At 41.2% G+C, this 72,089-nt stretch overlaps 2 long non-coding RNA genes across 2 annotated transcripts; both read left to right on the forward strand.

The window, feature by feature from the left end:
• Positions 1-14,316: 14,316 nt before the first annotated feature.
• On the forward strand, positions 14,317-54,748 carry LOC144224486 (uncharacterized). Its single transcript, XR_013333059.1, has 3 exons — positions 14,317-14,389; positions 53,318-53,367; positions 54,593-54,748. It is a non-coding gene; the product is annotated as an uncharacterized LOC144224486 (long non-coding RNA).
• A 4,605-nt stretch (positions 54,749-59,353) lies between these two features.
• Positions 59,354-59,996, forward strand: LOC144224487 (uncharacterized). Its single transcript, XR_013333060.1, has 2 exons — positions 59,354-59,426; positions 59,896-59,996. It is a non-coding gene; the product is annotated as an uncharacterized LOC144224487 (long non-coding RNA).
• Positions 59,997-72,089: the final 12,093 nt, after the last annotated feature.

The following is a 72,089-nucleotide window of genomic DNA, read 5'->3' on the forward strand; positions in this document are numbered from 1 at the left end:
GAGATGAGACTCTGGAATTTTCAGAAGGATGTAACATTGTTGTCTTTGAAGATGCAGGAAGGGAGCCATAAGCCAAAGAATGTGAGTAACTTCGAGAAGCTGGAAAAGTCAGGGAAACAGATTCTTTCGTACAGCCTCCAGAAGAACACTGCCTTGTTGATACCTTACTTTTAGACCAGCTAGAGCTATGTCAGACTTCTACCCTATAAAACTCTAGAATAATAAATTTGTGTTGTTTGAAGCTATCATGTTTGTGATAGCGTATTTCAGCAGTAATAGAAAACTGTCATGTCTTACAGGAAGGACTCTACATTTAAGTTGTGTGGTGGGCTTAGTAGGAATCATGTGACTCAGGGTAACATTGGAGTTGGGATCCAGATTTAGGTGGCTGTGTCAGTGGCCCTAGCCAACCACACTGCAACGGCCAATTACCCTCACAAGAGTCAGGGTTCACTCCTTGGAGCTACTGCAATCATTATGATACCACACCTGGAGCATAAACACTCAAAGCACATACCTTCATGAATAGACTACCAACAAAACAGAATGACCTGTCCATAGCAATCTGAGTCTGAAGACCTGAGATCTAGGAGACCTGAGTGTATAAATTATAACTCAAGGGTTAAAGATGACCAATGTCCCAGCTTGAAGACAGACTGAGATCAAGTTCTCCCTTACTCAGATTTTTTGTTCTATTTAGGTCTTCAAGGATTTGATGAGGCTCATCCACTTTAGGGAAATCAACCTGCTTTTGTCAGTCTACTTAATCAAATGTTAATCCCACCTAGAAACCCCCTCAGAGACATAGCCAGAACAATGTTTAACTAGACATCTGGAAATGCCCCCAGTCAAATTAGCACATAAAATTAACTATCACAGATAAACCAACAGATATATTGATAGGTTGATAGGCAGACAGACAGATATATAAAGGAAACCAGAAGAATCCTTACAACCGAGATCACCTATTAGGTAGACTCAGCTAAAGGCAAAATTTCTGGAGACAGAAAGAAAACAGCAATCAGTCACTGTTCTTCGCTTGATTTTGAACAAAAAGTAACCTCTGTGGGCTCTAAGGTTGGAAGGGTAGTCTCACTTTGCCCATTCCTGGAAGAAACACTGATTGCTGGTGGCTAGTTGTTCAATGACTGGGTCTTTAAAAGACTTGTTAATAGCTCTTAGTTTATGTGTGCATGCATTTTGTTAACTCTGTTTGCTTATTTGAATTCTTATTGGTTTTCACTGGTTCTGTAGAGGTGCAGTTCCTGAGGCCAATTCTTTGGTTCCTTGCGAGCACTGGCCTCAACTCTAATAGTTGAGGGACCCTCAACTGATAGTGGAGAATGAGGGAAGTTCTTGGTGCCTGAGTCTTTAACCACCAGCAGGTACCAGGTTCTTGACTTCGCCCAAGGAAGCATTCAAAGACGAGTCAGAGTAAAGCATAGCAGAGGGAGCTTTATTGCCAAGTGGAAAGTACACACTTCAGAAGACAAAGTGTGGGTGAACTCAGGGGATCTGAGTCACCGAGACAGATAGTGGGGCTCCAGTTATTAAGGGTGGTTCTAATTTGGGCACAAAATATCCATGTGGGGTTCTGGGAATAAGTGGGATTTCCTAGGAACTATGCATAATATTACACATGCTTCATGTTAGCTACTGTACACAGGCACAGTCTGATTTTTCTCTTGCAGATACTCCATATGCGGTCAAGATCTGCTAGGAGTCCTCTAGCACCTCCAGTGGAGGGGTTTTTCTGTCATTTGCAAGCTAACTGGGTTGTTGTGCACATGTGCACCAAAATGAAGCAACAGCATCGGGATGCTTAGAAACCACAGGTGTATCACAAGGTTACTTAATCTCCAGAAATTCTGTGTCAGGTGTCAAACTCAGTTCCCTGGTTTTGTTCCTCCTGCAAATATCCAGCACTTGTGTATTCCACCTGCTTCCATCATCAGTGATGGAGAAGGTGCTGCCCAGAGCAATGTGTTGTCATCCTGGGAAGGCATAGTGAATCAGTACCAACTGCACAGTTTACTGCATGTGCTGCCCTCCTGTTCTTGCTGGGATAGACTTCTAACTTTTAGAGTTTTTTAAAGAGTAGATTGATGCATTGGGGAAAAAAAAAAAAACAACCTTTCTCTTGCTTACATTGATCATTTTTATAGATACTGATGTGTCAGGACATTTAAATATATCCTTCACCAGGGGTGAGGCTAGGAAGGAAAAAGCCAGTAAAAGAGACAAGAACTCTGTGATGCCACATATATAAAGATTTCATATAAATAAATAAGGAAATAAAAATAAAAATAAAAATAAAGTCCCTAATAGAGAAGTAAAGGACATAAACAAAACAATTCACAAAAGAGGAATTAGAAATGATTAACAGACACATTGTGGTGTGAGGAGAGGATTTTCAAACTCTCTAATAAAAATTAAAAAAGGAGTCAATTGCAAAAACGAGAGGCAGTTTTTCACTCATTTAATTAACACACATTAAAAATTTAAAAGACAGGAGAGAAGAAAAAATGATGCTTGAAACTGTTTGGCTAAACTTCCTTTCTCCATTTCACTAGGGAGTGTTAATTAGCACAACCCTTTTATGAACATTTTAGCAGTATGTATCATGTGCCTTTAAAACATTCCTACCTTTTGACCCATTAATTCTACTTCCAGGATACACATAAAAATGAACACAAGAAGTTCATGAATAAAGACCTTTATGGAAATTATACTTATGATAGTGATCTACTGAAAATAGCATACACATCCAAAGAATTAAAAGTTGCTTCCTGCTTTCTCCTCTAGGGTTTTGATGGTTTCCTGTCTCACGTNGTGAAAAATAAAAAACTACTTCAAAAAAACAAAGATTTAAAGTTTCATCTATGAAAAATATCTTAAAAACAAAATTTGGGGCCGCCTGGGTGGCTCAGTCGGTTAAGCATCCGACTTCGACTCAGGTCATGATCTCATGGTTCGTGGGTTCAAGGCCCACGTTGGGCTATGTGCTGACAACTAGCTCAGAACCTGGAGCCTGTTTCAGATTCTGTATCTCCCTCTCTCTCTGACCCTCCTCTGCTCATGCTGTCTCTCTCTGTCTCCAGAAATAAATAAAACATAAATTAAAAAATACAAACAAATTTTGTTATTGTTAAATTCAAAACTAATTTTTTTAGAAGCAAAACTTCCTTGAAATATGTATATACAGAAGGCATCAGAATTCTAAAACTACTTTACAAAACCTTAAATGAGATCATAACTGATTGTGCTTCTTTTCAGTTTTTGTTTATTTTCTAGATTTTATATAGGCAGTCCATATCACTGAAACAATTAGGAAGAAACCACTTAAAGCAAAAATGTAGACTCCATTGTGAAGTCCTTATGTGGGAGATCATGATGCCCCAAATGAAGAGTCTTATGTGTAGCTTTAGCAGCTTGGGGTAGAAATGGAAGTTATTTGATGGTGCCACCCCAATCATACTCCTAGAGGTGACCCTAACCTAGTAATCATTTGTAATATGACAGTGCCAAAGAAGCCTCTGAAATCCTCCCTCTACCAGCAGGATAGAAGCAGTCATTTCAGAGGAAACTAAATTCATATTGGATGAGAGCAAGTCACAATCATTGTCAAAGCAAATTGTGTCAGAATTGTAGCTGATGAACGTTCTATACTCCAAAAACCAGATCCTGAATGATTGGAAAGAGAAGGCATTCTTTGCAATTAGCCTATCAACTCCCCCTCTCAAGGGACATTAACTCTGCAAGAGCATGACACTTCTGCTGTCAGATCCACCTTCCGAATATCCAGCATGTTGCATATACGAAGTGCTCAAGGAATATGTTAAGTGAACAAATAAATTTAGTTGCTCAAGCCACATCCTAGGAGCCTTCTTGAGTCTTCTCTAGCCTCGGCCCCATAGCTAGTCCATCCATTTAGTTCCATCTTAATATGTCTCCAGTTGTCCCCTCCTTCCCTCTTCCACTATTCATCCCTCACTCCAGGTCACCACCTCTCTTGTCTGGAGAATTTTAACAGCCTCTTGTCCTCTTTACCATCTCTGGCCCTCTTCCTGTGCATTCTCCACTGACAGATCAGGTCATTCTGTTGCTTAACTTCAAATTTCTCAGCTGCTCCACCTCATTTCATTCTCCCCAGTCACTTGTGTTGTCTGCCACTTTCTACTCCCTACCAAGTCTCAACTCATCCACATCCCCCTGTTCACCATGCCACCATCACGTTGTTCTTCTGGTTCACTCAAGCTTCTTCAATAACAAAGCTCCTTTCTACCTCGAGGCCTCTTTGATTCATGTTCTTCCTGCCCCACGCACACTTTCTTCCATGCAGGTTTCAACTTAAATCACCTGTCTTCAAGCACATCTTTCTTATCCACCTAATTAAAGAAGTCTTCCTTGTTGTTTTCCATATAACTCTTGCTTCTGGCCTTGTATAGCACTTATGACAATTTATAATTATATATATTTATCCTTTCAGTCTGTTTCTCTCACTCCCATGACACCCCATGAGTACAGGAATGGTGATCAGCCTTGTCTACTTCCGTATTCCAATGTCTAAGTGAACAGTTGTGCAGAGTAGTCAGTTCGTGTCTGTTTGCTAAATGAATGAATGAGCTTCGAAAGGGAGAAGTGATTGAAAACACAGATCCATTGAATGAGTGAGGGGGAGGATAGACCAATATATTGTTGGGAAGTGGGTAAGAGCAAAGTACTAGCAATAAAAGCGGCACTGATGTGTAACAGTCCATCCTGCCTCGAAATTCACCAGTGTCCACAGAAGAAGTGAATGGCAGGCTGCCATTATGAGTCTGTGAGTACTAATGGATAATGATGTACTTCTCACTACCTCTTTGTAAACTTGATGCAACTCATTAGTGTGAATTCTCTTTCTTTGTAAAAAATATATAAAATAAAGAGCTTACACGTCTTGTTTTCAGTAATTCTCACCAATGTTTATTTATTGATCTTTGTTTTATCATTATTAACATAGTATCCTGAGTTTTAAGAAAGCTATTGGACCAATAAAATCAAAGTGAAGCCTGGGTACTCAGGCTGAGTGATCAGAGCAGCCAGTACTCCTTATTACAGATTGGATCTGAACAGAGCCTACTTACATGAACGGGGCAGGACCATCCCTTAAAAGGACACAGATGTTGGAGGACAGACTTTGAAACTATGCCCTGAACATGTTGGGAAAGCAATTATGAAGGGATTTAAGTAGATGGCAGAAATTGAGAGGTTAAGTCTCGGTCTCTTCTGTGGTATATTAAATGGTAAAATGAAAAAGCTTTGGAACATCAAACTAAACTCATCTGGCAGATTGTTTTTGGAAAGAGATGAGCTTGTGCATTTGGACTCCCGTCAGCTGTGTAAACACCCCATTATCTAGCTGGTTATCTCCTTTGTCCTGAAGCCCCATGCAGGCTTGCTCTACCTGCCCATGGATGCAGAGCGCCCCCCACCCAAAACAAAGCAAAACAAAACAAAATAAAACAAAAACGCTCATTACGTTAAAGGTGCCTGTCTGGGTGGCCTTGGCAGTTGCTGTCTCTATGTTGGAGCACTTTGATGCCATTCGCTTTAGGGTCACAATGACCCTTTTTTTTTTTTTTTTTTTTTTTTTTTTTGGGGGGAAGCCAGCCCTTGGAAGCACAATTTTCTGAAAGAATAAGGGATTGGTTGACATCCCTGACTGAATGGCAGGATGCAAAAAAGATGGTCTGCTGGCTGAATAGTCATTTTGTTTTCTTTTTAGGTCCCCCAATTAAGTTAATTTGGAAACTGTATCTATTAATTGCCCAATTAGACATCTGGTAATCGCTCTCCACAGAAATATCCCAAATCATAGTGGCAAGGGCTGGGTACACTATTTTATTGTATCGCAAATAAAAATCTAATTTAGATTTAATAAAAACTAATTCCAGCTAATTTAATACCAATTGATCATTAACAGGGTGCATTTTGTGGTTTATCAAGAATATGAGAAGGGTATATAATTAACTGGAAATGGCGTCCGCAAGGTTATAATTAAATTCTTGGTAACTTTTAACTGTCAGCAAATGTTTTACCACTTAATTAACATTTCAGAAGATGATTTATAATATGACTTGTTAAACACCCATTGCACTGAGTGCTGGGCAAGCTAATCAGTGTAGCGATGGAGCTTCCTATTTACAAAGTGTTTCTCTTTTCAAATTATGTAAATATCTTGTTGAAGAATAAATCAGATATCTACGTACCCTTTTAATAAAAATTAATAATAACCTATGGGGTAAAGTGATCGGATTTTTAAAACGTTATGGTCGTAGTGTTTTATTCACACATTTAATTTCTATTCAGTGGAGACCCAGAGACTCAAATGGAATAACCAAAAGTGGTTTTTTTCTTGATTTTTGTTCGCCTCCTTCCCTGGACGCTGGACACCATGTCTGTTAGGTTGTGGGGAGCAAGAGGGACAGGACCAGTCAAGAAACAGGAAGTTGCATCCCCAGCTATTTGCACATAGCAGCAATCAGTGAATCATGACTTGCTGCTGAGATACAGAGCTATTGTGAGGAGCACAGGAATGAGAAGGCAACAGTGTCCGTGATGTCTGCAGTACCTCAGCCTTTTTTCTGCCATAAAGTTGACTGCAATGAATTCTACATTTTATAGTGACTTACAGTTTGGATGAACACATCACATGCAAGTGCCTTTGTGAGATTTCAATAAGAAAATTCCAATTAAGAGTGTGATGGAGTAAATACTCAACAAATTTTGGCCACAGTTTCTTTATTTCTTTATCACAGTTGAAATGTCACATTGAGTTGGATGATCACTGGTCAGTGTCTTTCTTCTCCACCAGGTCACAAGGCCTTTGAAGGCAGCCCCAGAGCTCAGTTTGCTCACCCTTGTATCTCTAGCACATAGTAGTAAAAGTGACTACAATATTGACTTTCAGTGAACATTTGTTTAAGGGATGAATGGATGAATGCAGTCATTATTGTTCTTGCTTATTCAAAATGACCAACATATTTGGCGCTTGAATTCTGTGCTCTTCAAAAGAAGGAAAGAAAAGCAGAAACTCAGATTATGGTGTATTGCTATAAAGTGAACGATGGTGTAAAAATCGTGGCAGTTTGTTCTCTGTGGCAAGACAGGTCTCCACGGGGCTCAAGCCATAGGATGTCTTTAACCTTCCAACAGACCTCCAGTGACTGTGATGTTGTGATCTGCCTGCATTCTGTGCCATCTCTGTACTCCCAGGATGGCCGTTGGAGCTTATGGGAGAATCATTTCCCCACAATATCTCAATATGCTCTTACACCAAGCCTGGTCCTGCAGGGGCTGTCTCATTTGCATCTGAAGGTATCAAAATCTTGCTGAGCTAGCCCCTTCCATCCCAAGCATCTTTTGAGATGTGAGCTCAGCACCATTTTAACATGATGCTTCTCGCTTTCCCTGAGGCCTGTTCCAGGAAGGTAAGCTATATTAAACTTGCTGCTGTAATGTTTGGGCTTATTGATTTTTTTTTTAACTTGGCACCAAACATCCAACAGGCAGTTTAAAAAAAATCAAAAGGGGAAAGAAACAAGAAGAGGGAAAAAATGCACCCAACTGCAGCATTTAGCACTGTTCATCGTGTTTAAGGGCTTATGCTCCAAAATGTATCAAAGTGAGGGCTCTTTCCTTGACGGCCTTCATAAATGGAGGTGGCAGTTTAAGGCTAGAAGCAACACCAAACAACAGGGATCTGAGTCCATCGTTTTATATTTTCAGTGTTTGGCTGGCTCCCAGATGGTAGAAAACACTTAGGTGAGTCTCCTTGCAAGTAAGGATTCTCTTCTCGCATTAGTTCTGGCAACCTCTAAAATTTGACAGCCAGATTCATTATGGGAATCTTGAGGTCTGTAGTATTACCACAAATTCAAAGGCACTCTTCACACAGTTGCCTCTTGAGGGCTGTAGGATCAAGTTTGCTCATCGATTATATTTGGCCTTTTTGAGCAAAGTGCAGGAAGCCCAGGAAGGGATGTTTAACCCAGCCTGAGGTATGAAAAAGTCATCTCAGATTTGCCCCCAGTAACCACCACTGAAAAGGAAGCTGAGGCCAGAGTAAAATTCATCCATCCATCCATCCATCCATCCATCCATCCATCCATCCATGTATCCACCCATTCATCTCTTTCTTCATCCCTCCATGTGTCCTTTCTTCCCTCCCTCTGTCCCTCCATCCATCCATGCATCCATCCAACAGTTATAGGCAGACACTATGCTAGGCACTGTGGATTAGTAAGATTATAAAATTATTTCATATCATCAAGTGTCTCTGTCTTCCAAATCTTTCTATCCTTTTATCCTTCATTTTTTGCTCTTGGTATTACCAACCCCGAAATACCCTTTCCTACCAGGAAAATTACTTCTCATTGGTAAAATCCCCAGTCCAAAGATACCATTACCCACGAAATATTTCTCAAATGTTTGAGCCTGAATTAATTGTTTCTGCCTATCTATTTGCTTGATTCTTTATGCATATGTATTCATAAGCTCTTGTCATATTTTATTTTAGTGATTTAAGATAATAATAGCAAGAATAACAGCACTAATAAGTAGATTTGATTTAACAACTATATCTGGGCACCTTTGTCAAGCACCTTATATGTATTACATATTTAGTCTTCATAATAATCTCAAGAAGAATCTACTATTATGACCTTTACTTTCAAAGAAACTGAGGCACAGACAAGTCATTTATGGGTCATTATAACTTGGCAGTGAGCTCTACTTGGGAAGTATAAGGGATATTTTATACCAAAAAGTTGAGTTAATACCTGTCTCACAGAGGAAAAAAAATACATATTCAAAAAATGATTGGATGAATCAGGGAATAGAAGAATAAGTATAATTCAGAAATTCTAGGTCTCTTCTCACCTTCCTAAAAAATTGGACCAAATTAGAATAACCACAAAAAAAAAAAGCAAAATATTATAGTGATTCCTACTTGGCCACTTGCATGTGTTTTGTGTGTGGATTTACTGTGAATTTTGGTGCAATTCAAGGGACTATTGCTGGATGCTGGATTTAGGTCAGGCAAACTAATATACATTTTAATTTATTTTTTTAATTTTTTAATGTTTTATTTATTTCTGAGAGAGAGAAAGAGAGAGAGCATGAGCAGGGGAGGGTCAGAGAGAGAGGGAGACACAGAATCTGAAGCAGGCTCCAGGCTCTGAGCTAGCTGTTAGCACAGAGCCTGATGCGGGGCTTGAACCCACCAAATGTGAGATCATGTCCTGAGCCGAAGTCGGACGCTTAACTGACTGAGCCACCCAGGCCCCCCCTAATATACATTTTTTTAAAAAAATAATGTTTATTTATTTTTGAGAGAGACAGAGAAAGAGAGAGACAGAAAGAGACAGAGAGGGACAGAGCACAAGCAGGGAAGGGGCAGAGAGAGAGAGGGAGACACAGAATCTGAAGCAGGCTTCAGAATTCCAGCTGTCAGCACAGAGCCTGACACGGAGCTTGAACTCATGAACCGTGAGATCATGACCTGCGCCAAAGTCAGACCCTCAACCAATGAGCCACTCAGGTGCCCAACCTAATATACATTGTACATAGATTTAGTTATTTGGGAATTTACAACACCCTGTGAGGTTCAGACACTTGTTATTTTATTTCACAGGTGCAGAAAAACCGAGGCTTAGAGATATTAGAAATTTACCCAATGTTACCTGGCTAGAAAGTAGTGAATTTGGTGTTCAGAGCCATGCAAGCTATCTCCAGGGCCCTCAAACTTCAACTGTGTGTCTTTGCTAACAGGCACACAGAGAGAAATAAAGTGATAAATGGGAAGAGAAAAAGGTAGGTACAGAGAAAACAAGACAGGGACATCATTTCCTGAACAGTGTACTTAGGCTGCTCTATCCATACTTTTCTTTCAAGCTCATTGTTTTCAATAATGTCTATTCAAAGTACCTTGAAATGCTAAGCACTTAAATAAAATTCCCCTAAGAAAAGGCTGAACTTCTCCTCAATGACAAATTATGTATAATTTGTAAGAATTTATATTAATGTGGAGGTTTTTTGGTGCTTTTAGATTCAAAATGATATTAATTGCATAGTGATGGTGGCATGGCTGACCATGATGCCTCTTATATCTCTATGGGATGTTTTCTGTTCAGGTTTATGAATAGATTCATATACACCATTTGCCTTGGCCTTCAAAGTAGCCCTACTAATACAATTATTTCTTATCCTACCAGGAGTTCAGCAAAGCTATGAGTACAGATGGTTTGCAGTCTTTCTGCAATCACTTGCAATTGTTAACTGTTCCCACCACAACCTTGAAATTCCTTTCTCAAAGATCACAAATGATCCTTTGCTCACCAAAATTAATGGCCTCTTCTCAGCATCATGTTCCTGGAACTTGTTGAACCATTTGATACCCATCATCACTCTCTCTGTGAAGTTCTTTACTGCCTGAGCTTCTTTGTCTTTGGATACTGGACACCATTTAATTTCACCATTTATTTATAATTTCACTTTATAGCTTGCAGAGATCACTACATTATCTAGCCTTCAAGGTCAACTTTTCTATTGATAACTCAAATAAAAATGGCTCAAAGCCTGTTCCTTTGATATAATGGGAAAACAACATTTTACCATCATCCCATAGATTTTGGCCATCCACTTGAGAACTCCTATTTTAAGATTATCAGCTGCCAGAGTCAGTGTCCAAAACTCATGTTGAAATAACTCTACATGGAAAAGGAGCATAAACCGAGTTTTTCAAAGCAGATGTAGGACAACTTCATTTCTAATCATCAGACTCATACTTGTGATTTGTCTGGCTTCTCCCTGTTGAGTATGATGAACCACATTTCATCACTCCCCAGACTTTGGAGCCTGAGAAATATGACAGACAGTAAGTGAGAAATGGAAAGAAAATGTTAGCCCTTTTTAACTTATAGGAAGTCAGCATTCTTTCAGACCCTGTCTAGTGAGCAATAGTTAGAGAGAAATGGATGTTTACAGCTGCAAAAAAAACCCACCTATAATTGATATACAATTGTAGAAAAGTGTAAAGGAACAAAAATTATGTTTTTAGAGAGATCCATTTACTCTTTGGTTTTCCAAGGAGTAAAAATTGTCTGAAGTAGAGCACTCACACGCACACACAATTAATGTTTGTAGTGCTTCAGCACAACAAACCACCTGCTGATTTGGGTTGGACTGATGTGAAAACACTATTAGAAATATCTCCACTCACTTTTGAGCTCTTCACAAACATTTCATCAATTAAGACAGCTTTCTACTTCTCCCTTAGGCATTTGGGAGGTGAGGGTTGCATGGAGCACCGAGTCTGAGCTTAACCTGGGTATCTGTTATTACAGCGACATGTGGTATTCTAAGGGAGGTGTTCAAGGGCCCAGCACTGGGTTATTTTTTTTTAACCAAGCATGCCTAGAAAGGTCTTGGGTGTTTTCCCTATCAAGAAGAACATCAGTTGTAAAATCAGATAATTCAAATGTAGACTTTGGTTGCAAGGAGAATCAGTGAATAGTGGGTAAAGAAAACAAGGCAAGGACTCAGGAATTGCTGGGTTGTAGAAATCAGTAAGGGCTAGGGAAATTGGGGACAGGAAATAAATAAAACACATATGTCTTGGACGTGCACTTAGATGTCCTCAAGGGCCCATGTGCCATTGCACTGACACTGAGTGGGATGTGGGTGGGTTCATCTCATTTCAAAGCACAGTGTTGGCAACGACAGGAGCCAGAAGGGCAAAAGTCCATGCATATTTCTCAAAAAATATTGAATGAAGGACTGGAATATCGTTGAATGATTGTTAGGACTATTTTTTTTTTTTTTTTGCCTATATAGAGGATAAGTGGTATACAAATATATTTTGTTCTTTTTATACTTTTATAAGAGGAAACATTATTATAAGTATTTTATGTAATGACTTGATAAACTAAAAACTATTTCTCCTACCCCTGTTTTCTTTGTGGATTTTTTAAGTCCATTTACTTTGAAAAAGAAAGAGAGCATGCACATTCGGGTGCATGTATGAGCATGGGAGAGGCAGAGGGAGAGAAAGAGAATCCCAAGAAGGATCCATACTATCAGCACAGATCCTGACACAGTTCTTAGTCTCAGGACCTGTGAGATCATGATCTGAGCCAAAATTAAGAGTCAGATGCTTAACCAACTAGGCCACCCACATGCAGGGCCCTCTTTGTGGATTTTTAAATGCTATTTACAATGACATGACCACCTATTTTTCCTGTCAGTTGAGCCAGTTGATGCAGCAGTATTTAACTTCTTGAAAATGTGTCTGTCAACGTTATGGTGAAAAAAGTAATACCGGTACAACCAATATGAATCATCACCACCTTCAACAACAGCAATGACAATTATTACAATAATGATAATAATAGTACTAACCAACAACAGCAACAGCACCAAGTGCAATAATTGAAATAGAGAAAGCAGAGACTTGGCAGTCAAATATCTCAAGACTCAAATTTCTAAGATCTCTTTCTAACTCAATAAGTTTGGGTAAGAAACCCTTTAAGTGGCAATTTCTTATTGAGAAAAGAATGCTAATTATACATAAGGAGTAGGGTTGTATACAACTCATAGGGTTGGAGGAAAGTGAGTATGTTCTAAAATTTAAAAAAAGAAAGAAAGAAATGCCCTGTATATCTCCTAATGCATATTTGGCTTCTAATACATGATAGTTCCCACATGTATTTTCATGATCCCAAAATCAGTTGAGTAACTTTTGAAGAATTTGAAGAAGAGGAAGGTGGCATTACAGACAGATGAGCAAATTTGTCTCTGTTGTTTTTTCCCCCACACAAAACTGCATTATCCCTGGAACCATTTGGATATTATTGCTCATATATTATTGTTAACTCCACAGTGCCTCACTTGAAAAAATCTGTCTCTCTCTCTATCCCTCTCTCTTTCTCTACAACCTTACACAAATTCTTTTGTACCCATAAAGTCAAATACTTTGACAAGTCAAAGCTGAGAGTAAAAGACAATATTTATCCAGAAAGATAATGGTCAAAACAATTACCAAAATAAAGAGTAAGAGTGAGTTTATGCACAATAGTATATACAAATTTAGTTCTTACGTGAGAGGCAGTGTGCTGAGAATTTCATGTGTGAATCTTATTTAATCCTCAAAACATTGGAGGCAAGGAACATCTGACCTCCACTTTACTGGTGAGAAAGCAGAGATTTTTATCAGTCATTAAACCAACTATTCAAAGTCAAACAGCACCAGGTAGCTAGCTAAAATTCAAATTAAACAGGCTTTCTCCAGACCACATGCTCTACTTTAAATTTATCCTCCCCAGAAGAAAGGAAAAATATACTATAAACAAATATAGGGAAAAGGCAGGAAGGGTGAGACAGGAGCAGAGAAAGAAATTTTAAAAAAAAATTTAAGAAAGGTGCATAAAGTTTCCTGAGGAACACAAACAATTGAGTTGCTTCCTAAAAAAAATCCATGACCCTAACACTTTGTTCCCCCCAATAACCCATTTTGAAGCACATTGTAATGCTAAGACCTTGAATCAAAGACTCAGAGGAAAAGATAAACCTCAAAGCAGAGGCAGTGCATTTGTACACATGAAGAGCACAATTTGTTTACATGTCTTCTAGAACTTTATCCTCAAAAAAATGGTCTAATTTCTATTCTTCAGCCTATTTTTCAGTCTGGTTTGGCTGGACCTTATTTTTCTCCTTCGAGTCCCAGTGGTACAATGTTGTTTTCAGTTTGCATCTATGAATAGACCTACGAGCACCACTGACCTTGGTAGAGGAAGCCCGTGCTACTAATAGAATTATTTTCAGACTGGAACTACCCCCAGGAATTCAGCAAAATGTGGGGTAGTGATAGTGTGTTATCAGTCAACAACCTTTTCAATCTGGTGTGTGCTCTCTCTGTAATCTTTAAATTCTTTATCTCAAGGATTGCAAGTCACTGTCTCTTCCATACCAAATGGTTTCTTCTCAGCCTTCAGTTATTTCTTGATTTTTTTTTAACCATTTGATCCCACCTGTCTCCTTGCAATGGGTCTTCTAAACTTTTATAATTTGTTGACTCTATTGCATATTTTTAGCAGTAAAACTCTTAACATCCGAATGACTGCATTCCCAGCTTTAAAAGGTAGATTACTTTCCTCTGATACCATGCTACTACCTCCCCCTTTGTGTTGAAGGCTGAAGTCTATGCACTCTGGTTGACATTATCTCCATCTCATCTCCAGTGTCAGGTGTGAACCCAGGTCTGTGGAATCAGCCCAGGTGGACTTCTAGGCCACAGTGATTGACTGAAGAATCAGCATGTAACCTTCTTTTCAATCCCAGGATTTCTAGGGTAAGACGTACTCTTTCCTTTTGAACTAGAACTTGAAAAGATGTGAGCCTTGAAGTGCTGGAAGCCATTCTGCCAACAGGTGTTGTGTGAGAATAATCCATCATGGAGGAGACCAGTTAGATTTTCTATCAGAGACCTAATGGACACTCCAGTGTTTTCTGCTCAGTCCTGGGTCAGCTGACACTTTTCAGTGTCTGATCTTGCTATTTGCCTCAGCACTCCTGGACAGCTGTCCCTGTCCTGAGAGATCACCTGTTACCCACTTCTCACTGTTCCTTCATGGTGCTGTTCTGCCCATTCCTCTGAGCCTAAGGAATAGATGCTGACTCTCTTAATCTCCTAAAGCTGGAACCAGGCTGTTTGAAAAGAAACCTATGACCTCAAGTCATAATGCAACAATATCATAAAGGCATACAAAACTCAAAACTAGATTGTGTACTCTGGTCTCCTTTAATTGAATTACTGGTCCCATGCTTCTACAGGGGAGTACCTCCTCCCCATCTTTCCACCTGGCCCCTGATCAGCTGCCATATTGCAGGAGCCAGATTAGGACATTCCCCCCAACATCAGTGGAAAAAAAAAACCTTAATTTCCTTACCCCTCTCAGAATATATACTCACATTTTCCTGAAGCCCTTACAAAGAGAAATTTTCTTGTCAGACTTACTTCTCCAGAGCAATAGAGAAAAAATAAAAAATAATGGTACTGATTTTTAAATTCAAATCTGACCTCATTTTTAGTCATCAACATTTTAGAAATACATCACCAGTTTAGTTACAGGACACCTAGTTACATGATACACCTTTTCTTTCATATTTGTAATAGCATTAAAGACACATACATTTCTGTTTCCAGTAATTCAATTAAAAGAGAAATGATAGGCTGATCTTACTCAATAACATAGGTGTAAAAATCCTACGTAACACATTAGCAGAAGGAATACAAGATTGTTATGACCAAATAGAATGTATTGATGGATGAAACAATGGTTAAATGTTAGAAAAGCTAATGTAATTCTCCATATTACGTGATTCATGGAGAAAAATTATGTAATATTTCTAAGAGATACAGAAAAAAATAAATAAAATTTAACATCTGTGCATGATTTAAACAATAAAAAATACTTTTAGGAAATTAACAATGGAAGGGAACTCCTTTAATCCAATAAAAAGTAAATGAAAATTCAGAAATTTTTCCAATAAACTCATGACCAAGTTGTGATTTCCCATTTTTACAACAACCTTGTTCTGCATATCTTAGATAGCAAAGGAAGGAAGGAAGGAAGGAAGGAAAGAAAGAGAGGAATGGAAGTCACTGAAGGGGAAGAATCAAAAGCGTTCACAGATGATATTGCCTTTATTGACAATATGAATATTTACTGGCAATTAACTGTAACTGATGGAAGTGTTTATCAGTATTGTTAAGTAATCAATGTCAATATACACATTTAAAAAACTAGTTTCTTATAAGTAATAGAAACAAATTAGAAAATGTAGTTTCTAACGATCCACAGTAGTAACAAAAATATAAAACACTGTGAAATTTGTAAAAACTTATAGAAGGAGATAAAATAAGACCTAAGAAAAAGATGAAATATACTATGGTAATATATGGGAAGATTTGATATTTTAAATATACCAATTTTTCTTAAATTAACCTGATGTTAGTCTTATACTAAAACATATTCTTTACCCCCATCAAACACTATCAGAATCCCAAAGGATTTATCTTGAGAAACTGGATAGGCTTAACCCAAAGTTAATATATATACGTAGGGGACAGAGAAACAAAAAGGTGGATTAAAAATTAACAACATACAGTATGAATCTGTAAAAATTACTTCAGAGTGGCACTGGTGCAGCAATGGACAAATAAATCAGTCTACCTCTGTACAAATATTATACTCTGGTAATTAGTCTCAAAACATGGCCACATATAAATGGGTATGCACTATATTTCATATTTGGATTTATAATGAGGGAGCATGGATATACAGTTCAATAAATGGCATTGGGTTGGGGAGGGAGGTTCCAGATTGTTATCCATATACAAAACGAAATACCTTTAGATGCTTGCCTCACACTAAACACACAAAAATAACTTCCACAGGTGCACAAGGTCAAAGACTGATGCCACTACCCTCCATGTTAAAAACAATCCTAAATACAGTTGTAAGGACATATCTATGAAGTTAAAGTGTGAGAGTATTAATAGGAGGATTTTTAATCAATTTTAGGACCGTGAAAGGAGAATGAAATGGGAGTGGGTGGGTCTTTAGCTGTATCTCTAATCTCTTTTCAAAAAAAAGTAAGGTAAACATGGCAGAATATTAACAGTTTAAAATGTGGCCCAGCGCCTGAGTGGCTCGGGTGGTTAAGTGCCACTCTTGATTTTGACTTGGGTCATGATCTCATGGTTGTGAGATCAAGCCTCGTGTCAGGCTCTGCACTGAGCAGGGAGCCTGCTTAAGATTCTCACCCTCTGTGTGCTGGCTCTCTCTGTCTCTCTGTCTCTCTCAAAAAATATATAAATAAAAATAAATACTGCAAAAAATTTTAAAAAATTAAAAAGTATGGTCAATAGGCATAGTAATATCTGATTGTTTTTTAAATACTTATATCTATATTGAAATACCCTATAATTTAGAAGGAACAAGAAGCAATTGTAATAGGTCAGTCACCATGTATTCGATGAATTAAATTCACCATTTTAACAGAATAAAGGAGGGAAAAAACATATGAACATTTCAATAAATGCAAAAATACTTCTGTTAACGTCAATACTCATTCATGATAAGGGAAAACAATATCTCAGAAAATTAGGAATGAGGTAAATCACTTCATCTTATAAAAGGCATTAGACAAACTACAGCTAACATAATACTTAATAGTAAATATTGAATGCTTTCTCTTCTATATAAGAAATAAGACAACTATGTTCACTCTTAACTCATCTAGTCAACATTGTATTAGAGACTCCAGTCAGTGAAAATAAAGTAAGAAAAAGAAATATAAGACATACTATTATAAAAATAAGAGTTTCATCTTTTTATTTACAGATGACATGATTGAGTACATAGAAAAATCAAAAAGCAAAAAATAAACTACTAGAATATAATAAGTGAAATTAGTAAGGTCACCGCACGCAAGGTCAAAATAAAAACAAATTGTGTTCCTACATAATAGGAACAAAAAATTGGGAAATTAAAATCTCCAAATTTATTGAGACACATTAAAGGAGGCATAATTAAATGGACCAGATATACCATATTCAAGGATAGAATAACCTGATATTGAAGATACTGTTTTTCCCAAATTGCTTTATATTCAATTCAGCTTCACTCAAAATCCAGTACACTTTTTTGTAGAAATTAACCATATACAAATGCAAAGAAATGAAAAGGACCTGGAATAGCCAATGCAACATTTAAAATGAACAAAATTAGGGGCGCCTGGATGGTTCAGTTGAGCATCTGATTCTTGGTTTCAGCTCAGGTCCATGTTGTCATCCCAGGATCATGGGATTGAGCCCCATGTTAGGTTCCGTGCTGAGCATGGAGCCTGCTTAAGATTCTCTACCTCCCTCCTCCACTCTCCCCTGTTCTTTTTTTTCTCTCTTAAAAAAAAAAAAACAACAACAACAAGAGAACAAATTACTCTTTTGAATGTACTGTAGCACTGCAATAATTAAATGCTCTCTTAGTTTGAGGACAGACAAATGAATTAAATCAAGCTGGGAAGGAAGTTTAGAAATGAACCTACATGTATGTGGTCACTTGATTTTTAACATCAAAATAAAAATATACCAAAGCGACTCAGTATAGAAAGGAAATCTTTTCAGTAAATGGTGCTGGAGTAACTGGATATTCACATAGGGAAAAAGAATATCTTAATCCTTTCTTAATACCATACATAAAAAGTATTTTGAGACAGAGAAAAGGCCTAAATGTAGAAGGAAAAAAGAGAGAGACTGAGAAAGAGAGTCAATAAGGGTAAGAAAAGCTGTTCAATGTCATTAATCATCAGGGAAACATAAAGGTAAACAATTAAGTTAAATTAATATTCAGAATTAAAACCAAAAAACAAAATAAAATATTCAGAATTAAAACCACCATAGGGTAATACATGGTGCCCCACAGCATGGCTAAAATTATGAAGTCTGATACAAGCAGGTGTTGGTGAGGATGTGAAGCAGCTGGAACTCTCATACATTGCTAGTGGATGTGTAAAATAGTACTACCACTTTGGAAACTGACAGTTTCTGACAAAATAACCTATGAGTCAGTCATTCCACTTCTAGGTATTTAAGAGAAAAGAGTACATATGCCTTTAAAGAGACTTGTACAAGCATGCTCTATGGAATCTTTATTCATATTAGCCAAAAACTATAAACAGCAAAGTGTCCCCATCAGTAGAAAGATGGATAAACAAATTGTGGTATATTCATACAGTGGGGATATTGGGATACTAGTCAGTCATGACAAAGAACAAGCTCTCTAATATGCTTAACAAGATGCACGAATCTTTATTTTTTTTTTTGCTTTTTTTTTTTTACAAATAGTTTATTGTCAAATTNTGCACAAATCTTTAAAATGTTATGTTAAGTGAAATAAACTATACAGGCCAATAAATACTGTATGATCCTATTTATGCCCAAAGAAAGGAAGGGGAAGTTTGATAGGGTAGGAATGAGTCAGTCCATTAGGATAGGGTAGGCTCTGTTGTGGTAATGGAAAAGAGACATTAATAATCTAGGGAAAGGTCTTAGAAATACCAAGCTGTTATAGCCCTTGGGAATTATCTGGTAGTGACTATCCCAAAGGCTTTTGTAAAAGGAATCTCTAACATTCAATTATAGCCTGTTGGCTTTGGTTGATTTTATATACTCCTCATCAAAACCTTCTACAGAAACAGACATGTGCCATTTTCTTTAATTTAAGTTTTGTTTTGTGAAAATCAAAGTAGATAATGACACAGTGTGTAACAAAGAATAGAGCCAATATCAGTGCTCTGAGTCAAAGTTGGCAATGAGAACACAGCTCTCAAGGAATCTCTGAAAATCGTGAAGAGGGAATTGGCTGACCTAGAATCATGGATTGGGGTCACACCTGAATTTATCTCTTTTTTAATGTTTGTTTTGAGAGAGACAGATAGAGTGTGAGTGGGGGAGGGGCAGAGGAGAGAGAGAGAGAGAGAGAGAATCCCAAGCAGGCCTCATGATGTCAGCACAGAGCCCAATGCGGGGCTCAAACTCACCAACCATGAGATCATGACCTCAGTCAAGATCAAGAATCAGACACTTATCCAACTGAGACACCCAGGCACCCCTGAATGTATCTAACTCTTAAGAAGAAGAAATTCCTCAACTAGTGATGTTATCAGAAAGAAAAGGAATCAGCATTTTGTGAAATGGTCTCAGAGAGTGCTTGGCATTGGGGCATTGCTCCATAAATATTAGTTTTAATGTAAGACTTGAGAGAATTATGTAACTTCTCATAAGAAATGATGCTGTTAAAGATTTACAGTGTTACCAAAAATATGACATAGCAGCCTCAATACCATCCTGGAGTCCATGGCTGGGTCTCAGGATAGCCATCTGCCTTCATTTCAGTAGGACAGTGGCTTCTATTATACTAATGGGAACTCTGCCCAGGATGTGTTTCCTGCCTATTTGCAAAGGTGACCAAAAACCTGGAAGAAAATTTCTTCATTGTCTAGTAGGGTGAGAGCCACGCTTTTTTTCCCCCACAAATGTGAAAGCTAGAACTCGGGCTATAAGCCAAACAGAGGCCCAGGGTGGGGTCAGCAGTTAAGAAATGTTCCATCCATTGAGGAGGTGTTTGCACCTGATCCCCAACCTTAATGACACTTCAAAGGGACTTGTTAATTTGGTGTTTCCACTTGTTTGTCTTTTCTTTATCAATTCAATTTTTGAGTCTTTCTACTTCTCAGAAACAAATGTTTTAATAAGAAAAAAATCAGGGAGCATGGCATGATGTTCCTCCTCATCCCCTCAGCTCCACTGACAAAGTGCTGCTAATTCTGGCTCAGTATGCACTCTTCTGCCTACACTTGGTGGTCTGTCTTAATTCTACCCCTAGACATCTCTACTCTGGATGTGCAAAGCGGCCTTCCTTGGGGTCGCTCTGCCTTCATTCTAGTCCGTCTCCAAGCTATTCTCTACACTGTCCACAACCAAAGCTCTTTTTTTTTTTTAATGTTTTATTTATTTCTAGGAGAGAGAGAGAGAGAGACAGCGTGAGCAGGGGAGGGTCAGAGAGAGAGGGAGTCACAGACTGAAACAGGCTGCAGGCTCTGAGCTGACAGTCAGCACAGAGCCCGACGCGGGGCTCGAACCCACGAACAGCGAGATCATGACCTAAGTGAAAGTCGGACGCTTAACCGACTAAGCCACCCAGGCGCCCCTCACAACCAAAACTCTTAAATGGAGTTGAGCTTGACATACCTGGTTGTAAAATCTTCAATAGCGTCCATTATCTGAAGCAAAGTTTACATGCAGGGTGCCTATGGGGAGGCTGATGGGACTCTTCTCAGGGTTTTACATGTCTTTTTGCAGTTTCTGTTTGACCCTATCTTGTGTTCCTTGTGCTTTTCCCCCTGCAGTAGGGACTGGAGCCTCTTCACCTAGTAACACAGGGAGCACCTCAAGGTTTCTATCCTGTGGGACGGCTCTAAGCCAGGAACTTGTGGGCATGGAGTGTGAAAGCCTGAAAGCGAGCCCCATTTCCTCAGGTCAGGACAACTCTGAAGTATCACTTTCACTCCGGAGCCCCACTGCAGGAACAGCCTGAAACTCCTGTGCACAGGCCTTGCCTGCAAACACACTCCTGCCTTTCCACCCTGGCCTGTCCCACATTGCCCCTCATTCTCAGACTGGCTTCTCCTGGGAACACCTTCTTAATAACCCACTTGCATATGAATCCTCTCCTCAGAATCTGCCTCTAGGGACTGACCTAAAGACACTCCACTCCCCACAGGCCAAATTTAGATTTTAAAAAATTATTTGTCATATTTAATGTTCAAGCTGAGTATTTTTAAACTTCACTTACTAACCGACTTTAGTTCTTACCACTTCCTTCTATTTTATTTCAGTCCTGTTTTGTTTACTGATTTTGGGCTTTTGACTAAGGTAGAGTGGTTTAGGACCCTTGACAGTCTAACTCTATTATACTGTCTGGCTTCATCTCCCACCTCCTTGCCCCAGGCACCCTGATTTCCTGCCACCAGTGAATGCCTTTGTATCCACTAGCTATACAGACACTTTCTCAACTGTGTTCCATTACACGATTCTTGGTCTGAATGAAAGACTCTACCCTGCTTTAGGTCCGTCTCACAAAATCCTATTCATCAAGGTCCTCATCAAATGTCTCTTCCTCTGGGAAAGCCATTTCTCCAGCTCCCCATCGATTCCCTTGACACATTTTACACATGTCTGATTTGACATACCATACCAGAGTAAAATCTGAAGGACATCTGAGATTAATTTACTGGATGGAGAGCATATGAATGTGTTTTAGGCAGAGGAAGAGTAGAGGAAAGACCTCATGGTGGCCTGGGAATGGGAGGATGGACTGGAGCATCAGACGCTAGAAGAACTGAGTAAAGACCAGTGCTGGAGGCAGGTAGAAAGGCAGGGCTGAAGAGTAGACGGTAAGGACAGGTAACTGGGAGTCACAGCAGTTTCCAATCTGGAATAATGGATGAATGCTCTAGGATAGGAAAATACCCACAACTCTATGCAATGTTGGTGTATTTCCATTTGTTTCTGGGGAGAGAGATCATGGTTTTCTTCTCATATCTCTACTAAGACTAAGAGGCAGAAAGAGAGGAGAAAGAGAGGGATGGAGAAAGAGAAAAAAAAAAATGGAGAAAAGGGAGTAAGAATTTTTAATTATTCTACATGTCAGAACTGCACCCAAGATCCTACTCTCCATAACAACATAAAGAGGTCTACAGCTACCATTGTTCCCATTTTGCAGGTGGTTAAAGCTGAGGTTCAGAAGGTCAAAAGATCTCCAAGGACACAGGCTATCTATGTCAGAGCCAAGATGCCAACCCAATTTTAGGACATGCAGGATTATACTCTCCGTTCTACTGGCTTCTGGACAAGAGAAACCAAGTAGAAGTATCTCCAAAAGGCTTTTATCTGACATCCTGAGGCGAGGACAGGGAAAGCTGCAGGCAGAGAATGGCTGGTGTTGTTCTATTATATGCTTCTCTGGCCTGTTAGCTTATAAAACTAAGGTTGCTTGGGAACTGTGGTCACTGGGGCCAGAGCTTGCCTCAACAACTTCATTTGGGAAAAAAAAGAAAAAAGTCCCTAATAATCAAAAGCCTGAGAATATAAGGAGAGATAGAAAATTTAAAAGCCATCTACTCTCTTATGACCCTGTAGCCTCCTTTGATTTAACATGTGTTCTTTATAATTATCTACACTTTAAATCTGTGTTTCTCAAAGCATGGTCTCAGGACTTGCAGCATCAGCATCATGTGAGAACTTGTTAAAAATACAAAATCTTAGGCTCCACGTCAGCCTGCCTGGTCAAAAACACTGGGGGTGGGGCCCAGCAGCCTGTTTTTAACAAGCCGGTTAAGTTGATTCACATGCATGTCTAAGTCTAAGGACCCCTGATGTAAAGTATGCAAAGCCCTCTCAGATTGGTGATCTCAGTGGTTCTTCCTGGAAATATTGAATACATTGTTCTTAGTTCCACTGTACATTTGAGGACTCTGAGAATAAAAAGGAATGTGATTTCCTGATCATAAATCCAGGTTGTTAGCTTTGTAGGATATCCCACTTCTTTGAGTATGGTGTATCTCCCACCATGTCCTCATGGTGTCCTTGTGAGACCCACAGCCCACCAGAAGTTTAAAAAGCAGCTTTGCCACCTTCCTCCTGAGAATTCATGTGCTTCATGACAAGCCAGTGGACAAATAATCAATGTGGATGCCTTGTGGGACACTAACCGATGTTGGAAGATGTATTCAGACCAATCTACTTGACTTATTTTCCAGGAAAATAATTTAGGTGTCCAAGAAGACTTTTGATCCATTAGAGATATATTGTTGCCCTCATAAAAAAAAAAAAAAAAAAAAAAAAAATATAACAACCAAATATACTCCACCTGGGAAGGTTGCCATTTANAGTCAAGTTTGTAAAAACATAAGGTGCTCTAAAAAACTTAAGAATCAGACCCTTTTTGATGAACATCTACTAAGCATCTTTTCACTCATCTTTTCCAGTCCTTATAACAAGGGCACAGAGTTGGTCTCTTCCTGCTCTTTTTATTAAAAGAGAAAAATTAAGTTTCTAATGTAGTTGTGATCATGATCACTCTCTTGCTTCAACTTTTCAGTTAGTTTCCATCCATGTACAGCAGTGGCTCTCAACTGTGGTTGCAGACTAGAACATCTGGGGAATTTAAAGTCTTGATATCCAGCCCCTATTCCAGACCAATTAAATTATAACCCCTGAGAGAAGGACCTGGTATTTTTCTAAGTCTTCCAGAGGTTTCCAGTGCACAGCACAGCTTGAGAATCATAGATCTAGAAACCTCAGTCCCCTCAGTGTGGTCTACAAATGCCTAGATGCTCAGGTTCCTAGCTACCTACTTAAAATGCATCTTATCTCTTCTCCCCAGAGCTCAGCATCCTGGCTTCTGTTCCTCAGCTGTATTTCAATGGTTTCATCACCCTCAGGGTTTTGCATCTGTTCTTCCTTCTGCCAGGATGCTTGTTCTAGAAGCTCTTCGTGTGATTGACTCACTAACATTCTTCAAATCTCAGCCCAAATGCCTCTTCTTCTAACAACACTACTTTGGCCGCTTCATCTAAAGTCATTCTCACCTACCACCTGGTTTATCTCTTTGGAAGCATGTTTTACAGTCTTGGTTATATATTATTAACTTGTGTGTTTTGGTCTTACCTACTTTAATAGAGGATCCAGAAAGCCTAGAGACCATTCTTTTCTTCTTTACTACCATATTTCCAGCGTCTGGAAGGCTGTCTGGTTCAATAAATACTGCTTGAATAAATGAATGAAGGAGAATGAGTGAACTCAGAGCATTTAAGTGATTAATCCTCAGCCCTATAATTGTATCCAGTATTTGGACTCCAATGTTCTGAGTCCAAGTTCATTGATTTTTTTCTAACACCATCTAACCATTTCTGCTTTCACTCTATTCATACATGTTTAAACCAACAAGGTTAGAAAGACATACTGTAGCTAATAAGGAACCTGGGACGTGGTGACTTGGAGTTCACCTTCTGTGATGTGGCAAGGAGTAGGCGAGTGGGCATGGCACAAAACCAGCTGTATAAATAGCATCACCTCCAGTCCAATTTAAATGAAGTCCATAAATTATGCTTCCAGACTTTAAACCATTTATTTCCTGATGCTGGAGAAAGAAAAAGGAGTGTTCAGAGAAGTAATTTCTCTGCCCAGGTATTTCATTAAAAATGGAATGGAAGGGGCTCCTATGGGAGAACATGGCACCTGATATGACTGTGGGAGACACTTTCTTACAGAATGGAATAATCAAATGGCAGTTCACCTACCCCAGTCAGTTCTCACCGTTATCGATAACGGAGGGCCACAAGCTGGGATGAACTCCAGCCCACAGTGTGCCCTGACAGAGACACAGAGGTCCAGATCAGCCCTCCACCAACAGAAGCAATAACACCAGTGTTAATAACAAGTCTCACCTTTGTCAGTTCTTTGGGGGATAGCTGTGTGTGTGTGTGTGTGTGTGTGTGTGTGTGTGTGTGTGTGTGTAGGGAGGTGATCTTAATATTTTTCTCTTTCCATTGTTTCTGACAATGGAGATGCACCTGTGGATAATATTTTGTTGGCTTACATGCACAATATAGTCAGCTTTTGCTCCTTTGCCACCACAATAAAACAACCTGATCCAATATCGGTATCAGAGGAGACAAGTCCGGGCAGCTATGGCTGAGAGTTAGCTATCAGTATTTACCTAACTAGCGTTTGTTCTTAAAGGATGATTGAGGGACAAGGGTGCAGAGATTTCAATAACTCGTTTTCAATAACTGTCATTTTCTTTGAGCCTTGTTACAGTTGCAAGAACAAAGCAAGTGTTCTTGTTTCCATTTGGGAGAAGAGGATTCTGGAAGGAAGGCCATGCAACTTGCTTACAATCCATTGCAAGTTAGTTACTTAGTTACTGAGTCACAAAGCTGGAATTCAAATGCAGACAGAGCACAGTTTGTAACACACTACAGACTTGAGGGAACCTCTGTGGGTGCTAATAATAATAAAATGGTAATATGATTAATATTAATGCTAATATTTATTATTAATATTAGCATCTAACAAATGTTAAGTACATGCCAACACTGTGAGTGTATTATGCATTTAATTTTATTTAAATTTCATACACAATGTTATTTAATTCTTACCACAACCTAATTAAGTGGGACCTATTACTTTATCTTTGTAGATAAAAATACCAGGGTTCAGAAAGTTTAATGGCTTGCCTATAATAATCTAAAGGTGGCAGAGATGTAATTCATACACACATCTTTCAACCTTTTTCTTCTCTTCCCCAGTACCCCACGCAAAGCACACCAGATATTACCAGGCTTCTCACAGCAACAATAATGAACCCAGAGACATGAAACCTGGTTTGGCTACTAAGTCATGGTGTGACTTTTGGATGAGTCCATTCTCCTCTCAATGGACTGTGGGGCTATTCATTCCCATAACATACAAATGAGGATAGAACACACAAAGCCACCATCAGGTAAGCATTCCAGTTGGACTCTTTCAGATTCGAAATCACCAGGCTTAAACATTGATGGTGAAAGAAACTTTCTGGACATGAGTCTCAGGAAGACAGAGGAACAGGGGCTGCTGGGAGAGGACAGGCAGGAGATACTCCCATGTCCTTTTGCGATCACTCCAGGAACAGGAGCATGTGGCTGATGGCCTCACCTCATGCACTGTTCACAAGGGGCTTTGGGGAAAACACACACACACACACACGCACACAAAACCTGGAGCTGAGAACATAATTACACGAACTTGAAAATGAGGTAAAGACCAAATTAAAGCAGTAAGCCTTGGGCGTAAATACAAATGGATGACAATTGGCAAATCCCTTGTGGCAGCAAATTAAAAAAAAAAAAAAAATGAGAGATCCTCATTCTATTAAAGTAAAAGTTGAAAGAAATAAAATGTGGGAGGTAGCACAGAGGTGGAATCCAGGGGTTTTGCATTCCTCATAGGGCTCCGAAGAGATATCATTGTCATAGCAATAGAGGCATCAGGCCCTGTGCTCAGCTTCCTCTCACTGCGAGTTCACACACAGTCTCATGAGACAGAGGTCATCACTTCTCCCAATCCCACAGATGGGCAAATGGACTCCAATGCTAAAATCTTGTCCAAAACATATAACCAGTTAGTAATACTGTGGAATTCAGAATCAGGGTGTGTCCTCATCCTGAGCTTTTGCTTTTAACCAGTGTGATAGACTGATTTGGGGTAGAGTTTAAGAGCAGCTCCCATCACTAGCTGTACTGCTGACCAGGGAATCCCTCTTCATTCAAGGTATAAGACAGTGTGTTCAACACCACCGACCAAGTTTACCACCTTGGCTCTCTCGGCTTTTTTTCTTATCCCCAAGCCAAGTGCTGCCTTTGCCCAATTGCTTAATCCCCCCCTGCTAAGTCATTGTTCTCTCTCCACATTATGTGTGACATTCATTTCTTCCGCAATACTCAAAACCTCTTTATTTGGTTATTGATCGCTTATTGATTGATTGGTTGATTCATGAGTCTTTAAATATCTCCAAGGTGTGTACTTCAGTGCCAAGCTCTGTCTGAGGTGCTGAGTACATAGAGAGATGAGGCTATGAATTGAGGTGCAGGAAAACTCTTCAGGAGTGCATGGTACAGTGAAGACAACGTTAGGCAAATGTACCTCAGCTGACAGTGGAGGGGGGGGCCGCTGAGCTATGTGCAGGGGCTGAGAGAATGCACAGAAGGAGCCCTAAAGATCACCCAGATGAGGGCAGTAGGTTCCCTACAAGTGACTCTGGAGTGAGAGGCTGTTCAGGAAGCCCGTGATGCTCCAACTCCATAGTGCATGAAAATCACCAGGGGACTGGTAGGGAAAACAGAACATGGGCCTCATAACATCATGGGCTATAGAGTCTTATATAGCCATCTGGGTGGTGTCAGGAACGTGAGTTGTTAACAAGTTCTCAAAGTGATTTCATTTCAAGTGGTCTGAGCTATTGCAGGCAGTCAATTAGTGCTTGCTAATGAATACATGCAAACACAAATACATATATGCTACTGGAGTAGACAAATACATGTTTATTAGGGACTCCTTGTGGACCACATTTCATAACACTTCCCCCCTTCTCCACAATGTAGTTATTGCACAGAGTGTTGCTGGATGTGAGAGTCCACTTTTCTAGAAACTCTGGGATAGCTGAAATGGAAGGTAAACACACTTAGGTCAAAATTGTAGTAAGAGGCTTAATGAACAACAAATAAATATTCACTGTCAGGGAATGTGAAGTGAAAGTCTTCACTCAGACTCAGTTGATAGAGCCAGTCCTTTCCTCTGCCCCCGCAGGGCTTCATTTCCCTCCCAGTGGCAATGCCTGTGCCCACCTCTGCCTTTATACCCCTGATGCTTCACTAGAATTCAGTCCACACTGAGTCTTAAAGTGCCACAGTTGAGCTATCATTGCCCCTCAACAGAGATGCTGGCTTTGCCTCCCCAGCTAATTAACCAGCCTCAAATCCCTTGATTTTTGATATCCTAGATGTATATGTATCACATTGTAGCTATTGCCTAACTACTCACCCATCATCCAACAAAAACTTACCTAAATTAATCATTCATGCTTTCAGCGGGTATTTCTTTTTATTTTTAACAGTTTATTGACAAATTAGTTTACACATAACACCCAGTGCTCATCCCCACAAGTGTCCTCCATGCCCATCCCCTCTCCCCCCCACATCNAGTGGGTATTTCTGGAGTACCTACTAGGTACCTAGCTCTGTTCCAAGCACCATGTGCCCTGCAACGAAAAGGCAGACATAAATCTCCTGCTCAGAGAGAGCTTGGGAAGACCATCATTTAAAAAAATAAGCAAATGCTTAACCCTATTGAGTATTTTAAGAAGAAACTTGCAGCTCATGAAAATAAGGAAATAACAGAGGTGGTAGTGTACATGAGTCTGAGGAACTAGAAAATTCAGGACATAGCATCCTCAAAAGACTGAGTCAAGAAAGGACTTGGCATCTTCTTCAAGGTGAGGTGGTGAGAAGTGAGAGAAATAATATGAGACTGAGTTGGAAAGGCAAGATGGGCTAGATGGCCGAGCACCTTGTAGCCATGGATGATGCCTTCAGTATAATGAAATGGAAAGCCATTTAAGAGTTTCAGCAAGAAAGTGACATGATTTGTTAAGAAGGATGCCTATTGTGTAGCTATAACACATTTTTAATCTACGTATTAGTTTATAGAGATTTTGGTTGTTTCTCCTTGTTGACCATTGTGAATAGTGCTACTATGAACATTCATAGACAAGCTTTTGTGTGAATCTCTATTTTCAGTTATTTGGGGTATATACCTAAAAGTAGCATTGCTGCATTCATTAAATATGTAGCTTCTTAAAGAACTGACACAGTGCCTACACCATTTTACATTCCGACATCTATGTGAGAGGGTTCGAAATTTCTCCACACCCTCTCCATGTTATGAAAGAGATGAACCTTGAACTCATTATGCAAAGTGAAAAAAGTCAGACATGAAATACTATGTGTTGTACAGCTCAGTCTATGTGAAATGTCTGTGATAGGCAAATCCATGGAGTCAGAAGGTAGATTAATAATTGGCAGGAGCTGGAGGAGAGAAGAAACAGGGAGTGACTGCTGGCCGCTGAAAGGTTTCCTTTTGGAGTAACAAACTTCTAAATTCTAGAACTAGACAGAGGTGATAGTGGTTGCACAATATTGTGGGTGCATCTAATGCCATTTTATTGTGCACTTCAAAATAGTGAAAATGGTAAATTTTATACTATATGTATTTTACTGCAATTTAAGAAATGGAGGCCTAACAATTGCATGGAGCATTAATTAGGAGGAGGACATGAGGAAGGCTGTGTGGAGATGGCTTGGTAGTCTGCATTAGGAACACGGAGGCTCTGAGGAGGGGGGAGGCTGTGGGATCCTGCAAAGACAAATGGAATTCCATTCACTTGATGCCTTGTTATTCCTTCTTAATGCAACCTCTTTTTCTGTTTCCCATCAATTTACTCCTTATACCCACAGATTCATCCCCATGTTTCTCCTCCCACTGAATCCTCTATTGTAGCAGAGGCATCCGTGTCTTATTACATTTATTAAATAAATAAAATAAATCAGTAGCATCAGATAGCTTAAGGTTGTGTGTGCAAACCTGCTGAGTGGCTCTCCTCATTACACCTTCCTCCCCACCTTCCTACCCCAGCCAACCTGGGGTCCTGGGTTGCATGGAAGGAAAAAGGTCCTGAAATCAATACAGTATTTAACAGGAAGGCACTGAAGCGTGGCCAGCTCAGAAGCAATCTGCTGACTTGAAGCATCAGGAGGGCTTCTCAGGCCTGGCTGCCGCCTGCCCAAGCAGTGGTGGAAGCCCCAGAAAGACAAATTGCAGTCATCAATCCCAGGGAAGAAAGACTTGCATCCCACCTCCTGTATCAGCAGGAGGGAAAAAGAGTTGCAACCTGGTAGCTCTGTTTCTGAGATAGTAATGAGGATCCTTCCGACACTGGATGACAGTAGACTTGAAAGCAAGTCGGAAATCAGCCGGTTTCCTGTTAGCAGCCTGACTTTATATGCTACGGGGTCAGCATGGGCCAGGCCTGTTGGTGTGACTTTGCAGAGAAGCTGCTCTGATCCCATTAATATGGACTCTGCCTCCTTTGACCCTAACACGAATAAGCATGCTGCCATCCACCTGCACAAAGATCAGGAAGAAGGAGGAGTGCCCAGAGGGGTGAAAAATAAACACAACAGGGTTATGCCAACATCATTCACTATACATTCTTCTCATTTAAGGCAAACCTGTGTGCCAAGTATAATGAAGCCTAGTGCTGGGCATCATTATATTTCATTATTGGGAAAAAAAGAAAACAATTTTATAGGTGCCCCTCCGTAGAAAGCAAAGTAGCAAGGAGGTTAACACAATGGCCTCTGAAGTCACACAAACCCAAGTTTAACTGTTGTCTCTACCACTTCCGAGCTGAATGACCTTGGTGGCAAGATTGCTTAGAGTCTTAAAGCCTCAGGCTCATTCTTTGGAAAATAGATATAAATTAGGGATAATCGTATTAACATCATAAAGCTACTGTGGAGTATATGATATGATACATGAGTGTTAAGATCTATGATGTGGCTTGGGTGCTGGTGAAGGAGTCGCACAATAACACATAACTACATATAACAAACATTCAGTGCTTTTCAATGTCATTATTATTGGAATCATCATTTTATGCAAAAGCAGAAAATTCCTTTGCTATACCGACCTCATTTAGGATGAGGACAGCAAATGCCCAAAACTATAAATGACTAACTTACTTTTTCTTAACTTTCTCCTCACTGGAAGCCATTTTCAATACCAATCAGGAGTCCTGATTTGAATCTATGCTATATTTACCCCAAGCTAGAGTGAAAGTATCTCCCTGAGCCCTGGAGGAAGAACACCACCCAGAGAAGAGAGAAGTGAGGTCCACCCACGGAACACTGTGGGAGCAGATGGGAATGGGAATTTGGAGGGAAGCTCAGTGCCCATCACTCTGGGCGCCCTCCAGCATGCGTCCCTGGATCAGAAGGTAGATTAATCATTGCCAGGGGCATAGTTACCATTGCATATATCTCCACTGAAGGAGGAAGGTCTATTCCAAGACTTTCCCCAAGAACATGCCTAGTGAGATGTTCTCCCTTTATTTGGAACTCTGCTCTAGAATCTCCAATGACTGTCACTGAGGTTGATGACTTGGGGGTGGGTGCAGGGCTAGCAGAAGTTTGGAGAGCACTTTACTAAGGTGAGAGGCTTTAAGGAAAGCGTTCACAGTAAGTAAAACCTAAAGGCTGGAACAAGTGAAAGAATGTTTATAGCAACGTGATTCATAATGAAATATCTGAATGTCCATCAACAGCAGATTGATTAATGTGCTTTATGATTTCATTTTTGCAAAGTTCAAAAATAAGCCAAACTAGTTGATGGGTTTCAATATGAGAATAGTGGTTGCTTTGTGAGAGGAGTGACTGGGAAGAGGTACAAAAAGGATGCTAGAATATTCTATTTCTTGATGCAAGGGGTGGTAACATAGGTGCTTTCATTTTGCAAAACTTCTTCAAGCTCTAAATGTATGATTCATGCACTTTTCTGTATATATGTGATTCCCCTAAGAAAATAAAGTTCACGTAAGTCAAAAGCACAGGCTTCCCTAAGTTTTCAGGAGGCATTGAGTCCATTCAGAACACATGGCTTCAGCAGATATGGGCAAAGGTGCCTCAGGACCAAGACCACCACCCTCAGTACCAGCCACCTAGGCAGAGCAGCAGCAGCAGCAACCTAGGTTACAAAACCCAGGACCCTGGAAGCTATTGTATGCACTGAATACATCACTTGGTGGAGCCCACATATGTAGACATCCCTCATTTAAAGATTCCCAGGAAATATCTAAGGAGGGCTTGAGACATCCTGACTTTCCTATACAGTGGGTTAGTTGCTGTGACCCTGCTCTCACCCTCAAGCGGGTGACAATGAAGAAACATATTTTGAAATGTTTTGTGAAGACTTCGTCACCAAATGGATGGAAGAAATTGTTGGAAAATAAAAATTCAGGCAATGTTCATTCCCCTTTCTAAAGACTTTTTTAAGTTTATTTATTCATTTTGGAAAGGGGGGGGTGGCAAAGAGAGGGAGAGAGAATACCAGGCAGAATGCACTGTCAGCACAGAGGGCTCAAACTCACCAACCATGAGACCATGACCTGAGCTAAAGACTGATCCTTAACCAACTGAGCCACCCAGCGCCCTTTCTATATCATGCCAAATTGAAGTCATTGGAAAACAATAAAATAATTTCCTCAACTTTAATGTAATTAGATAAACAACCTAAATTTCTGAGCTAAGGACACTTTTGCTTCTGTGAAAATTATGCAACTGAAAATGTCCTTCCCTGCTCCAACAATATTAATATAATATTAATGACAATGAAAAATTATTCACTCATGCACCACTGTACCAATGAATAAACTATTTTCTTTAAACATCAATCAACGGACAAATGCTAAATTCTTTAGCCACTCCTACTTCACTGAATATGGATATTTTCCCAAAACTTTGATGTTATAAATATCACTACAAACAAATGTTTGTGCATAGTTTGTTTTTCCCTCTCTTTTTGGAATATCTCCAATAAGTTATTGGAATTAATCCTATAAATAGTATTACTAGGTCTGTAGATTTGGGCATGTTTAAGGCCTGTGACAAATACTTCCTAAGCTTTTTCTTATAAAAATTGTAAATTTTACTTCCTGGGTTTATTGTTAGCTGGTTCTTTTATTTGTTTTTTTTATTTTGTATTTGTGTTGCAAGGTTATTTGGGAAGAGGTCAGATGACTCTGGCCCTCACGTCCAGCTCTGGCTTAACTGAGCATTTGAGATTCACAGAGAGAAGCAGTTCTATGGAAGGCAAACTTTATGGTTTTGGGCTTAGCCAGGCTCTTGAAATAAGAACAGCCACACGCAGGACCCTCTCAATATTTCTAAACCAACTGAAATCAGACTTCATATTCAAATCCTATCTGGCTGAATTACTTCCAATCTAAAGTGGCTTTGAAATTTTTCATATTAATGGATTTAGATATAAAAAGTAATAAGAGAAATCTATAGACCTATATAATTTTAAAGTTTTATGTGTGTGAACCTGGAAAATATTAGAAACGTATCTCAGGCTTGTGAATAATGTTCGCAATCTAAGAAGATCTATGATGTGGTCTGGGTGCCGGGGAAGGATTTGTCCAATAGCACAACCAGTTTTTTTGAAGGGCACAAGAAGTTTAAGGTGGGGAACATATTGCAGCAGAATAAAAAGAGAGGAAGAAGGGATGCAATATTCTAATCGTCCCTATTTACCTCTAGCAGGATGCTTCAGACCTGCACTCTTCTTCCCCCAGACATCACTATGCATCCTCCAACCTTCAGATTTTCATGTTTTGTTCCCCAAACATTTTCAAGTGGTTTCTTAAAATGACATTGATAAAATCAGAATTTAAAAGCAAAAGGAAAATAATTAAGAGTAAAAAGAAAGACGGGGGAAGAGAGCAGTTGTAAGGGTGCCATTGTTTCTATGATTAAGTATAAAGTAGGACTCCGAGCTCCCTGGCATCCAAGATAAAGAAGGAAACGTGGTCTGTTTCTTATGGCATAAGACATCCTCCCAGTTCTGTAACTAAGAAAGAAACTTGATTTCTGAGTGAGACTTCTTCTCTGGGCCATTTATGCAAGGGGCATAGGGTAATGTGAAGGTCAGTATTATCTGCCAAAATTTTACTGCAAATGCAGAAGTTGAATTCATTTTTTGAGCTTTTAGCACAACCTTCAATTAAAGTTAGAGGAGCTGGCTGCCATCCAAGTCACTGATGGCAATTGTGTGAGGACAAGGATGATATATTTCAGGTTTGTAATAGAAGTACTACAAAGACCTAGGTCACATTTAGGGTTTCCAGAGAATGACCCTGTAGCTCAGGGTCCATCTAGACAAAGGTTGGGTGTCAAGAGACAAGGTCAGCTTGACATTTAAGTCAGTGTTTCACAAAACTGATTAAACATCAGAATCACTTGTGGATGTTTTTTTCTTTTTTACACATTGAGTCAGAGACAATGGGAATAGCATTCAGGGATGTGCATGCGTTTTTATTTTTTGTTTTGGTTTTGATCTTTCTTAATTCATTCTCCAGAGGAGTCAACATAAGACAGTTTGGGTCAAATTAGAAAACAAATGGTTTTGAAATGGCTCTTCCCGAAGGTTTTTTTCTCCTTTCTGGCCTTTGGCAGGAGCCAAGAGGCAAAGGACAGGAGGCTGGCACCCCTGAAGAACATCTACTATGCAGGTCACCTCATGTGGAAGATTAAAGGTGAAGCCTTCATCTGAAAACTGCTTAGAGACCATAGTGGTTCTGGGAAGAAGGAACAAGTGCCCAGACTATGAGTCCATCCTGGCATCCCCACTTCTTGCATTTAGGTGGCCCACATATTCCCTGCAAGGCACAAGGGCCCATTACAATCATTCTTCTAGTATGGCAATGCCTGTCTGCTCTGGCAAATTTTGATAAATGCAATGCCAAGTTGAGCAGTGTGCAACCACCGCAAGTATTATTAATCAAAGAAGGGGCTGGTAGATCTCTCGGGTACTTCTGTAGCAAGGGAAAAATAATCATATGTCTGATTTCTTCAAATGACCACATTCTTTGGTTCATTTTTTTTAACCTAACAATCGGGCTGTCTGCCATTTAATAGTTAGAATGGTATCATCAGCCAGTGTGTAAAAAGCTATCCCCTGGAGGCCTATTCCTGATTTGTACTCTCTCCAGGTCCTTGAAACACTAAATAAATAAAAGCGAATGGCTTTTAATGAAAGCCTTAGCCTTCTTGGTTTAGCTTTTAATTGTGTGACAGTCAAAGACACACATACACATCACATCCTGAGCTGTTTATTGGAATTACAAACCCTCAGCCTAAATGTCAAGCTATGCCACAGAGAAATGTGAACAGCTCAGTTTATTAATGGCAAGTTCGATGGTTGTTCCCATCATTCATTGCGATGAGCACTCCAGCTTGCTCAAGCTCTTAGCTTCCAATGCAGATCAACAGGATCACAGTGTTGACTTAGAGCAGACTAGAAACCCAAGGCAAAAGAAGAGATTGATGAGACCCCTTTACAGGCTCTGAGTCATCTGCATGCAGATACTTGAAACATAAAGACAGGAGGCACCGGCATTGGCTTGGATTAAAAGGCTTTCCAGGTTTGCCTTGTGTGAATCTGTTCACTACAGATTTAATATTTATTAAGCAATGTGTAAGTCTTCTTTCTCTCATCGGAAATTGGCCATCATATCACCTGCCTTTGTAGGGTTGCTATGAGGTTTCGATATCACATATTTTAGTATCTACTAAATGCATAGGTGGTTGTCAAAACAATAGCTGCTAGTTTAATTCTTAGAAAAAACTTTAATCTATAAGGTATGGTCTCATTTGAGGTGAATAGTTATTTCTTTCAATTTGGAAATTCAAGACAGACATGATAAAGACACATACAGATAAGGACCTGTGGTGTACACAAAATAAGTTCAATACCAAGTCAGATGGGAGACCTTATAGTGCAGACTCCATACTCCAACTGGTATGCTCAAGTCAGAACAGGTCTGCCAGAATCAAAAGCAGGAGTCACTTTTCCAACTCTAGTTATCATGTCATTAAGGTGACAAAATGCCAAAGGGACAGGAAGCCAGTGACAGAACATTGACAACAGCCAACAATGGGCCCCACGGCATCTTACTCTAATGTTGCTACACTAGACATTATTAGCTTGTGACATGTTCTTCTCCATATAAAGACAGCAAAGAGAAAGTCGTCTAAGAAATCATCTTAGGTCAATAAACAACTAAACATTATAGATATCTCAGTGCTTACAAATCCCTTAATATTTTCATCCCAAGGAATGGAATAATTAATACTGGGAAAACAAACAGCTAAGTAAAGATGGGTAACTTTGTGCTTTCTTAAGAAATTCCTCAAGGACAACTCGTTTTCATTGATTTGGTATTTACAGATGCCAAAGCTTTACTTTATATGGTTCTAGCACACATTCCCTGTAGATGTCATCTCCCCTTGAGTGCCCAGGATGGGAACCCATTTATCATAGTTGGCTGTTGCTTGTAAATTAACAGCAGCTACTAAAAATTACTCAGTTATGTGCTTGTCCGATAAATTTTATCAGTTTTGAAGAAGAAGGAGTGAACGGGTATCTGGATGCCTTGGGGCTCCAAATACACCTTGGTGACCTAGAGTTGACTTCCCTTTTATTATGGCAGGTGGGGAATAGGGAGGTCTTAAAGCACCATATGCTAATGTACCACCAAGAATGGTCCATTGGCTCTCAACCATAAGTGTTTGCCCCAGACCTGGCATCACACCCTTGGGGGCCCAAAGACACATCTGTGAGGTACCATGTAGTGGAAGCATAGCATCTGCCTGTACTGTGCGTACTGCATGCATAGTTCATGCCTCACAACATTCCTCTCTCATTTTACAGATGAGAAAAACAGATTTAGACAGATTGAGTAATTTGCCTAAAGGCACACAGCCAGCGAGTGGCAAAACCAAGGCTTGAACCTAACTAAATCCCAACTTTCTTCTGCCTCCATATGCACTACAAAACTTACATAAATGCCATTCAGGGAATGAGAAGTCTTCTCTGTTCATTCCTATAATCTCATCCATCATTGGACCTGGTTCAAAGCATGTGTTCAATAAAGAGTGTTCAAAAAATATCCAATTAGGGGCTAATGTCAAGGACTGCTGATGTTGAGATCGGCATCCTAAAACCCACATCTCTTTGCCTCTTTATTTTTTTTAATTATTTATTTACTTACTTATTTATTTATTTAACGTTTTATTTATTTTTGAGGGAGAGATAGAGACAGCATGAGCAGGGGAGGATCAGAGAGAGAGGGAGACAGAGAATCTGAAGAAGGCTCCAGGCTCTGAGCTAGCTGTCAGCACAGAGCCCGACATGGGGCTCAAACACACAAACCGTGAAATCATGACCTGAGCCGAAGTCGAACACCTAACTGACTGAGCCACCCAGGTGCCCCTTATTTATTTATTTTAAGAGAGAAAATGCAAGCAAGGCAGGGACAGAGAGAGAAAGAGACAATCCCAAGCAGGCTCCACACCGTAAGTGCAGAGCCCTATGTGCAGCTCCATTTCACCAACTGTGAGATCATGACCAGAGCCAGAATCAAGAGTCAGATGTAGGGTGCCTGGGTGGCTCAGTCAGTTAAGCATTTGACTCTGATTTGGGCTCAGGCCATGTATTCATAGTTCCTGAGATCAAGCCCTGCACTGGGTTCTGTGCTGACAAGGGGAGCCTGCTTGAGATTCTCTCTCTCCCTCTCTCTCTGCCCCTACTCTGCTCATGCACTCACACACTCTCTAAGTAAACATTTAAAACAAAAGCTGGGGAGGGGGAGGTTGGACACTGGACTGACTGAGACTGCTCCTTGCTTCTATGTATACCCCACACCAGACTGGGCGTTCTTCATACATTTTGTTTCCTCTGGAGCTTGCCATGGTTTTACCGTATGATTTTGGCTTTGTTTACCCTCTGCCCCCAGGGTCTCTCATTTCTCAAAGGAACATTACTTGTTCTCATTCCCATCATCATGCATTTACAACCCTCCCTCCCACTTCCATACCCCCAGCTCTGGCCCTTGACTGATGCTTGATCATGAGCTCCATCTCCCATGCATGAGAGGAAAAAGAAAGTCATTTAGCCCAGGAGAAGGATTTGATATGTCTAGGGTAGGAGAATATACCAGACATTCAGGACAAGCCTCTACTTGGTAAAAATCTTTTGCTTTGTGCATTTATACCAGGCAGTAGAATAAGTAAGATATTTCCAAAACACAACTTACTTATTTTCATAAACCTACAAAGCTCCAGTATCTAGTAAGAGTATTCACATTGTCCTTTCTCATTTCTTCTTCAGTGACCTCAAAAAAAGAGATACAAGAGTCATCCAAGGGACACACAGCAACATATTAAGTGCCCCATGTAATACTGAGTTATGACTTAGAAGTCCTTCATATATAACCAGATGTTTTAATATAAATACATATCACCATGAAATAAAATTGAATTGAATTCTAAATAAAGCTAAGTAGAGTAGGTGAGTTTACAATTCTCTCAAGGCTCTTTAGGTGCTAAGCGTTTCTTTCAGAACAGGAAGGTGCTTTTCAAGATGCTCCCAATGCCTTGTCCACGAAGAATCTATTTGGGGGTTGTGTAATATGCAGTGACCCTGTCTTCTTAAATTCAGTGTGGAAAGGACGTAAGACAAGAGCAGTCAATCTAAGTCAAACCCCAGACAAGGCTTTTTGTGTACTCTTAGCTGCTCTGGACCCCCTGCAGCCTTTCTCTGATTGCTCTGTGGCTATTGATTGCTTTTCCTGGGAACCTGACTAATGATTGCAGTAAAATGTGACTTAGGAGAGCTTTCTGTTCCATCTGGATTTGTCTTGATGATGATCAACCTTGACCTCACTGTGACCTGTGCAGTATAGGTAGAGAAGTGGGGTGTGTGTGTGTGTGTGTGTGTGTGTGTGTGTGTGTGGTGGTGGTGGTGGTGGTGGTGATGGTAGTGGCAGTGGTGGTGGTGATGTAAGGTGAGACTCAAAAACACAGCATTTGCGGCCATTTGGTCTCGGCTGGCACATACTGCCAAGGAAAGATGGGGCCAGAAAAGCAAACTGAAGTAATAGGTTTCCTACAAGGTAGCTCCAGAGGACATCCTCCCCCTGAAGTTAGGCTTGACCACTCACCTGCAACCTGGCCCCAACATCTTAGTTTCATACCTCAGCTTCAGTTCCTGCCTTTGACTGCTTCATATTCAGACACTTCTATGTCCTCTCCTCCTGCTCATCTGGAATTTGGGCAGATAGTCCAACTGAAAAATCCACTTCTGCCCCCAGAGTGTCCAAAGACTCCAATTAATATCTGTTTGCTTTTAAGCCTACAACAGCTAGAATCAAGCTGAAGTGAGTCTGCACTAGTATTGAATTTGTAGGCAGCCCTCGCTACAAAGGCGCCAGCCACATCCCTCCAGCACCTGAGCCCCTGCTGGCTCCATTCGCTTCTCTGCCTTATTTCTCAACAGCAGCTCAGTTATGTTTCCTGTTCACTCAGCTATGACACTATTTTTATATCTCCATCAAAGCTTTCCCTGATCCCCCTCCTTTGAAAAGGACCCCTCTAAATCCCATCATAATGTCAGGAATGCAAGAAAGTGCAAGGGTGGCAAGGGATTGGGCAGTGCATGGTCCTACAGCTGTTACCATTTTGGGATCAGAAAGCTGGTGACGATTTTTTACAGGCAGCCACACTGCCACAAATCATACCATGTCTGTCTTTCACACATTTTACCTGTCTGTATTCACAGGGCCTTCCGTGGCTTTCACTTTAATAAATATATAAGTAATTTTTTTTAAATTAACTTGATTCTTCTTTAAACAAGCTCCATGGCTTGTAATAAGCCAACTAGGATGCCTTGTTTATTTACAAAGCCCCTGTCCTCATGAGTTCATGGTTCATTTATGGGTATTTGATGATGAGGGGAAGGGGGAGGTAAACTGCAGATAAGTAGCCAAGCAGTAATTTACAAGGTGACACATATCCTCACTGATGAAGAACCAAAAGCTGGAGGAGTCCAGTGCCAGGGTTCTAACTCAAGTTTGCTTAATCTAATAGTACCTTCTGGAGGAAGTAGTGTCTAAGCTGAAACCTGAAAGACGAGTGAAAATGCCAGATATAGAGGGAACAGAGAGTGTTAACAACCACATGCTCCAGAAGGTGCAAAGGCCCAGGGTCCAAAAATGTGCAGTGAAAGAAATCAGGTATTGTTTTTCATTGGATTCCAGAGAGACCGTGGTGAGGAGTAAAGCTACAGAGGTAACTGGGACCAAATCATGAAGACTATTGATATCAGCTTCTGAAGCCTTCCTAGTCCACTCCAGCCTTGAATCTGGAAGCCAGAGCCACATCTCTCTCTCTCTGGGCAATGGGGTGCTTGGCTACTTCTGGGTGTTCTGGGCTCCCCATTGCCCAGACAATAAAGTCTACCTTTCTAAGACTTTTGTTAAACGTCTCTAACCCACTGATTCCAACTCTCCATTATCATTTTCCCATACAACGTAATACTGCTGTCCCAAATTTCTCTTCCTTTTATAACCCTCCATACTCTTCCTAACACCATGTGTCTGTCAATGTCACTGCCTCTTCCTAGAATGGCCTCCTTGCACTTACTTTCTGCTTACACATCTCTGCCCAGTCTTTTAAGGTCTAACTCAGTGCCACTTGTAGGGAGTCCCCTCAACAAGGATTAGCCATGCCTTTATTAACACTTTGCAGCATAATCAGCTTTCTTCTCTAGACCTTTGTTCCTAAGACTCCATCACAAGCTGTTGATTTCCTTACATAGGGTCTTCTCATAAGTGCCTAGATGAATAATGCAAAGTACTTTTTTAATGCAAGAAATAACACAGGTAGTCATTTGATAAACTGTGAAGGACAATTCATAATTACAGTCTATAATGATTTTATGTATTTTTGTGTTGGCTTAATTTGTATAGTCTACAACTCCAAATAGACTATAAGCTCTTTCAAAAAAGGAAAGATTATTTTTGTTTCTATATTCCCAGTGTTTAATTCCAGTGCATGGGACATATTAAGTGCACTCGTGAATATTTGTTGAATAAAGAAATGGGAAAAATAATGTAAGTAATGAATTCCCTCCATTCTCCCTGCCCCCCACCCTCATCCCCAATACACACTCAAAAAAAAAACAAAAAACAAAAAAACCCTTAATCCTCTTTAATTCTTTGCTAAGAATTTCTGGGTCAATGACTTAGGACATCAGTTAAATATACAAAATGCCTTTTTTGGGATATCCAAGAAAAATTTAAACTTTCTGTGGTAGATTATTCAGCCTAGTGGAATTCAACAAGACAGAGAGTCACTGGGGTTTTACTCTTGACTTTATCACTGACCTTTGAAAGGCACTCAACATACCAATTAGAAACTGCACATTTGTACAACTCAGTAAATTAACAGATGACCAGAAGAAGAAGAAGAAGAAGAAGAAGAAGAAGAAGAAGAAGAAGAAGAAGAAGAGGAAGAGGAAGAGGAAGAAGAAAGAAAGAAAAGAAACTTGTCTTCAGTTCACTGTGAACTTTCCAATCTAGTATCCAAATTGCTACATACACCTTTCCTAGAAAAACAATGAAAGTCCATTTTTCATCATCAGCTACCTTCTGCTGTCTTCATTTTTTTTAACCCAAAGGTGTATGCAAAATTAACTGCCCTGAAGAAAGAAAATGGCTTCCTCATAAGTCAGCGAGCTCCTGCTTTAGCAGCCCAGTGACATCTGAGACTGCATGTTCTCACTCGCAAGTTTGCTGAACTTGGGGCAGCGGTAAAGGATCATGTGTTCCACAGACTCTGCATCTGTTTCTAATCTGGCCACGGATATAGGGAGTTCTAACCTGAAGTTTGTTGGAGGGTAATTACTGAAATTATCACTGGACTAGACTCCTAAGAATAGAGGCCTCTCTGAAGGTAAAAGCTTAAAAACTCAATCTGGGAGACCCTGTTTCTCTGCACAGTGGAGAAGGCCAGCAGGCCGGCAATAAGCTTTCTCCTAGTTATGGGAAATAGAAAATGAACTCACAGATTTCATTCAGTTTAGCATCTGATCTTCTACACTTTTTTAAAAAATTACTTATACAAGGATATTAACATTACACCTGCTGGAAGCTTCCTTTTTCCAAGGCCTATTTTTAAACAAAACATTGAGGATTGATGGTAATTGTCACATTAAAATTATCCTAGTGTTTTATACAAATCTTGTAGCCATTGCAGCTTATTCAATTCCAATTGCATTGTGCAAATTGGCCTAATAATGAAAAGCCATACATTTTCATTAGTGCAGTTGTCCTGTCTGCTGATGGCTGACATTCTAACTTTTGATAAACAGCAGGATTCTCTATACTGCTGATGTCTCAACTCAGAGCTCTCTGCTAAGACAAAATGAATTTTGACTTCTGAATCTCGCTGGTAAAAATTCCTCCTTAGAGATATTCTGAAATTATAGGCATGTTTTTTAAGACCACTTGAAATGGCGACTTCTTATTTATAAGCTGTCTTCTCTCATTCATAAATTGTACACGGTAAGCCATTTTATAGGGTCATTCATTCATTTCTTCATTTTTTGACGGATATTTGTTGATTGTCTACCAGATAACTCGTCCTACACTAGGGGTTATGTGCTTGATATAATGTGACTATGCAGTGGCTGGGGGCAGGGCCTTCTCCTCCCTTCTACAAGACTATACATAATATGAATAGTAACAAGAGGTTTTTAATCATAGTCATTTTGGCCAAAGAATTGTCATCCGTCATGGGAAAGTCTTAGATTTTGAGAATTAGGAACAGTCTTTGATACCAAAAAACTCTCTCCCTAACTCATGCTGGATTTCCCCCACCCACCACTGCACTGTCCCTGTTTACATAATTTCAGCAAAAGTAACCTCAGAACTTATAAGGCAGCCCATTCTATGAGTAGACAATTTGAGCAATTGGATCTTAAAATATGCCTCAAATATTCACCCACCCATTCTTGGGCTTCTTTCAGAAGTAAAAAAGCAAATCATCTCAATTTTCTATATTTGAAGATAGTTATTTTTTTTTTAACTCCTAAGCCTTCCCTCAAAGCTGAGCACCCATTTTTTTAAATTTTTGTTTTAAGTTGTTGATGTAGGTTTTAGCCTCTTCTCCCTATTGTTCACTTACATCTAGATGTCTGGCAGTCAATGACCCTCTTAAAATAAAATATTTATATAGTTTTGACACAGTAATGAGAAGTAACATCAGCAGAATTTCCTATGGGCGCGTTGCTCATGAACCACTCTGTATTCAACTACTTGGGTCTTCACAGACAGCCCTACAAGATTCCTGTTTTAGAGTTGAGGAACTTGTGATTCAGAAAGGTAATGATTGGCCTGTGGTCATCCAGACACTAAAGGGCAAAGTCAACACTCAAAACCTGGGGGTTCACTCCACAAGTCGTATGATCTTTCCCTTGTTCCACAGATCCATTGTAGCTGGAATTAGTTCATGAATCATTCTCATCTACATTATTTACAGAAAATATTCTCTTGGTAACACTGGACCTAAAGGAGAATTTAGGCAAGATTTGTTTGGAGCAGCAGTTCTATATAACCCTCTGAATGAAACTGTGAAGTGAAAGACAAAGAAGCAGACAAAAGAGAATTATGTAGAATCAAGAGGGCTTTAGATGATATATGAAGGCACTAATAGAAAAGTGACTATTCACAGGGCTATGATTGATTATGTATTTAAAATAAACACAGTTGCCTTTCTTTACTTTGGCTCTGAGAGGGGCTGAACTTTAGCACCATAATGGCCCACTGTTGTCTACATGGCAGGTGGCTGGTACATAAATCCCCACAAGTGGCAGACTGAGGGGCCAATGTATGGATTTGATCTATGAATATTGCATATCCTGCATTTTAGCAGAGAAACAAACCAGCTGTGTCTGTGTTCCCAAGTCTCTGCCTCAGCTTCATGAGAGAAGCAATGAGGACCTACCTCCCTTTTAGCTTAAAAATGGAAATGACTAAGTGCTATTAAAAGTTAGTTGTTGCAATCCCTCATGTAGACTATCTTTCCAGATTATGGAAGGAGTATTTTCATGCACTCTGAGGTTATAAAAAGTCCTCTAGGGTTATCAAGTCCAATCCCTGGTGGGATACTTTAGGCATCTGTACAAGAACTCAAAGGTATTGCCTAGTGGAATATTTTGGGGGATGCAGACTCATTATTTCCCAAAGTAACCCACTTTTTCATTACACATTACTTCATTACTTTCATTACACATTTCATTACACATTTCATACACATTACTTCAATATGGCAAGTCAGTGGAACGTCAGATACAGGACAGTGGTCCCCTTTAATAACCTACATACTACATATAGTAGGGTATAGAAGAAAGGAGGGACAATTAAAAAAAAATCTTCGTTGAAAATCCATCCATGTGCCAAGGGCAGATTTAGGGGGAAAGAAAAAAAAGATTTAGGCCTGGAATTATCTCTGCAGATCACCTAGTCCACCATCCTGATGTACAGATGAGAAAAACAAAGCCCAGATAGAGCCATGACCCACCATTGGAGAGCCATTTCTATTTTACCAAAGCAACAATAGTCTCTGGCTTGATGTTACGACATTCCATTGCCCTCATCATCAGACACCGATTTAGTCATTGCCTTGCAGTGGTTAAAAATTTGTGTGCATGGGGCACCTGGGTGGCTCAGTCGGTTAAGTGTCCGACTTCAGCCCAGGTCATGATCTCACGGTTCTTGGGTTCAAGCCCCGTGTCAGTCTCTGTGCTGACAGCTAGCTCAGAGCCTGGAGCCTGTCTTCAGATTCTGTGTCTCCCTCTCTTTCTGACTCTCCCCTGCTCATACTGTCTCTCTCTCTCTCTCTCTCAAAGATATATAAAACATTAAAAAATTATTTAAAAATTTGTGTGCATTTCTTTCTGATTTTATACACACACACTGTCTTCTAATCAAATGACCAGACATTTGTTCAATGATTTTTAGAAACATGGCCCTCTTAACTGTGTCATCTCTTTTTATCCTCCTGCAAACAAATATGACAATTAAAAAACACATTATGGAGGGCTTGACCTGATTTTACAGGTGATATACATGAGATTTTGTTGTAAATTGCCATTTTCTTCTACTAGTAATAATGGGAATAGTAAGATAGTTAACATTTACTGATACATTAGTACGTTCTGAGGCTATTCTTACAGTCTTCCACAATTGTATTTTTAAAATGTTTAATAATAATATTTATCAAATAATAGTATCATACCCATTTTATAGAAGAGGAAATTGAGGTTTCAGGAGGTTAAGTAACTTCACTAATGCCACAGATCTGGAAAGTGATGGAGCTGGGATTTTAACACAGATAGTTAGACACCAAAAACCTACATTTGGACATATGGCCCCATTCTTAAGGAAGGCAAGTGTGAAAAATATTTAGCAACCTGTTGCTCATACTTACTCATACAGTGGAAAGGGGAACACCAGCATCTGCCTTAAAACTTCAAAGACCTAGGTGAAGTGAAAAATCAACAAATGATTTAAAAAGTGAGAAAAGCTAAATGTCTGATTGTGTGAGACTTGCTACATAGTTATGCAAAAGTGTATGTCTGTGCAGACAGGCATTGGGAAGATAAAATCATTAGTTTCTGTGTAGTGAGACTTGGAGCAGTTTATTTTTCTATTTAAAATATCCTTCAGCTAATTACTATTTTTACCAATCTCAATGTTTAAAAATCAAATGGTAATAATACAGACTTCTCCATGTTGTCCTTTGGTCACATTCCCTAAGGCGCCCTACGGGTTAGATGATAATATTGATGAAACGACCCACAGAATTCCAATTCTGCCCCCAGCAGGTCCTCTCTGCAGCAAGGTGCAGCTGTCTGCTTCAGTGTATATTGCATTCAGCAGATATTGTGGGGCAACCACTACATGCCAGCTATCCGGGCCAAGACTTGGTCTGCTCTTGAAATATTCTAGGGAAGGTGAAATGACCCCACACAGAGACTATAACACCTCAGGAGGAGGGGATAGATTATCTGAGTTCAGGGCTTCAAAAAGCAGGTTTTATCTGAGTGGAACCTCTAAGGATGATTAAGAGTTTGCCAGAAGACACTCGTGGGGATGAGCATTGGGTGTTATGTGGAAACTAATTTGACAATAAACTATTTGTAAAAAAAAAAATAAAAAAAAAAAAAGAGTTTGCCAGAAGAGGAAGGCAATAACTGAGTGTACGGGGAGCTGTTTGTGCAAAGGCATGGAGTTGTAAAACCGTCATAAGCAGATGGGTGTGGTTGGATGTGAATTGCAAGTGGGGTGGCCAGGAATGAAGGTAGGTAGGCGCTGGGGGCCACTTCTTAGAGGGTTTCCTGAAACATGCTGAGAGGCTGGAGGGTCCCTAGATGCACTTTGAATAGACAAGTGCCAGAACAGAATATAGACCTCCCTGTTCATAAAATTATAATGGTCCCCACCCCCTCATGTTACCACCCGTGGATGTGGAGGAAAACTCAAAATAACGAGCCACTGTGGAAATAGGCTGGCTGGCTGGAGGCTTAGGTCTCCAGTTTGGAGCCCCTTGGGAGTACCTCCTCCTGAGATGATGTGCTATGCTCACATCAGTAAACCACCTCACAGACAGATCGACTAACACACAGTGTCTAAAGCCCTTGTGTTCCTCTGTGGACCTCAAAAGCCCCTTAGTGCCCAATATTGTGTAACTAGCGCTTGTGACAGATGAAAACACTTACAAGCCCCCACGTACAGAAGTTTTTTTTCCAGTTTGTGTTTTTCATTTTGTTTGTAAGAATAAGGAGCAAGTACCGTTCACAAATAATCAATTGAATGGTGTCCCAGCCTCCTGCTATGTTCTGCTTTCGTGTTTTAATAAGCTTAACAGTGAACACAACTCAATGTTATTAAAAAAGAAACAGCGTATGGCTGTTTCTTTCCAGTCATCCTGTAAGTGTGCTTCCCTCTGTTATTTCAAAAGTATTAAAAGGTAATTGTTTTATTTTTCAATTAAGGCCCACATTTGCGAGAGTTTGTGTCCATATGCATTCCCAGCACAATTGCATTTTCACAGTGCCATGGCTCTCCCTTGGGTGACAGTTTTTGCATTTGGTGGTGAATGATGGCAATTCCAACCCAGCTCTCGTGAGCAGTTGGGAGAGCCTGAGCTAAAACTCACCCAAGGATCGCACTGCCTAGGTTTTTGTCAGCAAAGGAATATGAATAATTGAAAGCGAGAAGAAGCAAGGATGCTGTTTCTGGAGCCTGGTTTGACTAAGGGAGATAAAATGGCTTTGATTTAAGGGGAGAGAAAACCACACCATAATGAACTCCAGGATTTCATAGGCGAATTTTGCCATTTTATCAAGGGAACAGGCAAAACCGATGTAACTCAAAGTGCTGATTACCTTGCTCCCTGGATTATGCAAGGTAGTAACTTCTGGGAGCAGGAGACAAATTGGAGCAAGTTTTAGGAGAAAATGATTGGGCTGTTCTCATTTAGAACCATCTCCCTTTCCCCAGTACCCCGGCAAAAATGCAAATGGAAATTGCCTGGCAGTTCTTTCTAATCAATCTGCCTCCAGAGGTAGTAAATTCTCCCTGGCCTTCTCCTAACTGAGCTCTGCTCCAGCTAGAGCATGATAGATCCTCTGCCTTTTGCCGCCTCCATCTGTGACACTTCTGGGAATTAGAATCTACAAATTCGCCACTAGGAGAGTGTGGGGTGCCCAAATATAAGCTCACCAATCTTAAGTTGGATTGTTTCTCACTGAAAAAACAGCTTATTAAAAGCCATAATATTTCATTCAATTGCAGCTCATCAGAAATTATTCCATAAAGATATCCTCTTCACCAACAGCTGCAGAAAGTTTCTGGCATCTAAGGACAGCCAAAGATGACATAGATTATGAGGTCTGGGGCACTTCTCCCCAGACGGCATTATTATGCTTTATCATATTTACCTGTTTGATGTCAGCCTTACCTGTAGGATTATAAGTCACACAGTGACAGAGTCCAAATCTGATTTGTTCATCCCTCTCTTCCCCATGCCAGGTTAATGACCGGCATTGAGAGCTACCCGATCAGTGCTTCTTTCATTCATTCATCTGTGCATTCATGCATTCATTCATTCAAGAAACCAAGTGAGGGCCTTCTGTGAATGACTAGGCACTGTGGTAAGCCCTTGGACTACAACAGTAAACATGGCTTTCAGACTCTCAGAGCTCATACTCTATGGGGGAGACTTGGATTAGCAGATAGTTTTGGAGAGCGAGAAAGTAAATGGACAGGCACTGTGAGACACTAATGAAAGAAGGGAGCTTTATTCAATTTGGGGTCAGGGAAAGTGATTATAAAAAGGTGACATTTCTGTTGATACTGGAGGAGTGAGAAGGACCCAGGTATACAAGGAGAGAGGGGAGAGAAAACTCCCAGCATCAAAGAGGCCCTGCTGTGTCAAAACTTGGCATTTTTGGGAAACCCATGTGTTAGTCCATTAGGACCGCCATAACAAAGTACCACAAACCAGGTGGCTCAAACAGCAGAAATTTGTTTTCTCACAGTTCTGGAGGCTGAAAGTCTGAGATCAGGGTGTCAGCATGGTTAGTTTCTTCCGACACCTCCTTCTTTGTCTTCCAGATGGCTGTGTCTTCCCCCTGTGTCTTCACATTGTCTTTCCTCTAAACCAATCTGTGTCCAAATTTCCTCTTTTTAGAAAGACACCAGTCATGTTGGATTAAGACCTACTCAAATGAATGACCTTATTTTGGCTTAATCACCTCTTAAAAGACCACATTTCAAAATATAGTCACATTCTAAGATGCTGGGGTTAAGGACTTTAACATGAATTTTGGGAGACACTGTTCCCCCCCACAACACTTGATGAAGGCGAGTTGGGTAGGATCTTTCTATCTAAGTGTAAAAGAGCTATGGAAGGGTAATAAACAAAGAGTCCCAGGGATGATTTGCTTTTATAGTCACTGCTTTGAGAGAAGTATGGAGAAGAAATCATGGTGTGACAAAAATAGACATGAGGAGAACAGTAACTATCGCAGGTGCTCCGCAAGAGGACGGTGGAAGTGAGGTTAGGGAGAGGAGAAGGCTTCAAGATGAAGCTGGGAAACATAAATCCATGCTTTGAATGAGTGAATGAATGAATGATTGAATGCATAAGTTAATGAAATCCAAAGAATGAATAAATCAAGCCCCATTGACATTGTGAAAACCTGGCTTTTCCCTGCAGTCAATGAAATAAGACCTCTTGTCTTTCTATGTCTGTCCCCAATAGGAGGCCTTTCCTGCCTTGTGTGATACGTTTGTGTGGGGGAGCCTCTTACTCTATGTGCAGAAGGATCAATTCTCTGTTCCTCCTCTCCTGTCACACAGCAGGCATTGCACATGCATTGTTTGAGTCAGTAGAATGCAAAGAAAGGGCAACATCCACCTTACTGACACTGGGAACACTGGTATTGGTAATTGTCATTCATCAGCCTTTCTGCTTTTTAGACAAGCCCCTGTCTTTGAGAATGTCTTTCCAATGTCAATTGCAAAGTAGCTTTTTTAAAAGAAGGTGGTTTTACTCATTTGGGTTTGTGACATTAGCCAAGCACCATTTTCCACAGTATTTATAATGTGGGTTTTCTTCCTTCACCTCACACATGCACATACAGAGCGATGGAGCCATTCCTTGCAAGAGATCCAAATGACTGATTAATTAGTGCAATCAGAGATTCACAGATCTGTTCAGTTGCAGCTCTGGATGGGGTCTTCATGGCATGTGAGTCCACCAGCTCCTCCTGCCTCCATCCTGACCAGAATTTTACTCTAGAAAAGTTGTGACAACTACCCCAGCCTCTTCTTGTACCATCCACGGAAGAAGGAGCTCATCACTCTACAGCGCCCTCCTCCATGCTACTGCCAATCTACTTAAACTGGTTGTTTCGACCTAAAGAAGAAAAATGAGGTTGTCCTTCCCATATTCACACAGTTCTCTATCCCTCCTTTCATGTAGCAGCCACTCACGGGTTTGCAGCTCCTTGTTTAATGGCTCTATTTCCTTTAGTAGATGCTCAGGACAGATGATTTCAGTACCTTTATCAGTCTGGTCATTTATCTAACTGAGGCCCACTTGGGTCATTGTCTCTCTTAAAATGAGGTGCAGACATTGAATATAGTGTTCCAGGCAGGTATTGGCAAAGAGTATGTATGTATGTATCATGGTTGATGGAACTACCGTCCTCCCAGACACCAAATTTCCTTTCCCATCTTTTTTTTAAAAATGTTTGTTTATTTATTTATTTTGAAAGAGACTGTGTGCAAACAGGGGAAGGGCAGAGAGAGAAGGAGACAGAGAACCCTAGGCAGATTCTACTTAGGCAGCACAGAGCCTGATGTAGGGCTCAAACCCACGAATGTGATATTATGCCCTGAGCCAAAACCAAGAGCCAGACACTTAACTGACTGAGCTACCCAGGCACCCTTCCTTCCCCTTATTAAAGACTGAATGTTTGTCTTAACAGAGGACCATGGGGGAGAAGAAGGGAAAAAATAGTGGGGAGAGGGAGGGAGGCAAACCATGANAAAAAGACTGAATGTTTATGTCTCCCCACCACACACACCAAATTCCTGTGTTGAAATCCTAACCCCCGCTGCGATGGTATTAGGAGATGGAATATTTGGTAGGTGATTATGTCAAAAGGGTGGAGCTCTCATGAATGGAATTGGCACCCTTATACAAAGAAAAAATAAAAAGACCCAAGAGAGCTCTCTCACTCTCCCTCTGCCATGTGAGGCTACAATGAGAAGTTGGCAGTGTACATCCCAGAATAGAGGCTTCACCAGATCACAACCATACTGGTGCCCTGATCCCAGACTGTCGGCCCCCAGAATTGTGAGAAATAATTGTCTGTTGTTTATAAGCCACCAGTCTGGTATTCTGTGGTATTCTGTTACAGAGGCCTTAACTGACTAAGACCATTTGCTTTCTACATACAAATCACATAACCTTGTGATATTTGTCTCTTAATTTTCCTTTGTTTTTTTCTTTTCTAATCTATTAACTGCTCTTCCTCTTGCCTAAGAGTACAAAAATCTCCAATTAAACTATAATCCTGTCTCCAGTCTTTTTACTCCTCTCTCAGTGTTATAACACTTCCCCAAGGACTACAAATTGCTCAGTCTGAGCTTGCCCTTCCCTTCTTTAAAAGCTCTTTGATTTGTGTGTGTGTGCATGTGTGTGTATGTGTGTGTGTTTGTGTGGTGAGGCGATAGGTTTCCAATGGTTTTAAAACACCTGAAAGTTCAAGTTCAAACTTCAAATTCATGCACTACTCTTCACAAGCTATCTATCACCTGATTCCCTACCTAGTCCCATCTCCCTTCCCCAACTCCATACTGTGCTTTTCAAATGCCACTTTAATCCTCAGCCTCATCATATCCGTCCACCTGCTGCCAATAAAGACCTTCCCCACTTCTTCTCTGGCAACACCTACTTGTCTGTCAAGAATTAGAGTCTCACCCCTCAGGGAACCAGTCCAGACTCCCCAGGGCAGGCTAGCACACATCCTCTCTATCATGAGGTTTTTTTCCTGGTCCTAAAGGACAGATATATCACAGTGGAGTGTCCATGTCTGGTGACTTGTGTATCTCTCCCATTAAACCACGGACCCCAGTTCATCTGTATCCTTGGTGTCTGGGACCATACCTAGAATGGAGGAGACACTCAGTGCATGGAGCTAAACTTTTATCCCCAGTGAGTGGAGCTCTGAAGATTAGGACTGCCCCAGTATAAATAACCAGGGAGGCCGTATCATGGTTCACATATTCATTTCCTGAGTAGTATTGAGCATGAGGAAGACAGAGCACCATTCTCCACAGAGTCAGCCTAAAACCCAAGAGTCACCAGGGCTTGACAAAAACCCTACATCTAAGCAGTTAGGATTTACACTGCAACTAGAAAATCAGATCAAAACAGCTCAACAATGCCTCACCTCAAGAGATGGGAATGTTTCATGGACCAAACAGCTCCAACCATAGTCACTAGCAACCACTTATTACCTCAGCCCAACATGAAAGACATATTAAATTGATTTGATAAGTGCCCCACCCAAGTATTAAGGAAGAAAATGCATTCAAATTCTAATTAGTAATTTTAAAAAGTAATTTTATATATACTTTTATGATCAAACAATGCAATATAAAACAAATATTTAAAACTTATCTTAAAACATAGCTACCCTGATAAGCATAATTTAGAAACCTTTAATGAATTCACCTCAATTAGCCTTTAATTAAATAGCTCATTAAAAGCTGATTTGAATACTGCTCATGGAGAAATCCTTGTTCAACTGTTGTGACAGAACAGGAAGTTAATGAAGTTAAAATTAAGTGCAATTTTGGGGGAACAGCCTGAAAGTCATAAAGCTACAAGAGGAAATAAAATCTCTGAACTTTGCCTGACACCTGAGACTTTTCATCAGCACCAGAGGCTCAAGGAAAGGGTAGATTTGAGGCCCCAGGCAGGAAACGTGTCTTTCTACCCTTTGTTCTCAGCTTGGGGCTTAGGGTGTTGGAGGCAAAGGTAGTGTTTGATGAATGAACAAATGAGTGAATGAATAGTCAGAACTGATCTGTACATATTCTAAATTCAAGCAAAAGAGAAAATAATATAAAATACAGTTATATATTTGAAGCACTTACCCTGTGTCGTACATTTTGTAGGAATTTTTAAAAATGTATTTCTCCTCATAGCCTTCATGTGGGGGGGCTAAAATATTTTTCTATTACTTTTAGGTGAAAAAAACAGAACAAAGTGGTTAACTAACAAAAGTAGCAAATATCTGAGCTGAATTTTAGTTCAAATGGAAGGAACCCAAATATTTTAAATCTTTCAAGGCCCCTTTCTAGACTTACCTGAAAAAATACGCCTGCCAGCAGCCTTCAACTTCTCATGACCCTCCCCATTGCGAATTCCTTCCGAAAAATATATCCCCAAGTTGCTGACTTTTGTTGCCATAGCTATGACATTCTTGAGATGCCATCTATCAATTGATTCTTCCTGTAAATGCTGCTCTGTTGCCTTCGTCTGGGAGACTTGACCTGAGTCTAGCAAGTCCTGAGGTGTTCTACCAGCTCCAGGAAGGCTACAGTGAGAAGCCAGAGAATCACCATTGGGGTTAGAGGGTGCTGACAAGCAGGGATCTGGTTCCCCACGCCAGGATGGCCAGAACAGCTCTGTTGTTCTCTTTTATGTATCAGACTGTTACGAGAAAAGTCTTTAGGACACAAGTTTTCCTGGCTTAAGGATAAAGGACATTTCGAAGATGCTGATATGACCCAACTCCCTATGCCTACCAACCCCACTGATGATTTTACAATTTCTGTGTGATTACTTCCAGGCTAGAAGTCTCTCTGACCTCCAGGAACAGCCGTTTCCATTCTTAGACAGGTATGACCTTGAGACAACCTTCCTTGCTTCACACCAAGAGACCATTCTGAAGCTTATAGCCTTTAGCCCTATTTATTTATATTCTTTGTAGTCTCAAGGAAAAGCCATTATCTACATAGACATTAATTAACATTTACTGAGCACCAGCTATTGGACCAGACAGTCTCTTTCATACCCACCCCCCACCCCGGCCACACACAGTTTATGTCACATAGGGATTATCAGTATTCCCATTTTGTAGAAATTTGTGAGGCTCAGTGAGTTAGGATAACTAGGTCACATTGATGGGGTATAGCAGGGATGAGATCCGAACTTTGTCTCTGAGTCAATATCCCATGTTGGCAAACATCCAGAATAGAACATGACTTCTGTGATAGGCAAGATACCCTAAAGGCTCAGCTGAGACACAAGAGCCTCTATGTCCTATGCCCTCTGGACTCCACTTTCACCTGGCCATGCATCTTCTTTGTACCTCTGTCCGCACCCAGGACCTAGCACATAAAGGGATACTCAGGAAATTTGTGCCACCGAAATAGATCAATGCAGAGGGCAGGGAACTCCTTGAGGTACCTTCACTTTCTCTAATGCAAGTGTTTTCTGGACCTTGGTTGGTTAATCTAGAAAATCTATTTAATTCCTGCCCATGAGTAAGTTTTGAAATATGTAAAGCACTATGTACAGGACTCACTGTGTATCTGTCCCCTGCCCACTTCTCCAGCCTCACCTCCTGCCTAGTTCTCTCTGCCTTCGGTGCTTCAGTCTCCCCAGCATTTTGAATAGGCCATAATCCTTCACCGTGTGGTAGTGTTGGCATGGGCTCCCCCTGGCTCCTGTTTTGTTCCACCTTTATGTGCTACTCATCCACCCTTTCTTCAAGGAGCCTTTCTTTTTCTTTCCAGTATCGATTAAGTGCCCATTAGTGTCATCCATAAGACTCTGTATTATTTCCCTCTTTATAATATCCTAATTCTATATACTGAACATCTTCACTCCCCATTAAGGAAATCTTTGAGGAGGAGAGACCATGCCCCCTGCTCACCATGGGATTGCCACCACCTGGTACCTAGTAGATATTTTATAAGTATGTACTAAATGAATGAATAAATAAGTGAATAAAAGTGAATGCATGCTTCTCTAATATATGCATATAAACAATTATAAGATGTCAAACAAATATTTAAATGCTCACATCTGTGTAAATAACTCACCCTTCTGCCCTATCCAGAAAGCCCCAGGAGGTTCACTGCATTCCTCTCCCTACTTGTCAAGGTGCCTCTATCTATACGCCTGGCCATGCCATGTCAGCACTTCTGGGACTTCTAGGAAGGTTGAATTAGAACCACAAATTCTGTTTCCAGACCATGAAGAGCATATGGGACACAGCATCATTAAACTGAAGGTAATTGGTTGTGAATAAGTTTGAAATTGTTTCAAAGGTCCACCTATGTGCATGAGAACACTCAGGCTGGGTCTGCATCTCCTTCCAAATGTTAGCACTTGAATGAGCACATTCATATTCTCATGCAGCTCTCTGTGCAGTGATACAGCCCAGGTGACAATCAGGCATTCTCTTGCACAGACCACTGGACTTCATCATCCATCCGTCATTCATTCCTTCCTCATTCAGTAGTTATTTGTTCATTGCCACCTTCAGTTCTTCAGTTAGACCCTAGCATGCAGAATCCATCCATCCATCCATCCATCCATCCATCCATCCATCCATCCATTCACCCATCCACCCATCCATCCATTTGCATTTCTAAGCATCTGACCTTTGTCTAAGATCACTGTCTGGCTCACAGTGGGCAATTCTCAGGCAAAATACCATACAGTCTCTCAGAGGCCCTCAATAGAGCCAAGATGCAGTCACCCACAGCCTTAATCTACTCCTTGCAATAACCTTTACTGGATTTCTTCAATTTCTCATCTCACTTCTCCACCCTTTTACTGAACTCCCTAAAATCATTTCCCTAAATAAACATTTTGTGCCCAAATTGTTGACTAAAGATCTGTTTGAGAGGAGACAAATTAAGAGATCATCCCAGAAACATGTTCATTTCTTCCAGATCACCTAACTCATTGGTGATTATGCATGCATTAAAGCCAATCTTTGCTCACTGTCAGTCTCCCTCGTAAGACTGTTAGCTCCTTGAGAAATGGCACCTTGGTAGCTCTTAGTTCTCCATTGACTACCTAGTGCCTGGCACAGAGCAGGTGCTCAATGAATCTTTCTTAAATGAATAAAAGGGCATGCCAGGCTGGAAATTAAACTTTATTGACTCAATCCCTGCTCACAAGCTGAGAGAAGCAAATTGGAATATTTATAATATACTCTCATTGAAATAATTGTCATTCATTAACATCATATGTTATGAGGCCTTAGGAAAGGATACTGAACCCAGCTAAAGAGTAATCTGTGAAGCCTTTTCAGGGAAGTGATCCTGAAGCCTAATTGCACAGGACACATAACCCAAGGGAAGAAGGGCACATACACCAAGTATCTGTTGGATTATTGAGAAGAGGCAGGATACAAATTCATGGGCTTGACAATTGGACAGATTATAATACCTGTACCTCAAAGGCTTAGAACCAGGCTAATCATATTGTAATAAATATTAATAGTGAAAATGAATAGCAAAGGCATCCATAACAACAGGCACATCCAGTGTGTGCCCTCACATGTGGCTTTTTCTAGAAATTAGGCTAATCTAAAGATACTTTTGTGGAGATGATCTCACTTTCTGGAAGTAGTGGATTAGGGTAGCAGGGGGCTTGGCCCAGGGAAATTTCCTGTCTGCCAAAGCTTTGTCAGTCCCCAGGGGCCAGGAGTCTTGTTCAGGGAGCAGATGCCTCCCCAGCAGAGCTTCTGAGTTCTGAACTCCACTTCTGTCTTTCAAGAGCCACACCTGTGATTGTCAGCAACTCTGTTTTCATTTGCAAATGTACTTAACGCTGGGAGGGATTTGCCAAATTGTCTATCAACTGTGATCACTGAGTAGGATCCAAGTTTATCTTTTGTATTATGGTGAGGCTGATTGCTGTAATGAACAATGCTAGAACCTCAGTGGCTTAATATACTAAAAGAATGTTTCTCGCTCACAGGAAGTAGGATTGGGCACTAGATAGGTGGTCTTCCACTACTGCTGTTTAGAGACCTAGATCTCCTTAACTGCTGGTGCTGCCATCCCGTAGGTCTCAGTGTTCACTCTGGATGCTCTACACCCTACCAGCAGCCTGGCCAAGTTGCACAGGACGTTGCTCTTCCCGGGCCTGATGAGGTTTGCCATTTCTGCTCACATGTCATTGGTCATAACTCAGCTCCAAACTCCACTGAAATGCAAGGGAGCATGAGAGTCATGGTCCAACTGTGTTCCCAGGCAGGAAAGATAACAGGATTTTGTGGACCTAGAGTTCTCTCCCATACTTCCCAAGGTATATTTTGAAAGGATGAGGCCATGAGAAAATAACCAAATATGGTATTCCCTATCTGGTTTGTGGAATGCAGTCTGCCCTTCTTTCTTGATAAGATCATTTTTTCTTCATTTTAACTGATAATGAGGATGAAGAGCTGAGTCAGTTGGACCGGCTGATCTAAAATCTTACTGATGAATATGTTGATATGAAGACTTACTGGAGAATGTGTCCAAATCCTTTTTAACTTTAGGAAATGCAAGGTCCGAAAATTAGTGAAGTTCAAAGAATGGACTGCCTCTTGGCCAAAGAAATGACTTTAGTTTTGGGTAAAAGTTTATAAAAAGTGTGTGTGTGTGCGCGCGCGCACGCGCGCACACACATGCAGGTGTGCCCAAAAGACCTTGGGAGATAATGCAAAGATATACCAAATGAGAATGTATCCCTAATATATGTGTCTTCAGAAAAATCTCTAAATTAGAGTCAGAGGATCTGAAATTATTTTCTCCATATTAAGAACAGAGTTGAGGGGTGCCTGCCTAAGTGGCTCAGTAGGTTCAGTGACTGAGACTGAGCCCTGTGTCTGGCTCCATGCTGACAGTGTGGAGCCTGCTTGGGATCTGCTTTCTCCCTTTTTCTCTGCTTCTCCCCTGCTCATGCTTTCTGCCTCTCTCTCAAAATAAATCAATAAAATTAAATTTAAAAAACAGAGGTGAGTCTCTAACATCTGCAACCATATTACATTGTTATAATCATCTCCATTTAAAAGGTGAGTAAACCAGAGCTGATAGACATTAAGAATTTTGCCTCCAAGGTTATACAGCTACTAGGAGGTGGAGGTAGAATAAAACCCTCAAAAATCCTTTGTGAAAGCCCATCATCAACAGTATCTTTTGTCAAGCCTTTTGGAGGTATCTGCCCATTTCAGGAAAAAATATTGCTTTCTAAAATGCATGTAATTAATTTGTGACTGTTGTGTACTACTGTCTAAAAATTTGTACTGAAGTGGAATAAACAAAATTTCCTATTCTTCTACCCAACTACAACCATGGCTAAAATGAGAGCAAATATTTTTTAACCACCCCACTCACCACATCCAACCTTCAGAAATCTTCTTTACTAAATTAATTAAATATGTCCAGTCCTTCCTTAAGGTCTTCATCACCCTTGATATCTTCCCTTCTAACCATGGACTTGGAGAAGCCAAAAAACCTCAAGGTCTTTTATTCAGAAGTCTGTTTTCCAACGCAAAGTAGGAATTTTGGCAGTTCCAAGTTCAGAGACGATGCTGCTCATAATAGATCCATTTCAGGAAAAAAAAAAAAGTGGTATGGCCTAGGACAGTGTCCTAATGATATTGCAGTTCCCAGGAAGGTACCAAAGTCATGGCAACTGGATGCTGAGTTCACATTTTCTCACATGTGTACATTATCTCCAAGTATTGTGACATCTCTCCTTTCTATCTTACTATGGAATAATAGAAAAAATTGAAGAACATTAAAGTAGAGTTCAATGCACATACCCATCCATTCCTCTGATATTGGTGTGTTCTTTGCACAAAGTGCCATGTCAGGTATGAAGGATACAACAGAGATTAAATTTTGTATTATGGCATGTGTTCTAGTTAGAGTCTGGGAAAAAAAGCAATGAGAACTCAGTCCTTGGCCAACAGTATGGTGTTTGTTCCTCTTAAGTATGGAAGGTAGAAGGGACACTCCAATATCACCATTTTGCTGAGGAGGAAATGGAGTCCCATAAAGCATTTAGTGATTTATTAAAAGGGAAGCACAGATAGAGAGTAGTCCATCCAGAGCTCAAACCTATGCTTCTGATTTGTAATGTAAATGAGAGCATTATAAGGAGTTGGGAGTCATCACAGACACATTTTATCTAAAACACCACAGAGGCGCCCGGATAGCTTGGTCGGTTAACCTTTCAACTTCGGCTCAGGTCCTGATCTCACAGTTTGTGAGTTCAAGCCCCACATCGGGCTCTGTGCTGACAGCTCAGAGACGGGAGCCTGATTCAGATTCTGTGTCTCCCTCTCTCTCTCTGCCCCTCCCTTGCTTGTGCTCTGTCTCTGTCTCTCAAAAATAAACATTAAAAGAATTTAAAAAAAGAATCCACAAGACCTATCGTACCCAATATGGCTTTCCTAACCACTTATTTGGAAGATCATGATAGTAACCTGTCAGGATGTTCTAGTTACAAGTCCAAAACAAACAAACAAAAAATGCCCATGTTTCCTCTGATTCTGAAATTGTGCACTGAAGGACCTAGCATGGCACTCAGCAATTGACCATGTTTGGCATGTATCATACATTCCTGCTCTTGTCCATTTGAGATGATGATCACATTATTCCCAAATTACCTACTTTTCAAATGTGCACCTACTTCCCTTCCCTCCCCCCCCCAAAAGAAACGGGACTATGCTTATTTTGGTCCCTGAGATGTTTCCGTAAATGGCTGAGGAAAAAGTACCAATTTACTAACAAAATAAAATTTAAATATATAACCGCAACATGTTTAAAAAGTTGCCTTTGTCCATTGTTTCACTCCTAACAATTATTACCCTAAGGTCCTGGGCTGATGTTTTTTAACAAGGAATTGATTTGGACTGGCTAGGAATAGGCTACATGGCACACAAGGTAAGCATGAAAAAGAGCTTTGCATTTTGGCCGTATCACATGTGTGTAAATTATCTTCAGCAGGGAGAGTTTTATTATTAATCATTTGTGCCAATAAATGTCTCATTAAATCTAACTTTCACTTAAGGAGTATGCAATTGTCATTATATAAATATTATGTAATTACATAATGGCTCAACTATTAAAAAATCTGTATTTAACTAATATTCAAACCATATTCGTAAAATGCTCTATCCTAGTGACTATTTGAGAATTCCATAATCTTTTGATTAAAGACTGTAGTACTCTACTGATTGTATTTGGATAAGCCATGTTGTCTTTATAATAAGGTGTGTTGATATTAAAGATGATTAAACATTTTCAAGGGAAGAACCACTTCATGTTCACCCACCTTTCATCTCCATATTATGAATTATATATCATTCTTTCACTTTTATATCCTAAATACTTTTTTTCTCTTTCTTTGTAGGCAATTATACAGTGACCCATCCATATAGCTCATGAGATTTCTCAATTTTTTATGAATGTCTGTAAATATGGAGGAAATGAGCATAAAATTTATGACCAGTTGGACCATATTAATTTTTTTGTTAGAGGGATATAGTCATTACACTGTCCTGTTTGAATGTAAGAGGAAATTATTATAGAATAGTAGGGGAAAGATGGATATTTAAATCTAGAAAGTTCTTTAACCTAGTATGGACCAAGTTCCATGTAAACTGAAGGTTTGGGAGGGCTAACTTGGATTCTACTTTGATATATTTTCTGGGAAATGGCAGGAGGTTCAGAGCCCAGGGCATGAGGAGTGAGTCTGGGCTACCTGCTACCTAGAAGAGGGTGAATGGAGGTGGGATTAGATTGAGCCAACTTTAAGGAACTAATCTATGAAGAGTGTCTGTATCCAAGGAGGCTTGATAGACTTAAATTTGATCTTGGCCCAATGCTAATATTCACAATAACATAACATCAGGATGCTGAGCTTGAAATGTGGTTGGAGCCAAAGTGGCCTGAAGCCTACCCCAGAGAGGACAGGAGGGAGAGCATGCATCCTTTCCAGGAATTATGGCAGAGAATACCCCATGATAAAGGGAAACTTTGATGAGGACAAGGCCCACAGCTTTTTCATTCATGATTATATCCATAGCATCGGTATAGGGTCAGCACACTGGTTTTCCAGAAATATTTGCTGAATTGTGGATAGAAGGAGAATGTGGCCAGTGTTAGGGCACAGTAGAGTATCAGACTTGTGGGCTGGGCTTTAGTACATGGTTGGGCACCTAGGGCAGACCCCTAAGAAAAAATCCAGGTGTGTGGACTAGTCCTAGAGTAAAAGACATTTTAGGATAGGAGAAGGAGCATGATGCTCAGATCTTAAGGACCAATGGGTACCCATCTGAGGTGGAATGTGTTTCTCTTCTTCTCACTTATTCATCCAACAAACATTTTTAGGCACTGGCTTTAGTCCAAATATTATGTGAAGCTTTGGGACACAATAATAAAGTGTCATGATGCCTGATTTGGAAGAACTTGTGCCCTAGTGGGGGAAAGATATTCAAACATAATTGTATGGTGAGCCAGCATAGGCTTTAAGAGTGGTGTGTGCAGAGTTTCAGTGGCTGCCTCCAGGGTGGTGCTCTGGATGTCACATTTTGAGGAGGGGTTCAGAGAGCCCAAGTTCTTCTCCACAGCAGGACTTGAAATTCGAGAACTCCCGAATGATGCTTAATGTATTGGTTTCTTCATTTCAACAAGCACTTAGATTAGGTCAGGCACTATGCAAAGGGCTTCACAAATACACTGGATCCTCACAGGGATACTGAGGAATAGGTACTAACATTACTGTCGTGGAGGGAAGGAAGCAAGAATTCAGAGGTTAAGTCATTTGCCCAAGATCCCAAACAGTGTTTGGGGAATCCTGGATTTGAATTTACAGAATTTCACTCCAAAATCCGTAATGGTAAACTCTACCTACCTCAGCTCAGACTGATCTACTGCTTCTAGATCAGTGTGAGGTGAAGCTGGTAGAGGTGGGTGTGTGGCAGTAGCTCATGGAAAGTATGGATGTGAGTCTGCATATAGAGGAGAGAGACCAGCCATTCAAGATGAGTCTGTGGTAAAAGTGTAGGTGTGACTGTATAAATCCATTCATTTATACTTATTTCAGATCTTCAAAGCATCTGGGGCCTTGTGCCAGGCGCTGGGCATGCAGTGGTGAGCAGGGTGGGCAAGACTTTCTTCCTCGCAGACCTCCCAAGCTAAAAAGGGATTCAGCAAGTCAACGGGTGATTCTAATACCAGGGCAAGTTCAGCCTTGAGTGGGGACCCAGGAGAGGGGCTCCTGATTTGTGGGAGGAGCCTAGTCAAGGGAAGATTTCTGGAAGAAGTACAACATGGAGAGAACAGCATTGAAAGAGTCTAAATGAGATTTGCGGAGTGTGCTGAGCAACGTGGCCAGGGGAGCGGAGGCAAGGGGCCACGATGCCACGTTCAGAGAGACCAGCCCTCTGTGGTCGCTGCACCTGCTTCCCAGAACAGAGCCCATGAGGCCTCACCAAGGACAGCATCTCAGTATCTCCAAGGAAAATATTATCGATTACACTCGGTTCCTCAAACCCAGTGCAACTTTTCCCCTGCATCAGCAATCCAGTAGATTTAACTAAATTATAAGACATTTCTGTTCCAATCTGCTTTGTGAAGCACTTATAAAAAGGCCCTTTATAAATCTTTATAATAATGAATTATGAACAACAAAAAACGTGCTGCAGTGTCCCCTCCCCGCCACCCTCCTGCTCCTCCGAAGGGGAAAGCGGAGCCTGATTCATATATCCTGCTTCGTCTGGCCTTGTTTTCTTTTGAAGACAAGAGAACATCATAACCTTGAGCTATCTGGTAGAAATAAAAGATTGATGCTAACTTTACTGTGTAAAATTTGGGATCTTTTCATCCAGATGTGAAGACAATTGAATATTATAAAAACGCACAACCCACTTGAGGAAAACTTACTTTATCCAAACACCAAGAACCTTCACCTTGAGAAAAACTTATTTTTGTGAAAATAAATAAGTTAATACATGCCTTCATGAGAAATAGATGTCTCTGGCAATTTTGAATCTTAAGGTAAAAAGTCCAAACACCTCATTTTAACGGTGCAGAAACTGATGGCCCAGGAGGGGACATGACTCACTTAAGTCACCAAACACAAATGGGCAAATTCAAACCCAGGGAGTTTGACCCCAGAGTTTCCTTTCACATCCACAACATGGTGTTAACTGTCCCCTTCCAGGCCATGATGCAAAGTCGGCTCTTCATCCTGAGATGCTCGAAGCACATAGAAAAGAGGGACCACAAGAGCTCTCACTGGCTGAGCTCAACCAAAGACGGGGCCAGAAGGAGTTGAGAACACCTGATATGATGTTGGGAGAGTTCACATCTAATTTTGGGAGACCATCTTGGGAGAGTTCACATCTAATTTTGGGAGACCATCTTGGGAGAGTTCACATCTAATTTTCATGCTCATGATAAATGAGCAGTGCTGTGTCTGATGAAAATGGCAGGGGCAGGTGAGTAGGCAGCCGACCTCCTGGGGCCACATTACCTCCAGCCCCCAGTCCAGTCCAGTTCAGTCCAGCCTGCACCACTGACATGTAGGGCCCACTCCTGGCGCTCTTCACACATTCACTGAGAAAGTGGAAAGCAGGGGAGAGCTGGTCCAGCAAGACTTCATACGATAAAGATCTAATCTGACTCTACCTGAAAACAAATCAGTGGCCTGATTCATTGTGGGAAACATGCATACTTATATTTTAATGACACTTGTTAAAATTTGAAAGGACAAATCCACAAACAAGTAATACCTTAACAGAATTTTAAAGTATATTAAGAAAAGAAGAATATCCAAAGTGTGGATATATGGGGGTGGTAAGTGTACTTCATTCTTCCTCAGATAAACTATCAGCCGTAGCATTATCATTAATATTAATAATAACATTATTATTATAATCATCTGCCATTTTTTTAGTGTCAAGCACTCTGCTAAGCATTTCAGATGGTTTTAATTCATAATTCATCAATCTCCACAGCAACATTATAAGATGGATGATTTTATCTTCATTTTACAAAGAAAGAAAATGAGAGTTAGTTGATATGCCCAAAGCCACCTGGCTACTAAATAGAGAAGTAGTGGGGTTCAGAAATGGTTAACAGGGGGTTCACTGACATCCTCAATGACCCAAGTTCTTTTTACCTTTCTGTTCCACTATCTCCAGTGAGTCAGTTGGTCTGCAATTGGCTACTGAAGTCCCAGCCATTCAAAGCAGACAGCATCTCCTGAGGCAGAAGGGGACTTTGTCTTCCTTCCATGGGTCTCTTATTAAGTATGAGAAAGCCCTTCAGTACATCTGCCATCATAGCTCATTAACCAAAAGTGGATCTCAAGCAAATAATCCCAGTGGGGAAATATTTTTTAAAAAACTTTTCTTTTAACATTTACTCATTTTTTGAGAGACAGAGAGAGACACAGAGTATGAGTGGGGGAGAGGCAGAGAGAGAGAGAGGGAGGCACTCTGCCCCTCAGAAGGAGAATCAAAAGCAGGCTCCATCCAGGTTCTGAGCTGTCAGCACAGAACCCAACGTGAGGCTTGAACTCACAAACCTTGAGATCATGACCTAAGCCAGGGTCAAATGCTCAACCAACTGAGCCACCCAGACACTCCTAGTGGGGACATACTTTTAAAGCTCCTCAAATGACTTCCAAGAATGGATGGTCAAGACTACTGTAGATTCACTCATTGAGTCTCAAAGGGGTATAGACTCCCCTGAGACACAAGCTACCATATACTGACCAACTGGGGTCATGTTGAAAATTGAAGAATAGGCATTAGCAGCCCCCTCCCCCAATCTCACACAGCCAGCGTGGGGAGGGGCAGTGACCTATATGCAGTGAAGTTGAACTTGAACTGAGGATTCCCAGTGGCCACTTGCTCTTGGGAAAGGTCCTGTTTCCATCACAAACCTCAAGATCTGAGTTCCGTGCTAGCAAGGAGGTGATTTTGAATACTTTTACGAATGATAGGAAATCCTGTTGTATTGTAGGGAAATTTGCTGGGTGGCATGAGAATGATGGATTTGCCATCAAAGGGGTTTCTGCCCTCACTCCTCTTGGAGTCTTTATCAGTAAGAGCATTTCAACACAGTTCAGTTCCCCTGGCATCATCCAGGGACCTGCTCGTCACAGGACCCCTTTCTCTGTCCTGGGCTGCCCATGCTTGTGCTTGAGCTCTTCTCGGCCTGGTCTTCTAGGCCTCCTCTATGTTTGCCAAAGGAACATGCACATGAAAAAAAAAATGTTTTCGGCAGGAATAATCACACTCTGCTTGATCTCTGAACTAAAAATAGTTTCTCTGCGTTGTAGAGAAAACTTAGAGGCCAAAAAAGTACAAGGCGACATCAACCCTCTCTCCAGAAGCAGCAACACCTGGAATGGAGGCTTAATTATTTCCAAAGCAACGACAGGCAATTTAGAGGTTTTGGGAACCTGACATGTGGTCTTGGCAGCTGCCAATCACAGTGGGATCCAGCAGTGCGGGGCTGGGGGTTGATGTGACCTTGGGCATGTTGTCTCCTCACTGGGCTTCCTCATCAGTAAGTTGGGGGAAACAGTACTTTGTTTTCAGGGCCAGTGTGGCAATACTGCCAGAGCATTTCTGAGAAGCGTCCTCCCTTCACAGACCAGGAGCCACTTGGAACTGAGGAGGACACCCTGAGGGAGACAATGCTGGCAAGCGTGCGCAAGAAAGGCGGGGTGAGCAGGGTGTGCGGTCCTGAACAGAGCAAGAGGCTGGGGAAAATGAGCCATACCCAGAGCTGGTGCAGGGCGGAGGGAAACAGAGATAAAATGCAGCTTGGGATCTGATAGAAACAGTTTTATGCAGTTGATGGGGTGTCAGCGGAAGCTTTTAAACCAAGAAGGACATCAGAGTTGTATTTTACAAAGTGTGGGGAAGATAGGAATAGCCTGGAAAGTGGACTGTCCAGGAGAAGACTTTGACCAAAAGAAAAAAGAAAAAAAAAAAGTCAAAAACAGTGCAGAGGCAGTAGGGATGGAAAGTAGGGACACACAAGATTTTTTTGGAAGGCTAAAAAAACAGGCCTATTACTGATTAGAAATAGCTGGAATTTAGCATATGCAAATGAAAACCTCCCTCCCAGAGCCTGTGTCCTGCTCAAGCCAAGCTGTGCTCCTGGCAAAACCCACGGCGTCACATCACACTGGCTTCCTCTCAGCCGCGTCCCCACTGTCCCCCACTTGTCTTGCCCCAAGGGTTGGCCTATCGTCTCCTTCCAGGCCCGAGCTTGGAGTTCACCCTGCCGACTGCAGCCAAGGGAAAAAGGACATCCAAATGGGAGGAAACCGCAGAGTTTTCTGTTTTCTTCTGCAGAAGAAAGCAAGGTTATTTTTGGCCCCTTTCAGTACAAATCAGATTTTTTTTCTTTCTCAAAGCCTTGTGTCTGGCAGGCTTCGGGCAGGGGAGTGGAAATTAGTGCTTGCATTTTGAATACCTCTGCATTTTTGCTGGCTGTCGGTTTTGTTTGTCTTCCTCTGCCTGGCTGTCTCCCCCATCTCCGGATTGTTGACTTCACTCACACGCGGCTCTCAAGCCAAAGAAAGTAAAACCAAGTCCTCGTGCTCAAGGATGGAGCCCTTCGGTCGGGAAGAAAGGACAGGAGGGGAATGTCCCACGTCTGGATATGGCTGTGCACCCACCACTTTCACACACGAGACGGGGACCTTTAAGGTCCTTGAGTTAACTCCCCAGTTGGGAACCCCTGACCCCCGCTGGTTGGTGCACAGCTGGCAGGGCTCGGCCGGAACTGAAGCCAGGCTTTCTGACACGCGGGCCACCTTTTCTCCCACATTCACCTCTGCCTCTTTCGCGGACTATAATTGCAAGTGTCCCTCCCGGGGCCTCAGAACCAGGCACTGTGAGCCCCAGCTTGCTCCAAACTGTGGGAAGGATTGAAGCCCTGACTGAGAAAATGATGAACCTCTGTAAAGCTCGGTTTTTCTGGTTTGTGAAATGGGCATGTGAACAGTGGACGTTCGAGTTGATGTGAGGGTTAAATGAGATGAACCATGTGGAGAACTTTGGGAGCTGCCTGGGGTATGTTTAGGGCTGACGAAGTGAGTGTGCATAAGTGTGTGAGTCCTGTGTGTGCATGAGAAAACCACACGGCCACTTTCACCCAGCGGTCATGTGATTTTGTTAAAACCCTGCTAGTGGTGTTTGGCAGAAGTTGCCAATGAGTTTCGATCCTCTTCTCAGAAGATTCTTTTAATTTTTCCCTCCTTTCCCAAAGGAACCTTACACTCAAGGCAATTCAGGTTAATGTAACCTGTAAGGATGTGAAAAACAGTAATTGGGAGGTATTGCTTTGTGCACTTTTAGCTTGTCATGGGTGGGTGCTGCTTGCAACCGTTTTTTGTCTTCAGTGAACACTGGTGCGTGCATGAGCACAGGCATGTACACCATCCTGATGCCACTTGTAAGCACCACGTTTTCTCATCTCCAGCACTCCCTCATCTTGAGCAGAGATTCCTCCACTCGCTGGTCATGAGGCCCTCCGAAATTTCCTACTCCAGTTAATGCTAAATGACGATCGATACAGTAATGTTGAATACACCGCGCTGCATGAGCACTTGTGTTTTGGGAACTTTGCTTATGTTGAGCCAATCTTTTGAACAACTCTGAAATTTATGTCCATTTTTCAGTTGAGTCACAGGGGGTGAAGGATCAAAGTTGCTCAGTAAGACAATGAAATAAGGCGGATAATGGCAAGAAGGCCTATCTGGTTTCAACCATTTTTTATGTTTATTTATTTTGAAAGAGAGAGAGACAGACACAATGTGAGTGGGGGAGGGGCCAAGAGAGAGGAGAGAGAGAACCCCAGGCAGGCTCCACACTGCCAGCACAGAGCCTGATATGGGACTCGAACCCACGAAACTGTGAGACCATGACCTGAGCTGAGATCAAGAGTGGTATGAGCCACCCAGGCGCCCCATATCTCGTTTCAAGCACTGTTTTGGTTTGTTTGTTAGCTTTATACCAAGGTGCCTCTCCTTGAGGACAAGAGGGGTGCTGGCCTTGCTTTCTCTTGTGTCTCCAGTCTCTGCCACATATTTGTTCAGCATTTGCAAATATTTGCTGGATGGCTGCAGAAACAAACAGGCACAGCATACACACACACCCTTACTCGCGCACACACACACAGACTGTGTTGTTGTTTTATTGTTATAAGATACATATGGCTTCAAACCAGGCTTCAGTGGCCATGGAGAAGAGAAGGGGGGCGGGGGGGCTGTGGTTTTTGCCACTGCCAATCACAATGGGATCAGCCCAAAGCTGGGGGGTGCATCAGTCCATCACTGAGGAGTAATATGACCTTGGGCATGTTATCTCTCCTCTCTGGCTCCCCTGTTTTTCATCAGCAAGTTGAGGAAAGATCTCAAAGAGCATGAGAGGGGGCAGCTCTCTGAGGGACTGGGCAGCACAGAGACATTCTGATCCTGCCTGGTTTTCCATGCATACAGAGACTACTGAGCATCCCGGAACTGGTCCTTGTCTCTGAAAGTGAGCCAATTAATTCCTACTGATACAAACACATAGCTGGCACCTGGTCACCAGTGCCCCCAAGTCAAATATTCTCAATTTTCCAGGTTTGCAGAACAGCAGGCCTCACGCCCCAGCTTTTCTCAGCGTCCCTGACACTCGCCACATTAATCCCATTAGCACTCAGGGCGCTGTGTGTCAGAAGAAGGACGGGAACCCAGCTCTTCGGGTTTACTTTAAGGGCTTCTCACCCTGACTAGTGGCAGTCATGTGAAAGCTTTTGACACCAACCCTGGGGAAACCAGGTTAGGCTTCTCTGCATAGGTAGCAAACACAGGCACCTGCAAGACCGTGTGCGTGCATATCGAGGGGGCATTGCTATGAGCTGTTTGATTCACTCATTCATTCACTGAAGGACTATCCCTCCCAGGGTAGGGTTCTGGCATTTCCTCTGAAGAACATTGTTTCTGTGGTCTGCTATTAAGTTAGACTTAAGAGGAAGGGAGGGCAAAGAGATGGAACATTCTTTAGTCAAATAATTTTGGGAAATTTGGATTAAACAAACTTAACAATACTTTTTTTAAGCAAGATTGCTCAGCATCTTTAAGAGGTTAATATGCACTGTGAGTGCACGAGAAATATGGTATCTTATAATTAACATGCTCTTCTGACAACAGAATTGTTTCCTCCCTGAAAACATCCCAGGAAACCAATGTTCTGGGAAAAAGAACATCCACAGAATAAGAAGAATTTGAGCCTGGCTTTTTACGCAATTTTTACACAGATGGAAGCAATTCCAGGTGATTCAAGTCAGGTCAGCATAAAAGGCCTCAGTCTGGGGAGAGTCTCCTTTTCAACAGCAGCTCCATTTTCGATTTCCTCCTCAGCAGGCTCGTGGCCTCACGGGCTCTGTGCAGGTAGGTCTTGCTGAGCCTTCAGGGTGGGCACTCCAGGCTTTATATCACAGATACTAGGACATCCTGAGCAAGAGCGAAGGAAGCGATAACACCCAGGACACAGGCTGGCTTCCTTCCCTGGTCTTCTCTTCCTGCACCCAGATTGGCTACACACACCATTCTCTGGGAAAGGCTTAGAAAAGGGATTTTCAAGTGTGTGAGCAGAGGTGTTACTGAGTGTGCGGGGGTGGGGGGGTGATAGCATGTGAAGTCCAGGTTCCTATGCTGAACCTGAAGTGATTGAACCCCAAAAGGTCACCATTTGGGAGACTCTTGTGCAAGCTCTGTGGAAGCCATGATGGCACAGAGCTGTTGTCAGATGGCACGCCCTGGGTGGACAGTGGCCACTGACTTGAGTATGACTGGGATAGTCCTCAAGGATTTGGTGGTCTGGGTAATTTCCTTAGGAGGGGGGTTGGTCACAAATCCTTACAAGTGTCCCTATATTCATGATTATTCTCAGTATCTTAATGCACAAGCTCATTTTTAACCTCAAACAACAAACTAAAGTTGAGGTAAGATCAGATATAGACTTTAGGGGATGTGGAATAGCTGGGTTCTGTGTCTTGCATGAGGCCTGCACACAGAGGTGCCCTGCCCCCACTGGGGAGTCGCTCTGTTAGAGAAGGTTCTCATTCAACACCCTCCCGAACACAGACTGGCCCTGGGCTGAACTGATAAAGGGATTGTGATAAGAAGGAAGGAGAGGAATTTCAGAAATGCCATTGCCTCACTTTCCAGAAGCTTCCAAAGATCAAACCCTGACCCCATACTACCTTTGCTCTCAGAGTGAATAGAGAGTCAGGGAGCTTGCCCAAGATGGGAGCCTTCGTGCCACCTTGACTGGCATTATGTGCTGGTAGTTTCTGAAAAAAACATTTGGGAGCTCCACATTTTCTTTAGGATTTAGGGAAGAGGAGGCGGTCATTAGCATTCACTGAGTGATGACTATGTAGGGGGCAGAAACAGAGTTAAATCTTTGGTTCTCAGACTTGGCTACACATTGGGTTCTTTGGGTAGTTGGTTGGTTTATAAATACTGATCCCTGGGTCCCATTCCTGGATATTCTGATTTAATTGATCTGGAATGTGGCCTGGACATCTGAGTTTGTGAAGCCCTTAGGTGAGTCAAATGTGCAATGAAGTTTGAGAACCACTGCTCTGGAAGCTTCTATCCCATTTACTCACCAACAGTCCTCCAGCGGGGACACTCATGACCACTCCTGTCGGCAGTTGAAGAAACGGAGGCTCAGGGAGTTAGGGGCTTTCCCAAGCACACACAGCTGCGGAGGCTAGAACACGTTTCCACTGCCCGTGTTGCGTTACACTGACTCACACGAGGCCATCATGGGCCAGTACCGGGCTTGAACAAGTTGGCGTCTCAGAGCAGCTGTAATGCTCACTCAGTGCGCTCTGCTGTGCTCCTTTCAAAGGGCAGGAAGTTGTAGCCAGGCCCATGAGCTAAGTGACTTGAACCCCACAGCTATTAGGCCCACCCAGGAATCAAGACAGCTAACATTAGGCCAAGTTTATTTTTCTTTTCCCTTCGAGAGTGATAGCCAGAGGAGAAGACTGCACGGGAAGTAATGCAGACACATGTGGGCCCCTGGGGGTGTGGGGTTCACAGTCCATCAGGAGCCAGCCAGGCTTGACGCATCATTCCTCCCTCTGCACTTCCGCGGCCACGAGGATGTTTGCACTCCCACTGGTATTCAGGAACAGAGACTTGACTTGGAAAAGAAAAATGTGGCCAGAAAGGATGCTAGGGCTGGAAACCAAGGGTGTGGTTTGTGCCAAATTGTTGAAAGAAGGTGTTAAAAAAAAGAAAAAAAAGAGGGCACAGCATACAGGATAAACGACTTAGAATCTCACTTCCCTAGACTTTGCACAAAGCTCCTCACCTCCAGGAACTTTAATTTCTTTATCTTCTTATCAGAGATTAAAATTTCAGTTCCTTCTCTGTAAAGTAAGGATTGCAATCATTGAGAGTTGTGGTAATGAAATGTGATTATGTGTGTATTATATATGATATATAATGTATTGTTAAAAGTATAAATAATATGATAGATAACTATTACATTAGTTATATGTACATTTGCTAGAGGCACAGCTATGGGGAACAGCATGCCAGGCTCAATCAGGAGGCTAAACCTGTTGTAAGTCCATCAGAAGCCAGTTGGTGTGGTTATATAAATGATGGCACATCATTGAATGGAGTTCTTTGCAGGTGTTGAAATAAGGTCTGTCCATGTATCCTACTAAGGAAAGCAGTGTGCAAGACCTTGGGAAAGAATGCCCCTTTTCCTTTTCCCTGATGAGAAACATTTACATAGAAACGTGAGCAGGTATAAAATATAAAACAAAACCACAACCAGATTCTAGTTGTGCTTATAAACATGCATCTCCTTCAGGGGACGGGTATGTTTTTTGGAGAAAATATATTTCTGGAGAAAGTACCTGTAAGAGGAGACTTTGGCAAAAGGAAAAGGCAAAGAGAATTTTCCACTTGATTTTATACTTTGCACTTTATTTCCTGCTCACATGAACAGTTTGTATGTTTACAGTGTGTGTGTCTGTGTGTGTGTGTGCCTGTGTGTGTCTGTGTTTCACTAATAGTGAAACAGAAACAAAAGGGATTTGCATTAAGACACAAGACAAAACAAAGACCGGTCTAACCCTGGGCCTTGAGCTCCTTCCCTGTGTTCTGGGCCAGCCCAGCAGATCTGGTTATTTTTCCAGCTGGGAGTCATTTCATTTTCCTGCCTTAAATCCACTATGAGCCCAGATCTGGCAGGAGGCTGACGGAGGCCAGGGCCCAGGGAGGCCAGCCACCCCATCTCGAGGCAGGTGCTGTCATCTGTATGTGTGAGTGCACAGGGGCTGCAGGGCTGGGCATGTGTGGGGAGGGGTGGGGAGGAGCCGAACAAGTCTTCAGAGGAGAGGAAAGCACGGACAGTGCCTAATAAGGAAAGCCATGTGGTGTGGCACCAAAGTTTTTTGTTTGTTTGTTTGTTTAATTTTCTTTAATGTTAATTTATTTTTGAGAGAGAGGTAGCGCGAGAGCATGCGAACAGGGGAGGGTCAGAGAGAGAGAGAGAGAGA

This window comes from Crocuta crocuta, unplaced genomic scaffold, assembly GCF_008692635.1.
Source record: "Crocuta crocuta isolate KB4526 unplaced genomic scaffold, BGI_CrCroc_1.0 scaffold152, whole genome shotgun sequence".
Lineage (NCBI taxonomy): Eukaryota > Metazoa > Chordata > Mammalia > Carnivora > Hyaenidae > Crocuta > Crocuta crocuta.